Consider the following 72089-nt stretch of genomic DNA (forward strand, 5'->3'; position numbering starts at 1 on the left):
GATAGAGGTCTAAGGTCTGGGAAATGAAGGTCCAATCTGAGTACACAGTCATCCTCTCGTCAGTAGGTAATACGTAGTGGAGGCACCTCATAAAATATTAAACAGTTAAAAGCAACAGATAAGACACATGCAGAGTAATATTAGTAGGTACTAAAATTAGAGTATTTAGTGAAAATAGTAAGAAATCAAATTAAACATTAAATAATACCATTTCTACAAATTAAAAACACCTAAAACAAAATAACAATACAGAGAAATAAACAGGATAATTTTTTCAAACAAAGAGATCTTAGACATGAAACACATGAAAATAATAAATTAGGCTTCACAAAAATTGAAATCTCTACTTTTTAAAAAAACATTGATAAGAAACTGAAAAAGTAAACTAATTTATTGGAAATATACACATGTGATATGGGACTAGCATACAGAAAAAGAGCTATTACATCTCAATAAGAAAACAAGTAATTTATTAAAAACTGACAAAAGATGAATAGAGATGTCACAAAAGAAGATATGCTTATAAGTACATGAAAGATGGTCAACATCAAAGTCATCTGGTAAATATAAATTAAGAAAAATAAGATACTACTACCTACCCATCAGAATGGCTAAATTAAAAAAAAAAACAAAAAACTGAAATACAAATGTATGGAATTCTCACACATTGCTGGTGATTCAGTCACTTTGGAAACTGTTGATATTTTCTTAGAAAGTTAAAAAACACTATATGACACAAGAATTACACTCCTAAACATTTACCTGAAATAAATGAAAATATTTTTACATGTTAAAACTTCTACATGAATGTTTATAGAAGGTTTATTCACGATACTGACACCCTGGAAAGAACCTAAAAGTCCAACAGGTGAGTGGATAAAGAAATTTTGGCCTATTCATATAATGAAATACTGCTCAGCAGTAAGAAGTGAAAAGAAAAACAAAAACTAAAATAAAAGCCTACTAATACAGACAACAAGATGAATGAATCTTAAAAGCATTATGTTAATCAAAGGAAGCCCAAAATAAACACATTATAATTCCACTTATTTGATATTCTGGAATAGGCAAAACCAGTCTATAGTGACAGAAAAATGGTTGCCCAGGGTAAGAGGCATATTTCTCAAAAGGGCAAAAAAGAACTTCCTGGAGTGAATGAAATGTTCTACAACTGAATTTTTTTATATATTTATTTTATTTATTTTTATTTTATTTATTTTATTTTTGGCTGTGTTGGGCTTTTGTTGCTGCGCATGGGCTTTTCCCTGGTTGCGGCGAGCAGGGCTTACGCTTCCTTGCAGTGCATAGGCTTCTCATTGTGGTGGATTCTCTTGTTGAGGAGCACGGACCTTAGGCATGTGGGCTTCAGTAGTTGTGGCCCACGGGCTCTAGAGCACAGGCTCAGTAGCTGTGGCGCACGGGCTTTGTTGCTCCGCGGCATGTGGGATCTTCCCGGACCAGGGCTCAAACCCATGTCCCCTGCATTGGCAGGCGGATTCTTAACAACTGTGCCACCAGGGAAACCCCTACAACTGGATTTTTGTGGTGATTATGTGTTTTATAAAAATTTATTCACTGTGCATTAAAAATGGATTCCTCTTATTATAAGTCAATTATATCTTGAGAGAATTGATTTTAAAAAACCTAACCCTTCAGAATAGCAAAGCAAACATATGAAATATATAGATATATAAATGGGAAAAAATATTTGCAACCTATATTAAAAGGACTAATCTTTTTAAAAAAATTATTTATTTTATTTATTTTTATTTTTTGCTGTGTTGGGTCTTTGTTGCTGAGCGTGGGCTTTGTCTAGTTGCAGCAAGTGGGGACTACTCTTTGTTGTGGTGCGTGGGCTTCTCATTGTGGTGGCTTCTCTTGTTGCAGAGCATAGGCTCTAGGCGTGCAGGCTTCAGTAGTTGTGGCTCGCGGGCTCTAGAGCACAGGCTCAGTAGTTGTGGGGCACAGGCTTAGTTGCTCTGCAGTATGTGGGATCTTCCTGGACCAGGGCTCAAACCCATGTCCCCTGCATTGGCAGGTAGATTCTTAACCACTGCGCCACCAGAGAAGCCCCAAAGGACTAATCTTTTTAATGTATGAGTCCCACTAGGAATTGTAAAGAAAAAAAATCCAACAAGGAAAGCAAAAAATGGGCAAAGAAAATGAATGGATAATTCACACACACACACACACACACACACACACACACAAATGTGTGGTTGGGAATGGAGTAAGAATAGAATTAGCTTTTAAAAATTTAAAAAGTGTTCTTTATCATTCATAAATAGAAAAATGTATGTTTAAGGTATCCAGATGTAACACTATTTATCAAATTGTCAGAAATCCAAGTTAGAAAACACTTTGTCAATAGATAGCTAGTGGAACGCAGCCTCGCAGCACAGGGAGATCAGCCCGGTGCTTTGTAAACACCTAGAGGGGTGAGATAGGGAGGGTGGGAGGGAGACGCAAGAGGGAGGAGATATGGGGATATATGTATATGTATAGCTGATTCACTTTGTTATAAAGCAGAAACTAACACACAGTTGTAAAGCAATTTTACTCTAATAAAGATGTTAAAAAAAAAAAAGAAAACACTTTAGGGAAACTGTGGAGAAAGTAGATAATCTCATACATTGCCAATGGGAGTGTAAATGGTATGCTAGTTTTGTAACAATTTGAAAATATCTACCAGAAATAAAAATATAAATATCTTTTGAACCAGAATTCCCAATCTAGGGACTTTTTCTTGGAGATATATTCATACACAAGCGAAATAATATGTACAAGATTATTATTAACATTAATCATAATAGCATAGAACATTAATATAAGACATTAAGATTAATCAGTAGAGCATTGCTTATGTAAGTTTTGGTACATCTATAAAATATTCAAAGAAAATCAGGAAACCCTCATGCTCCATTGAAACTGGAAATATACACTGGCAGGAATAAAAGAAAGCTATGTTAACAATATGTTTAGTATCCTTGTCCTATAGTCAGATGGAAAGAAAACACTGGGAAGATGACAGATAGAGGGAGACAGAGGAATACTATTCACAATATAACTTTCTCATGCTTTTCATTTTTTGATCCATAGATATGTTGAACCACTGTAAAAAGTAAGCATATTCATTTTAAATTAATTGTCAAAATGACTATTTTTTCTCTCTGAATTATTTTTACAGATAGACAAAATCAATTGTACTTTATCTCATATCTTACTTCAGTGAAATATTTATATAATGTGCTTGACAGTCATTAAAGATTTGCTCATTTCCCCATTTAACTGAGATATGACATTTATGTGTGCTTTGGTCTTTCATAGATTGCAAGAGTATTTTTAGCACAGATTTCAGATAATGTATGTAGCCAATTTCACAAAAATATTGTAAGGATTAGTACAAGGAAAAACTTGTGAAAAAGGTATAATTTTATTTCATTATCGAACAATTGAAAAAAATAAAATAGTAAAATAAAGTTATAGACACGGTACCATCTAAGGCCAATAAAAACATATTAAACAAATATTATTTCATCAAAGTATGAAGATATTTCTGCCTACGTTGTTACTGTTCATTTCCCCTGCTGATAGCTGGTCTTAGTATTCTGAAATACTGTATTGTGAAAACCACAAGCTAAGACATCAGCAATCAGCTAATGATATAAACAGGGTTCTTTTTTTTAATTTTAATTTTATTTTGGAGTATAATTGACTTACAACGTTGTGTTAGTTTCAGGTGTACAGAAAAGTGATTTAGTTATACCTATATCTATTCTTTTTCAGATTTTTTCTCATATATGTTATTACAAAGTATTGAGTATATTTCCCTGTGTTGTATAGCAGGTCTTTGTTGATTATCTATTTTATATCTAGTAGTGTGTATGTTAATCTCAACCTCCTAATTTATCCCTCCCCCTACCTTTCCCCTTTGGTAACCAGAAGTTTGTTTCCTAAGTCTGTGAGTCTGTTTCTGATAAACTGTTTTCTTCTGATTGGTATCAATCTGCACTTGAAAGCCAGAGTGGTTTGTTCCCTTCAGTCCATCTTAATATTTGCGATTTAAAATTCATCTCTTGTGGTGCATTTGTAACAGGACATTTGTAACAGTAAAAGACTGGGGAGGAATTATCAATGAGCAGGACTATATTTATTTATGAATTAAAAAAATTTTTTTTCAGTATCTCTTTCAAAAGTACTAACCGAGTTAATGTTCATCAAGCTGCTGCAGCAGAAACTAGCTGAGACACCCCCATTATGTTAGCCTTATTCAGCCCTATTCTTTCCACCCATTCAATGGGTCTCCTATTGATGTTTTTCCCCCTCTTTCTTGCTTACTTGCCCTCTGAAAATGATTGCCCTCTAGCTAAAGTTGTTCTATGCACCTGATGTTTACTTTTCCAAAACAACACTCCTTAACACTCCTTTCCTTTGTAAGCATTCTTCATCCCAGAAGGGTCATGGAACAATAACCTCGAGGACCACCAGAACCTATTCCGGAACCACCTGACTCCAGCCCTAATGATATCAATGTCTCCAGGAGGAAAGAAGAATGCAAGACTACACAGCCCCGATCTTTATCTATAGCCCTGTTTTCCCGCTCTGAAACTATAAGACCCTTCCATTTCCCAGGAAGGGGGGCACAGTCTTGAGAGTGTTAGTCTGCTGTGGCTCCCTTTGCCTAGCAAAGCTACTCCTTCCTACTCCTCCAAAGTTCTGTCTCCGCATTTCTGTTCAGCACTGGTGGACAGAGGCTGGGTGTTTCGGCAACAAGTCATCCTTGCTAGAGACTAATGATTGTTTCGCACAAGAAAAGTAGTTAAAACTTACAAATTAATTGCCTATAACCTAAATTCATATTTTGTCCCAGCAGGCATGATAAACAAAGCATTTTCAAACAATTTTTTTAACCTCTGTAATAGTTAGACTTACTGTTATTGATTTAAAATAGGTCAGTGTTGCCAAGTACTGTATACTATCTATCACAGTGGAAAAGAATGACCTACAATATAAGTCACCCAAACAATGCAGAAGCTTGTATATTTATATCATTGGCTCCTAAAACACAATTAATTTGTGCATGTTTTCCTAGCAGCAATTAGTAGCAGGCAGGAGTTTTAATGAAATAAAGTTGAGATTCCCACAGGGACTATTTATAATGAACATTACAAAACAAGAGCTTCAAACTATTTATGTTAAGAATTGATTAATAACAAAGCCATTAAGCTACATATTTGGTTACATATTGTGCCAATTTAAGGAATACTGCTAATTAAGTAATCATAACCATTTGCATGTGCCATATCTAATTAACTTTTTATATCTCTTTAAGTTTTTTCTTTAGGACCAACAACATTTAAGTGGCATTAGCAAAAGGAACATTTAAGCCATTTCTTGTAATATTGTTTTCCAATAAAGTAGATTTCTATGAAAACACTAAGAGAGTTTAATCAGAGTAAGTGGCTTCTCATAACAATTACTTTGGGCTGCACCAAGTTTACTCTTGAGGGAATGAATTAACATTAGGTTAAGTGAGATTTTAAAATGTTACTATGTAAATTAAGTTTGGAAAGTAGTTTTTAAAATTCTGAAAAAGTTTATCGCTAGAGCGTTAATGCCTAAAAGGATTATACTGATCTGTTTTCTATGTGTATTATTTAAAGAATGCTATATATGCATCCAGGAAGAGTCCTAAAGATTTTTGATCTTGGTATTAAGGGAAGGTTTAGACTTTTCTTCAGTATCTGCGTCATAGAAAATTATACCTTCAAAATAGTTCCACCTTTACAAATACATTTTAGGATCTGTCTCTATTCAAACTAATTTCAAACTAATTTTAAAGTATTATTCATCATCAAACAATAGCTTCTAGAATTAGTTTAATTTTCAACATCCTCAAAATTTTATAAGATATTACTGGTTCTTAAATTTATTAATCATATAAAATTTTACACTGAATGACACAATCCAGAATATTGTTCACAATTAAGTAGAATGGTAGATTTGATTGTTGACATTATCAAATCAATTAAAAGTTAAAACTAAATTTGTTGTTCTTGATGGTGCGTTCTTCTCATAACTATGTTAGGGGAAACACTGATTGAAACTTCATACCCTGGCCAGGCACCACAGTAACCATTTGCATGAGTTATTTTATGACAGGAGGTTCTGGTAAGGAACACAGAACGAAGGAACACAGAACTAACAAGCCACCACCAGAAGGATTCCGGAAAGGTCAAAAGGAGACGCCAGTCCGTATGTCCTACCAACCTCCCAGAATCCTCCTTGCTGGAATCCATCTTGGCTGAGTGATGAGCAAGCCACCAGGAAGGACCCTGAGTCAGAGTGATTGGCCTGAGACAACCCACCATAAAGCCCTAGACTGTGAGCCACATGGCAGAGCAGTCCTCCTGGGTTCCCTTACCCTCCTGCTCTCCACCCTTCCCAATAAAACCTCTTGCTTTGTCAGCACGTGTGTCTCCTTGGACAATTAATTTCTGAGTATTAGACAACAGCCCACTTTCAGGCCCTGGAAGGGGTCCCCCTTCCTGAAACAGCTACACTTCTGCATTGAATTGCCCAGAATTTTACTACCAACCTACCAGAAGTTCAACTATAATAACTGTGCAAGACATTGAATGCTTACTATGTTCAAAGTACTATGCTATGTCTTAATACAGATTAATATAGCTAATACTTAATCTTGTAAGTAGGTTTTACCATCATCATTTTGCAGATGAGAAACTGTGTGAAATGTTAAGTAACTTTTCTAACTCAAAGAACTAGCAAATGGCAGATCCATTGTAGGGGGGAATATTTGCCCCACCAAAATGTCTCCTTGGCATGTGGATTATTTTGAACAATCAAGGCCCAAAAGACTCAGGAAGAACCTTTGACCTTCTCCCTAGGTGCCTAAAGAATGTAGATGAAGAACCCATTCAAGGAAGGCAGCCATCAACATAGATAACTATTGTATGAATTAGGTGCTATTGATAGGGAGGAACCTCGCAAGGATCTTTTATTAAAATTCCTCTCTGTCCCATCGTCTCTGCAGGGCTCAGCCAACATTTGTTTACCAAACATTTGTTTTTCCATCTCCATGTCAATTGCCTTCCTCCTCTTTGAGTTTCCAAACCACTACCCCCCAATATCCTTTTTTGTCTTTAGTGGAAGATGATATTTAAAGTGAGGGGTTTCAGCCATTTTGGTGAGTTACTCTGTTTTCCTAGGTCTCTCCCGTGTATACATGTTACTAAGTTTTGTTGGATTTTCTCCTGTTAGTCTGTTTTATGTCAATTTAATTCTTAGACTGGTCAGGAAAACCTTGCAGGGTAGAAGAAAATTTCTTCTTCCCAACACCAGGATATCAACCCAGACCTGTCTAGCTCCTAAGCCTCATCAAACATTACCTTCTCCAGGTAATCTATCTTTTCAGTTCTCAAATCTTCAACAAACTGCAGCCACAGTTTTCCTATTTACAATAGTGAAGATTCTTCTGAATATGTTATTGAAACCCTATCTTTTCTATATGAATGTTGTGGCTGATTAAAAATGTTCATAAAATTATTTGACACTTATTTTGAACTTGAGTGTGCCCTCTTTTGACCAATAGAATATGACAGAAACAACGCTGTACCAGTTTCTGGGACCACTTTCTATCCTTTGGAACCTCTCTTTGGGAGTTATGGACTGACTTATAACAATTCCAAATACCCTGAGATCACCATGCTGAATAGGTCATGACAAGGCATACCATCAACAGTTCCAACTGAGCCCAGACTTCCTGATATTACTATCACGGCTTCAGACCTTCACTGAACCTGTTTTGGACCCTCCATATCAGTTCATCTAAATGTAGAATTCCACCAAGTGACCTCAGTTCAAGCTCAGTGGAGTAGAAAAACCACCTAACTGGGACTTCTCTGGTGGCACAGTGGTTAAGAATCTACCTGCCAATGCAGGGGACATGGGTTTGAGCCCTGGTCCAGGAAGATCCCACATGCTGCAGAGCAACTAAGCCCGTGTGCCACAACTATTGAGCCTGCACTCTAGAGCCCATGAGCCACAACTACTGAAACCTGTGTGCCTACAGCCCATGCTCTGTAACAAGAGAAGCCACCGCAATGAGAAGCCTGTGAATGGCAATGAAGACCCAGTGCAGCCAATAAATAAATGAAGTTAATTAATTTTAAAAAAGAGAGAAAAACCACCTAAGCTCTGTCCAAATTCCTGACTTACACAACTGTGAAATAGCATAAACTCAACTTGATTTGGTTGAGAAGATCTGAGCTCTATGCCATAGCAGTATAATATTGTACTTTTGAAAGCATCCTTGGGGATAGTTTATTCTGCATAGGGAAGGAGAGCAATTTACTGAAAGGATCCATTAATAAAGGTTCTTAATAAGAATTTTTTATATTTCTTTATCATTCAAAAAGTAGTGATTAGTGATGTCACAATATTCCCATAGGGTTAATGAAGACCGCTAGGAAACTGAGGTTTTTTATTTTGTTTTGTTTTTTGATTTTTATTTTGTTTTGGTTTGTTTTTAATACATTTAGACTCTTGGAAAAGGCTCATATATGTAGACATCAATTGCATAATAACTCTGAAATTTCTTGGAGGAGATAGTCAAGGCAAAAGCACAGAGAGGAAGAAAAATGAAGCAAAACATTCTACAGTGGGATATTTCCCACATTTTGTGATAACTTTCTGCATTTCTTTACAATAAGGTAATTTACATTAAATCATGTCATTGGTGACCAAAATATAGTCACAGATACAAGTAGTGAGAAATAAATATCTAAAACCATAGCTTGTTCAAAATTTTGTGTATTGCATGCGATCTTCAACAACAAAAAAATATTTATTATTTGAGTTTAACTTCTTTATGAAAAACATTCAGTAACAATCATATTAATTTTAGCATAAAATTCATATTGAAATTTTGTTTTTAAATAATATTGTCAAGATTGGAAGTATTTGTTTCTTCATGTTGAAAATATAGTAGGAAAAACTTTTATTAACATACTGCCATTGTTTTTGTAGACTTAAATTTTATTTCATGCATGTAAAGTGTAAAAGAAGTCAAAAAAAATTGAGAAAAAGTCATAAGCATCAGAATTTCCATGCATGCTAAAATATTTAGAATGTCAGCTGTAATGAGTCAAAGTAATTAAGTACAAATGGAGTAAATCATAGAACTACTCATTATCAGTATGTTACTTCCCACCCAAACCTTCTCATATCTTTAGATTTGCTTTAAATTTTCTATTTATATGTAGTTGATGAAATTGTGATTTCTGATTGCTCACTTTTCATTAGATACATATTCAGGTGCACAATTATTACATTTAAAAAGAATTTCTGCAAAATATATTAAAATGCAAGAGGACGTTTAAACAGGTCTGGCATCAATTCCAATATTCCTGGGCGTGTGGGGGCTATGGGGGGTTTCCCCACACCAAAAAGCAATTCTTGGGATAGCAGCTGGGAGTCCTACAGTTCACCTCAATTCTGACACTATTGTAAGCCTCAATTAAATAGAATTGGGAGACCAGAAAGGGGAAGTTCTTAGGCCCTGGAGCAGTAGCAGAACGGAAGAGGAAGAAGAAAGACTCTGCTTCTTTCCTGGCAAGGACTTGGCCAATGAAAGCCATGGATTCTTTGCTTACTGTAGCCCTCTCAACCTCCTTTTCTCCTCCATAAAGGTGTTCTTCTTCCCTTGCCATGCAGGAACTTGAAAATTTCAATTCTATGCTGATTCCAAATAAACCCATCTTTGCTGGAGAAATATCTGGCAGTCTATTGGTTTCAGAACAACATTTTGGTGGCATGTAAAGGGACCAGAGAAGACTCCTGAGGACTCCAGCTCTGCTGAGGTACCCATAATCCAGCCCTGTGTTGTCCACCGCTTTTCTCATGGAAGCTGGGGTTTGAAGGTATGTCTTTCTCCTGGATCCAAACTTGCAGCCTCTTTCCATTTGAAGCTCTCCAGGCTTTATTTTGGATCTTTTTAAAGGTTTTGTCTTTCTGATTAAGGCCTTGCTCTATATGCAAGTACTCGTTTGGCACTAGTGTTGGATTTGGGATCAGACTGTTTCACCAAAACTGGCTAGCTTTTGGCCTGTTCCCTTTGGGACAGGGACTACTTCTGAAGCTCGCTAGCTTTTGACCCATTCTTTCAGGAATGGGGTTGTTTCTCTGAAACAGTGCCACCTGTCTCCTGGAGGCTGGCTAAAAGAAAAAAAAAAACGTCGGCCTATTTCCTCTGGGACCAAGCTGCCTCTTTAAGACTGGTTGGGATTGGCTTGCAAACTATTTGAATTTAGCCATCAGAGCAATAAACTATTTAAGCTGCTTAAAAATTGTTTTTCTCTAGAGGAAAAATCTCTAGAGAATGGAATCCCAGTTATCTAAGTACTTTGAGGGTGTCCCACCATTACAGGGACTCCAGCCAACTTTAAAAACCACTGCATTTCCTCTTGTGTATTTCTAACTAAATGGACTGACCTGACCAAAGGCAGTTTAGAACATTAATGGCCATTATGGGGAATTTTTGAAGTCTCCAAATTTAATTTCTTTAAAACTGAATTGCATTATAATAGCTCAAAATTTTCTAGGACTGAGTAGAATGCTTATTTTAATTGGTATTTTAAGGCTAACAAATGTTATCAGGAGTCTAAAATTGCCCCTCTGCAAAATAAGATTTTAAGATTAGCTGGGGCAAACAGATGATTAACGGTAGATAAAATGGCATCAAAGCCTTAAGTTCTTCCTTGGCTTCTTTGCCTCAGGCTCCACCTCTGGTGCCATCTTGTCTCCGTCCCTGGGCTCCTTGAGGCCAGACTCTACCTCCAATACCATCTGCTCCCTTCCCTTCTATGCTGCCTACACCTCCACCCTCCCCTCAAATCCCCCATACTAAGTCTCTCACCAAACTTTCCCTTTTCTCTCAAACTCTTCCCATGTACTTTTCCTCTGAGCTTGTCAGAACTTTTCTCTTTAAAATTAAGATTTCTGAGGATTCAGAAGCTAAACCCTTAATTTCTTATACTCCCTGGACTAAAGCTGAGCTATGAGCCATAGTCAAAAATTTTCCCAAAATAACAAAAGACCCTCACAGACTTGCTGAGGTATTTAATATAATCATTCAAACTTAACCTGGTTTCTCTGACTTATAGTTCATATGCTTATCGGTGAAGGTCAGTCTGAGCACTGGATGAAAATTGTCAATTGGGAAAGTCCTGAAAACTTTCTAGAATTACAGCTCAGAGAGCAACCCACTAACTTATTATATGATTGGGCTTGGGCAATTGTTAGGCAAATTCATTGAGCAATTTCTAGGGTTTCTCCAAAGCCTGCTGATTGGAACAAAATTCAGGCTTGCACACAAAAATCTGATGAACCTGTTCATGAATACTACTTCAATATTTTAAAAAAAAATTCTGCTTTTCCTTCAGTTGTGGATTCCACCCAAGTAGCTTTTAACTCTATGTTTATTAATGGGCTAGACCGGGACATTTCCTTTCTAGTAAAAAGGATCAGAATGAAACGGAAAACTATGTCCACACCAGATTTAGTTAATCTGGCAAACCAGCTCTCTCGTACTGTAGATGAGCCACCCCCAAGGAAGACCGCCAAAATTCTTAATCTTCAACTCCAGCAATTGAAGCCTCCTTATCAATGCACTCCATTGATTTATGCGGTGCATTCTTTGGTATTGCACTTGATGAAGCTAGCCAATGGCTTTTTACCTTCACTTAAGATGAAAAACAATTCACCTGGACTGTAATGTCTCAAGATTATATTGAGAGTCCTTCTTATTTCCCATAAACCCTGAAGGCTGATCTGGATGACATAAAGTTCCCTAGAGATTCTCCTCTTACGTTGGCTTGTATTTTAGACAAGAACAAAACTACAAGTATTTATATTGATAGTAGATAAGATTTTGGAGTAGCTTCTGGTTTTGGAATGCTGTGGAAGCAACTTGGCTTCCTTATTTTCAGTGGAGATAAAGTTAAAAATGGTCCCTATGCTGAGGAATTATTGAATGCAATACTTTTACATGCCACTTTAGCTATTATTAAGATTCTGGGCATTCTGAACTTGACTCTCTGAAAGGGGAAATCACCTTGCTGATAATTCTGCAAGGAATGCTGCCCTTAAAGGGACCAACAGCAGCCAATTTGCTAGAGCTGCTCACAGAACTCAGAGAATCATTTTATTACTAGATTACTAGTTTATTATAAAAGGATATAACTCAGGAACAGCCAGATGGAGGACATGCATAGTGTAAGGTATGGGGGAAGGACACAGAGCTTCCAGGCCCTCTCCAGGAGCACCACTCTTCCAGCACCTCTGTGTGTTCATCAGCCTGGGAGCTCTCAGCACCTTGTCCCTTTGGGTTTTTATGGAGACTTCATTACTTGTCTTTATTAATTATATCATTGGCCATTGTTGATTTATTCAACCTCCATCCCCTCTGGGTGGGTAGGGTACTGAAAGCATCAACCCTATAATCAAGAAGTTGGTTCCCCTGGCAACAAGTCCCCATCCTTAAGTTACCTAAAGGCTTTCTAAAAGTCACCATATTAACATAAAAAAAAAACACCTTTATAGCTTTTATAACAGGAAATTCCAAGGGTTTTAGGTACTCTTAAGTCAAGAAAGGGATAGAAGACCAAATATATATTTCTCTTTATAAATCACAATATTACAAATTTTCATTATAATTAGATAATGGGTTGTAAATCATATCTCCATTAAGTCAGAAAAGTGCAGCAATAGACCTTTGGTAAAATGCCTATAGTTACAATAGGTTGTGAAGTGGGTAGATAAGGTAATTAATTTCAAACTTTCTCCTGATCTTATGATAAACTGTGTTCCTACACAAACTCCAGAGAAAAAAAAGAGTTGACTTTAGGGAAAACAGAAACATAAAAAAATGACTTTGTAGAAACTAGTTACTGATGGGATTATGTATATTTTTAGATTTATGGTATGTATTTTTTGTTGTACAATTACATTTTCAGGAAATTCCCAATTATAATTTACTAGTGGAAAAGCAGGATGGGAGAGATCTAAGTTGTCTGTCATTGTAGAAAAAATATTTGGAAGGCCACATACTATTGTTTTGTTTTATATAGTATACTGTTAAAGAGAAAAACCACAGGCCCAAAATGCCATCACTTCTGCTGTAGCCCATGATGCTCCTGGTGAATTTGAGGTTCTTGCTTCGTCATGAAAGAATTCAGAGAGGAAGTGATAGGTAAGAAGTGGCTTTATTTAGAGAGAAACACTCTCCACAGACAGAGTGTGGGCCATCTCAGAAGGCAAAAGGCAAGAGGCCTCAAAATATGGTATGGTTAATTTCTATGGGCTGGTAATTTTATAGGCTAATGGGTGGGAGGATTATTCCAACTATTTCAGGGAAGGGGTGTGGATTTCCAGGAATTGGGCAACCGCTCACTTTTTGACCTCTTGTGGTTGGCCTCAGAACTGTCATGGCGCTGGTGGGTGTGTCATTTAGCACATGCTAATACATCTAGCATGCTAATGTATTACAATGAGTGTATAATAAGGCTTAAGGTCTACTGGAAGTGGAATCTTCCGCCATTTGGACCCAGATGGTTCTAACAAGTCTTTGTAATGTCCTATGGCTAAAACATTCTTTTAAAGGTTACGCCCCGCCCCCTTCCCTTCTGTTTCAATGATATCAAACCTAGATTTAATGCTTAACCTAACTGCAGTTTGACTTTGCCCAGAAATAATATTAATCAATTATTTTGGGAATTTTAAAGGGAGGCAATCTGCATGATAAAACTCATGCCATCTCATTATTTTTAGGTCAGGACCCCCAAAAATGTCCTGACCTAAAAATAATCCTTTTTTTCTTTTGCTAATAGAAAGCTTCCCCTACCCTTCTTCCTATAAAAACCATCCATTTTGTATAACCCCTCAGAGGGTTCTTTCAGTTGCTAGAAGAGATGCTGCCTTATTTATGAATCATTGAATAAAGCCAATTAGATCTTCAAATTTACTTGGTTGAATTTTGTTTTTTAGCAATATAATAATTTGAAGATTATATACTTTACAAGAGCATGTTGTTTCTTTTTTATTTTATAACTATATTTTTATTGGAGTATAATTGCTTTACAATATTGTGTTAGTTTCTGCTGTACAATGAAGTGAATCAACTATATATCCCCTCCCTCTTGGACCTCCCTCTCACCCCCCCCCATCCCACCCATCTAGGTCATCACCGAGCTGAGCTTCCTGTGCTTTACAGAAGGTTCCCACTAGCTATTTTGTTTCTTAAACAGATTAAAGCTGTGCATTATTTATGTAACAAGGATATTTCTCAAAATTTGCATATAAACAATTGAGAATTTTGTCACTTAAAACTTATTTTGGATAGTCCAGAAGATATTACTACTTAAATAAACCCTATTTTATAAATTGGTAAGAGTTATACACTTATTTTATATTGAATGAAGTGCCAATGATTTTTCCCCTTCTATACCTTAAATTTCTAGGTTCAGGATTATTTTTAGAGTATGATCTCCATTTCATATTTTTATCACTCATCTTTAAATGTGCCTTCAGCCCTTGAAGTTAAAAAAATTTTAGTGATTTTTTAAAAATAACCTAGTTATAAACTTGTAAATAATAATCTAGGCATCTTGTGTTGCTCTCCATTATGTCTCTGAGCCCTTTCAGTCAGTCCTACGTACTGATGACTTTCAAATCAGTTCTCCATGTTTCAGTACCCCTTCCTCCACCCAATATGCAGACCTCTATTTCCAGCAGCCTCCTAGACATCTCCACTGGAATATCCTGGAGCAATCTCACAATCAACATGTTCAATACTACACTCACTTCATCATCCACATACCTCTACTTGCTCTTCTATTACATATCTTTCTTTCCATTCCCACCAACACTGACTTAGTTTACTATATAATAATTTCTTCCCATCTGAGTTATAACAATAGCTTTTTCTCTTACTGTCCTTATTACCATCATAGTTGTGTTCTTATACAGCACATCCTTTAACCATAATGGAATAATTCTCAATCCTAAAAAAGCTTCTGTGTCTTTAAACATAAATCTTTGGAATGCCCAATCTCCTCCCTTCCAGGAAATACCTAGTTATCATTTAAGGTTCAACTCATTTTTAATATCAGTGAAGCATTTCCTAAAAGGGGGTGAGGGGAAATTAATTACTTACTTCATTGCATTCTTAGAGGATTTAACATCCGTACAATGCCTTTTGCAATTAAACAGTTTCAAAAGTAGAGGTTTTCACTATAGCTATTTAAAAACATGAACTTCAAGATCAAACAAATCTAAGTTTAAATAATGCCTCTGTCATGTCCATTGGAAAAGTATTTAACATTTTGGAAAACTTCAGCTTCCTCCAATACAATGAAAAATAGTATCTATCTAAAAGGTTATTTTTAGTATTAAATAAGGTAATGTATATAATCACCAAGGAGAGTGTCTATCAGGTTGTAAAGACTCAAAAATGGTAGTTGTTTTTATGAATTACATTAAAATTATCTTTGCATGTATTTTTTTTAACCTCCTAAGGGCATAAACTGTATTCTGCTATTTATTGTATCATAATTCCAAGCACATCACTTGACATTCAGTAGTAGACACTAAGAATATGCATTCAATAAGTATTACATTGGCTCGAACTACAATTTAGAGTTAAAATGCTAATCACATTTCTTATTAATAAGATCAATAAGAACACTTTCTCATAGTAATCTGAAAATATTGAGTGTAGTGGGGTTTTTTTGTTTTGGTTTTTTTTTTGCGGTATGCGGGCCTCTCACTGTTGTGGCCTCTCCCGCTGAGGAGCACAGGCTCCGGGTGCGCAGGCTCAGTGGCCATGGCTCACAGGCCCAGCCGCTCCGCAGCATGTGGGATCTTCCCGGACCGGGGCACGAACCTGTGTCCCTGAATTGGCAGGCGGACTCTCAACCACTGCGCCACCAGGGAAGCCCCGAGTGTAGTGTTTTAATAGTATAATTATTATTACAAATAGAAGAAACAAAATTCTGAAAGCTTTCTGTCATGAGTGAACATATGAATTTTATATCTTTATAAAGTGATATTAATGAAAATATTTTAGAGTGAAAGAATTCAGATAATGAAAAATGATTTTCCATCTCTGAATTGAATAAGATGAATTATCTCTCAAGAATTAGTCATTTTTCTCCTAGGTATGCCTACAAAAAGTATGTTACTTTGGAGATCTCACCAAATCTGCTTTTGACAAAATATGCTTATAGCTTCTTCATACTAGAACAAAACGTTTTTAAATGATTATTACTGCACTGCCCTTGGTTACATCTTTTATCTAGGATATATTTTTTTATTCTGTTGGCTTACGGTTACAAACTGTAAATTACTTTGTTCTCCTATGAGAGAATTTCACCATTTTGTCAATGATTCATTTCTCCATGCAAACTAAGGGGGAAACAGGATATAATGAAATACCCTTAGGGAAAAATTATACTCGGTATATAGTTGTTCAATATCCTACAGATACAGCACCATGAAAGACATCATCCCAGTCCTTTAGGTGTGAATAACACTCCATAGGAGAGGGAAAACATGAAAATGAGAGACGTTCTTTTTAATGGTATCACTATTACATTTTAAAGTGGTTACAATATACACCAGTATTTGACTTGATGTTGAAATGTGTTGGCCCTTTGTACTCTGAAATATAGAGAAGCAGAATGTAATGGTGCCAGGAAATAGTTTTAATTCCATAATTTCAGTTCATCCATTCTGTAATTTGTCTAGGTCAACAAGAGATAACTTATATATCACTGGAGAGTTGGGGAGGAGTGTTAGTATAGCCTCTCTGCATTCTATAAGGATTCCATACCTCTTACTTGATGACACGTTAATTCACTGTTTACAAAATTATAGTCACCACAGTTAACACTGAAGCACATATACCCCTTGTTAATGTTCTGGGCATTGTATGAAGTCGGTTGAAAGTCAACTTATATGTTATTTGCAAATGTACATTTTATATCATCGGTTAGTCGATAGATAGCCAATGGCTATCTATTTAACCATATATTCATCTATCTATATTTTGATTTTTTTATTAAGCAATCTATTCCCAGGTATTTCAAGATAACAAGAGTTATATCAGTCTAAAGGGACTCACACATGAAAGAATTTTAATCAAATGCTCTGAAGAAAAGAAGATGAAATTATTATTGTCTAAGTAATAAGATTTGCAGACATTTTTTTTTTTGCTTCTCACTATATACAATTTTATTTTATTTTAATTTTTTAACATCTTTATTGGAGTATAATTGCTTTACAATGGTGTATTAGTTTCTGCTTTTTAACAAAGTGAATCAGCTATACATATACATATATCCCCATATCTCCTCCCTCTTGTGTCTCCCTCCCACCCTCCCTATCTCACCCCTCTAGGTGGACACAAAGCACTGGGCTGATCTCCCTGTGCTATGCGGGTGCTTCCCACTAGCTATCTATTTTACATTTGGTAGTGTATATAAGTCCATGCCAATCTCTCACTTCATCCCAGCTTACCCTTCCCCCTCCCCATGTCCTCAAGTCCATTCTCTACGTCTGCATCTTCATTCCTGTCCTGCTCCTAGGTTCTTCAGAAACACTTTGTTTTCTTTTTTTAGATTCCATATATATGTTAGCATACAGTATTTGTTTTCTCTTTATGACTTACTTCACTCTGTATGACAGACTCTAGGTCCATCCACCTCACTACATGCAGACTCATTTTTATGATGTTCTGTGTTCCATTTACATTATGGACTACTAAAAACATTAGAACAGCATGAACAATATGGAAGCTACTAGCTACATGTGGCTGTTAAGCATTTGAAACTGGCCACTATGATTTATGATGTGCTTTAAGTGTAAATGTACACTGGATTTTGGAGACAGTATGAAAAATAGAGTGTAAAATATGTCATTAATAATTTTATATTGATTACATATTGAAATGATAATATTTTGGCTAAATAGTTAAATATATTATTAAAAGTAATTTATTTCTTCTTATTTTGAGTACTAGAAAATTAAAAAGTCTGCATGTAGCTCACATTACATTTATATTGAAAAGCGCTGGGTTAGAAACTTTGAAATTCACGTAGCTAAGGTCAGGTAAATTTCAAAGAAAAATGGAGGAGGATTAGTAGAAAACATATTAAACTAACTCTTTATCTTCTAAACAGCATCCACTGTGCGAAATCTTCCTTAAGATTAGACCTAAGCGAGCTGTTCTGATACTGTTACTTGCGATAAAAGTGATGGGCACATTTCCCTGGTGACTTTAGAGTTCAAGTAAAGCCTCATTCCCAGGCTATGGAATTCTTCCTTGCGCTGAAATACTGCTAATATTTACGTGAGTCCAAAATTTATTTGGAAAGCTGAGGTTATGAGATAAATAAGCACTCTTTATGGCCAAATTATCTTGATAAATTGATTCTAAAATTCATTAATATTCTATCTTTAAAGGATGCCAGGAAATAAGGTACAGTTGAGGAACAGATGAACAGTGAGCTCTGTTATCTTTAGTTTTCACACATTCCTTATTTCCATCCTATTTTCCAATATCAGATTATATATGTGGTTGTAATGAGAATTTATGACAGATTGAGCTTTCTGTTTCTAATTTTCAAGCCATATATATACACCCCATATATTTTCGTATCCACACTTAAGATATATATTGCACATTGCATTGTCTGTGTTACTTGTGGCAGAATGGAGTTAGTCATATTAATTCATTGTGATAATGCTAGATTGCTTTTTTTGTATGCTGCCTCTGATGTACTTTGTTTTTTTATTTAAACATTTTAAAAAATATAAAATTCTACATAATACAGAATTCTAAAAATACTTCTTAAAGCATTTATTATTTTTTATCTGAATGAACACAATACTGTAACTGATCTAACATAATGTGTATAAATACTCATTAAAGATCATAAACTGTGCATTCATTATTATTCAGTTATTAAGAATGTGATTGTTATTAGTAGAATGACTATTTATATACAAGTTATAAATTATGACTTTTAAAAAATAATTATTTGACCTGTATAGAATTTACCAAATTAACCAGTTTTAACTACTGGAGCATATCATATGTTGGTCTTAAATCACACAATCACTGTTTGTCCTAGCCAAGTGAATAAATAAATAAATAAAAAAGAAAGAAATAGCATAAGATGTTTTGAGGGAAAGAAACTGTAGTGACATTCCCCACCTAAGGCAGATCCGATATGAAAACTGTAAAGTAAGCAAAGGTGTTTTATTTAAACTTCTTTTGATCCCTTATAGCAAATCTCCAGCCAAGGGAGGGATTCCCAGGTCTGGCTGCATATTACAACCTAATGGTAAAGACTTTTAACACCTAAGGCTGCTTGGCTCACCAGAGATGGATTCAATCAACACCTGGTCCAGGAGAGGGGCACACCTCTGTATTGTTTAAAAGTTCCCAAGGTGGCTCTAATGCGGACCAGTTAGAGAACTCTGAATCAAAGGCAAACAGAAATGTCATATTCCCCCTCAATTTTCCACCATCTGTTACTGAAGCCTAAATCCTCTGCTTCATCTGAAGCCTAAATCCTTTGGAAAGATCTAATACTCTGTACCTCGCCCTGCTGATTTCACATTTCTAAAGTTACCTCTAATATGTTTATATCTTCAAAGTCTCATTAGGTTACTGGCCTGCTAATTACGTATCCCAATTCATAATAAAGCACTAATAATTGAAAATGATTTAATATGTGCTATGTTTCTAATTAATGAATTTGCTTTTAAATAACATACCTAAGGCATGAATGGGTAAATAAAATATGAATTTTAGTCATTCCCACACACCCATATAAAAATACTTTAACTCTGATGGGACATTCAACATTCCTTGAGTATTTCCACACAAGGATGATTTTAATGGAAGCTCACTGTTCTGCTGCAGTTATTAACGCGAAACAACAGAGAAAGGAGATGGTAGGATGAATATGAGGTGAGAATATTTAAAGGGAATATCATGAGCAGTAAGTAAGTTGAAAACTCAGCTAATGTAATAAAGGAATCTGTGCTTGTCACTACAAGCGTTTTCAAACCCTGATACTACTATATTTAAAACCATTTTGATTGCCTATTCATGAATTACACAGTGGTGGATAAAATGCGCAGTCTTTTTCCTTAAAGAGTATGGACTCTTTGTAGAAAAGTAAGAAATTTTTAAATAACGATATAAATTTATAAGACAGTGCTAGAAAAGTCAAAATATACTATATGATCCAACGTCAAATAAATAATATTCAGTTCATTGATGGGATTATTTAATCACAAAAGGGATGGACTCTGAATCTGGACAAAAGTATAGAAAGTATCATTCTCATTAAAAAAAAATCATACAAATAAATGAAATTAATGCCTTTTTAAAAATGTTCTCATAGTCATGCTATCATAAAAGTAGAATTTTATGATGCCATGCTAACAGTTATTAGGAAGACTACATTTTAAAAATTAATTAGTGTATGTTAGTGAGCATGATTAGATATTTTAAGGGGAATTGATGATGGATGATGCGATGAAGGAGGTTTTTACTCATTTCTAAGAATGACTGGAAAAGAAAGTAAGGACATTATTAAGTCAATAGGCTGTTTCCACTACAGTTAAGAAAAAAAGTTGGCCATTAATTGTATTAATTACAATTGTATGAGAATAAATTTGATATCAACCAAGATTAGGGATATCCCAAACCAAAATTTTCTTAGGAAGTGAAGTGGTGATGTGATTTTTTTTTTTTTTTGGTGATGTGATTTTGAATGTGGACCCAAAGTTATAGTTCCTGCTTCCATATACTGGGTCCATCATTTATACGTATTGAATAGTTGACCTGGAGCAGGTGACTGTTCTATGCCTCAATATATTTGGCCACAAAATGGGAATTGTGTTTGTATTTACCTCACTGGTTTGTATTTAGAAGGAAGGAGTATAAATGAGTTAATGTAAGTAAAATCCTTAAAAAGTGCCTGAGACACAGTAAACAATACATAGATATTAAATATTATTATTACTAAATAAATATGTGAAACTGTATAGGTTTTTAAAATCTATAGTTGTGTCTATACACATGAAACTGTGGTCTTCAACTGCCAATCTCTCTCTAACAAAAAATAACTGGATTACTGTTCAGTTTCCCAAGCCTTTTTTCCTTGACCTGTGCTAAGGCATTGCAGTATTTTGTTAATTCAGTTTGAATCAATTTGCCTTGTCCCATTGTATTGATCTGATATTGTCTGTTGATTGGAGTTATAATATCTCTGTCTCTCTGGATAACCCACCTGTCAGCCTTTGAAAGTCTTGTTACTACAGCTTATTTGATGTCTAATCCATGAAGTTAAGTGTTTATTGGTGGGTATTTTTATATTTATTCTATGTTAATCCTTAAAAATACATGATTGAATAAGTATACGCTCCTTTTGTAGAAGGGTAAACTGGGCTTAAAGGTTAAATAATTAACCATAAATTACACTATTCGTTAGATATGTGAGTCAGAATTCAAACTCAGACAGACCTTTCCCATCCCAAAGTTTATACTCTGTTGCCTTGACCCTCTCAAGTTTTCTCTCAGTGTTCTAATTTCCCACCACAGTATTCTTAGTTTGCTTTCCCATTCAGATGTTTTCTCCCCAGCTTTCACATTTAGTTGCAAGTATGAAGTGATATAAAATTTTAGCTATGGGATTTCCCTGGTGGCACAGTTGTTGAGAGTCTGCCTGCCGATGCAGGGGACACGGGTTCGTGCCCTAGTCCGGGAGGATCCCACATGCCGCGCAGAGCAGCTGGGCCCGTGAGCCATGGCCGCTGAGTCTGCGCGTCCGGAGCCTGTGCTCCGCAATGGGAGAGGCCGCAACAGTGAGAGGCCCGTGTACAACAACAAAAAATATTTAGCTAGACAAATATATAGATTGGCTTACATCAATATTTTATTCCATTTCGAAATACTATTGTCTTATTACTTGTCTGTAACATGATGTAGATCATGGAGCTGTAGTTTCTGCCTAGTAATTTAGTCAACAAGAATTGTGGAGAACTGGCAACCACTTCTGAGAAAATCGATTAAGAGATGTTTGGAGCAAAGAACGTTCTATTGAAATACATGAGTGTATGAGGACTTATTTTTAAATGAGTTATTATTTTTTTTATGGTATGATCTACCGGTCACATCTGCTTTAAAGGCAACATAATGGTGTAAGTATTAGCAATTTTTTTCTAGCTGTGGCAGTTTTAAAACATGACTGTATATTGTCTGACACGCCTCATTGAGTGGTGTTGTCTAGGTCTGCTCCCCTTGTATCTAGGTGGGCTTATGCCTACTTCAATCAATAGATTATGGCTGAAATGACACTATGTGATGTCCTAAATGAGGCCATGCAGCCTCTGCTTTCTTTATGAGAACACTCACTCTTGGAGCCCTGTGAAAACTCTGTCTAGGCTGAGGATGCCATGCTGGAGAAGTCCCATGGAAAGACCATGTAAAGATGCCTTGATGCTAACTACAAAGAGAGAGTTATGCTCAACAAGCCCTCTGCTGTTCAGTTCCTCCCAGTTGAGGCCCCAGATACCATGAACCAAAGATTATTCACTTTCCCCTGGCCCTGTCTAAATTCTTGACTCACAGAATTCACAAGCACAATTAAATTATTTTATACCACTAGATTTTAGATGGGTTGTTACACCACAATAGATAAATAGAATATTAGCTTATTTGTATAGTGTATATTTGGATTATCAACACAGTTTTTGCCTTGTAATTGGGACTATTCTATTACCTTTACTCTCTCATTACCTTTATTACCATTGTCCTTCCAATGGTTCCCTGCTAACTCAAGCCAGTTGAATGGAACTCAGTTCAAACCAATAACCTGAGTTCTTGGTTTTTGCACACTGATTACTGAACATTTTAGTTTTTAAAAATTACATAACGCTTACAATTTGACAGTTGCCAATTTTTCCACAAGCCCTTCAGTACTACTTATATACCTTCCTACATGGGACAGGTCAGTGTTTTCTCCTTATGTCTTCTTTCCCTCTTGCTATTCTCTTTGACCAAGCTCATCTGCCAACTTCCTATACTCTACACCTTGGCTTTAGATGACCTAGGCTCATTAGATGACCTTGGCCTCTATTTCACAGAAAAAAGTCATGGTCATCAGGTAAGGATTCCATCTTTCTCTCTGCCATAACCTTCAGAGGGATTGTCATCTATAGCTAACCAATCTTCCTTCTGTTTTCTCTCCTTCACTTCTCTTTCTTTTCTTTTCCTTTTTTTAATCCTAATTTAGTTGTAAAATAAGCTTCTTCCCACCTAAGGCTAATCTCTATTCAACTTCATATTAAATGTGCTAGTAAGACAGATTTGCAATACGGAAAAAGAAGAAATAAAGGGCATTTAAGTTAGAAAAAGAGAAGTAAAACTGTATCTATTTGCAGAAGACATGATTTTCTATACAGATAATCACAAAGAATCTAAAAAGGGCTCCAAGAAATTCAAATATGAGTGATTCATTTTATGTCAATGATACTTTAATAAAGCTTTTAAAAAATACAAACTAACAGCATATTAACTTGCTATATGGAGTTGCTTAATAATGACTTCTTTTTAAAAATTTTAATTTAATTTATTTATTTTTGGCTGCATTGGGTCTTCGTTGCTGTGCGTGGGCTTTCTCTAGTTGTGGCGAGCAGGGGTTTCTCTTTGTTGCGGTGCGCGGACTTCTCATTGCAGTGCCTTCTCTTGTGGTGGAGCACAGGCTCTGGGTGCACGGACTTCAGTAGTTGTGGCACATGAGCTCAGTAGTTGTGGCTGGCGGGCTTAGTTGCTCTGCGGCATGTGGGATCTTCCTGGACTGGGGCTCGAACCCGTGTCCCCTGCATTGGCAGGCGGGTTCTTAACCACTGCACCACCAGGGAAGTCCCAATAATGACTTCTTAAATTTTACAATATACCACCTAAAAACAGCTACTTTTATTTTTTTCCTTAAGAATATTGATTTATTTTTTTCTTCACAAGGGATAGATTTCAGAATTCTTTGTAACTAATCAGTAAAATTTTGTGATTAGTTTCTAGGAGTATACTTACCTTCTTACTTTCTCTAGAGTGGGCCTGGTATCTAACTAAAGGCAGTGTCCCTCCATGAAGACAAGCATTTAAAATGAAGAGTTCTGGACTTTCCTGGTGGCGTAGTAGTTGAGAGTCCTCCTGCCGATGCAGGGGACACGGGTTCGTGCCCTGGGCCAGGAAGATCCCACAGACCGCAGAGCGGCTAGGCCCGTGAGCCATGGCCGCTGAGCCTGCATGTCCGGAGCCTGTGCTCCGCAACAGGAGAGGCCACAACAGTGAGAGGCCCGCATACCGCAAAAAAAAAAAAAAAAAAAATGAAATGAAGAGTTCTCAACTATATTTCAATTCTTTTTGCATGATTCTATTTCAATGTAATCATTTTTTAAAGAATGACCTTAATTTTGCTTATAAATTTTCTCAAGATATCACTGACTTTAGTAATTTCATATTCATTTTTTCATTTGTATACAGATTTTGGGGGGGGGGCTTTGCCTTATGATTGCATTCCTCCTGTTATAATTGTTTCAATATGATTTAGTCCATTTTCCATTAAGTACGGGGAGTAATTTTGTGCATAATGCTCTAACCTTTAGTAATACCTTCCACCAGGATTTGCTTAAGGATACAAAGAGGTTAGGAAATCAGCTTTGCATTTGAATACCCAAGTTAATAACACTGACATCAATAAGATTGCTTTAGAGCATGTGTCCCATAAAGACATTGTCCATTCTCCTCACTAATAATGTGAGTTTGTAAAGGTCTGTTTCTTTTCGTAAAATTTAATTTAATTTTTTAAGGGTCTATGTTTCTTAAGAAAAAGTGTTAGTAAATAATGTTTACATCTTCTTAAAATGATTTCAACACTACTACTCCAGATGTTTTCACTCAGTAGTTATTCCAGGGCTCTCTGAACTTCCTAACAGAGCATAGAAGCATGTAATTTTTAAGAAAGTAACAAAATATGGACAAATATCAGTACACTATAAGTAAAAGTGAATTGAAGGATATATCCCTTGCTAATTGTATTGAAATGTACAGGAATTCAAGTGTTTTCCACAAGTTGTCTAAACCTAATTTTGTAGAGTGACTGGCCGTCTATTGTCTGTTACATGAAGGAACACTTTAGGGTCACTGCAATTATTAGAATACTGTTTCCTGGAGTGGCTGAGCTCACTTTCTTTCTTTGAACATAATCTACTTGGTCAGGGGAGTAAATACAATTCTCATTGCGTATATAATAATTTTATAGACTTAAAGCAACCTAATTTGAAATAAATTGTTGGATTTAGGGGAATGGATATTTCATCATGTCTACTGAATTTTTACTTTATTGTGAACTGTAGGTACAGCCTGTAGAATCATATTCCCCTCAGTACCTAAAACATTGTCTTTCACAATAAATGAACACTGAATAAAAATAGAGTTGGTCCTTGCTCCCACATAAGAGAACTCTTCTACTTTGTTTTCAAAGTACATTTTTTCTGTTGTTATCAGCTAAGACCAGCGACTCAAAATAGATGCTTCTCTCAGGGAAAATATCAGCAATTGTGAAACCATATCTTTAGCTCACAGTAATGGGGTAGTAAACCTGAAAGAAGTGCAACACGTTTATTCTTCCAGATCTTCTAAATTTTAAGTTTAGTTAGTTTTAAACTAAATATTTAAAATCTAGGTGTTTTATTCCTTTGATAAAATTGGTTTTACAGAACTGTGACAGCATCTGTTTAGCTTACACAGAGAACTATAACAAAGATGTTATATTTACTCTCAATATTTTAGCAAATCAATTATGTAAATCAATACATATTCACTGAATAACTTCTGTGGGACAGGCAATGATGCTATTCATCACATACACATACTATATTCTGGGGAACTCCTGGGGAGTAGATTTTTCTCAGCAGGTTTCAGGGCCTGAAAATAATTCCTATATAGAATACATGGTGAGCTTCATGGCTGAATATCATCTGATTAATATAGCTGATTTTGTTTCATTCTTTTCAATGCTGTGATTTGTAACTTACCTCTGGCTAGTGTGAAGACTGTGACAGTATATATTTGTATAATGATCTTACCCACTGGCTTTATTATTATTTATTTATTTATGCACTCTTGTTTTTCTTACATCCTAAGTACCTTTATTCACTCAGAACCTAAGGCACCTCTAAGTTGCCTGGTAATAGTGCTATTCCTTCACTTCAAAATACTGACAGTAAAATTTTGAGATGGTGTCAATGTGGCATGTATCAGGCTTAGAATAAACAGCAGGGATTGCTACCAGGAGTCTCAAGTAAACAGCGGAGAGGATTGGCAAACACTGTGATGGAGACTCTCATGATCATGCACAACCACCCAAGCTGCCTTCAACTAAAGAGTAGAGGGGTTGCTGCTCCTTCATTCTGCTGGTGTAGCTGATCCTAGATTTACCATGTTTTCATTATTTTTCTGTTCATGTTTTAGTACACACTGGTGTGGTCTGGGAAAGAAGCCCCCTCAGGGAGTAAGTGCTTAAAACCTAAAACCTTTAATGACGTCATTTCCTACACTATCAAATATAAACTCCCCAGAAAAATTCTTAATACTCTTGACAATGCAGCTAGTTGTTTTCACCAAAACTGGTTCACCTTTATTTTTAGCAACCTTTTAATTATTGCATGCTCATTTACTCCACCAATCAGTCTCTTATTTATTCATCCATTTGTTCAATTAACATCTTTTAATATTTATTAGTTGTATAAGGTAAATGGTTATAAAGAACCTGCCACTGTGTATATAAATATAATGTTGGTAGCAGCATCCCTCTCCTACAGTATTAATTAGTCTAAAACAAGTTCACTTCCTGAGAAAACCAGTGCCTAATTCCCAGAGGACAAGCTGATTGTAATCCCAAAGTCCAAATTAAATTAATTTTATTTTTATGCTGGTGAGATAGGATAAAAAAGAGCCCAGGAAATGCCAATGTATTTAATTTATAAAGATTTTTTATAATGTTGCCACTTAGAATGCATTTTAGTTCAAACAGCTTTGAAGAATTGGAGTGAAAGTTCATTAAAACATTACTCTGGGGATACACTAATAACTCAATATTATCTTTGCTATATTGAACTGCATTGATAACCAGAACCCACACTTCCAGTAACTTAGGCCATACTATTCTATTATGTGAAGATGTCTGAATCCTCATGTCAAGATGAGGGAACTCAGAAAAGTTAAAAAAATAAAAACACACTAATTAGCCTCAATAAGTCCAAGGTAAGATAGGAGCAGCTGAGTGAAATGATTATTCATGGAAGCAGCTAGGAAATTTTAAAAAGTAATAGAGAGCTCTGCAACTCAAGCTGTGATGCATTCTAATGACATCATCTGGAAGCATGAGGAACATGAACACTTCTCTGCCCTACTGAATCAGAATGCATTTTTATCAGGACCCCCAAGTAATTTGCATGCACATTAAAGTTTGAGAAACACTGCTATAGATGCTATGGAGACTAAGACAGAGATTGTTAGCCTTCCAGCAAGGACAGATGGAACAGTCACAGGAGTAATTGAAGAAATGTTATTGAAGTGACTTGTTATGGGCTGTTATTGTGTCCCTCCTTTCACTCTGAAATTTATATGCTGAAGCCCTGAACCCCTAGTACCTCAGGATGTGTCTATATTTGGCAACAGAGTTTTTAAAGAGGTAATAAGTTAAAATGAGTTCATTAGGGTTAGTCCTAATTCAATATGGTTTCAATATTCCTTATAAGAAGAAAATTTAGACACAAATGGGTAGAGAGAGAAGATGTGAAGATACAATGAGAAGATGAACATCTACAAACCAAGGAGAGAGACATCAGAATAAAGCAACCCTGCCAACAACTTGATGTCAGACTTCTAAGCTTCAGAATCATGAGAAAATAGATTTCTGTTGTTTGAGCCACTCAGTCTATGGTTCTTGTTCTGGCCCGAGCACTCTCATGCAACTTGATTCATGAATGTGTGAACAGAGATAAGGATGGTAGCATACTTCAAGACTAACAAAGCAGAGAACTATTCCTGCATTTAGGTCCAAAGGCAGCTGTAACTCTTGGAAAGGTGTCCTTGTAGAAGCTATGGTCTTAAGAAGTTGAATGCAGCTGCCAAAGAATTGCAGGCTGGCAGGAAAAAAGAGCATGGGGAACAAATACCACGTACTTCAGACCACTTATGACTTCTGTCCTTCAATTTTCTTATTCCCCCCATTGACTACATCCAATTTACAGCTGGAAGGTAAGAGTGTTTCTGATGATGCAGTTTGTGTAAGTCAGCATGCCAGTAAAAACAAAGTAGACAATGATGGGAAGTAGATTGGAAGAGCAAATAGAAATTATTCAGCAGAGTTGCTTATCTTTCTTTCTTTTTTAGTAACTGATCTCCATTTTTGTTCAGAGTAGTGATACATCCAGCTAAAAGATTTATTTTCCTGATGTTCCTTGCACCTATTTGTGCAAAACCGCATGATTAACTTCCTTTTTAGATATAAATGGACATTGTAGGGTGAAACTTCAAGGCATGCTCGCTCAAGGCACACAGCTAGCTGGAATGTGTCTTTTGCCTTCTCTTCCTTCTTGCTGAATTTTCAATGTATCTGACTGTTGCTCTGACAGCCATGTTAGACCATGGAGTGAATTTGCATTTGGAAGTCAGTGCTAAGAGCAGATATATGGAAGGGACATGTGTCTCTGATAATTGTGAAGCACCTCAAAATTCCTGAAGTAACAAAATTCCTGAAGTATATAATAAATTTTTATGTATTTAAGCCACAGTTATTTTATTTTATATTGTTTGACATTATATTGACAGCGTTCAGTATATGCCACCCCATAATATGCCACTCTGGAATAAGTATTATTTTGATCTGAATGCAACTGAAAATCAACAGATGCAGGAAGAGTTCTCTGCCTTCCCTTATTTGCCCCAAAACTGGACATGAATTTCCTTTTAAGGAAATCCTGTACCAGAGAGAAGAGTGACTCATCATCTCAGCTGAGGAGTTTATACCAACATGAGTTTGCATAAACAGCTTTTACTAAAATAATTCTTATCTTCAAATGTTTTCTAGTTACTTTCCCACAATTTATCATTACTTAAAGCCCAAACCCTCTTTCCTTTGTTAAAAAGGTATACAAGCCCCCAAGTCTAACTGCTTCTTTGAGTATCACTTCTGTTCCGTGAACTCCCATACATATAAATATTAATAAAAATTGTGTGTCTTTTCTTCTCTCGATCTGTCTTTTATTAGTTTAATTCCCAGGCCCCCAGTCACTAAATATAAGATGGCAGAGGAAAAGTATTTTCTCCTGACAATATAAAGCTGGACCTAATTCAAACTGATACAAAGGTAAAGGTAAGGTACAACTATTCAAGAAGCTCCACAAAGTAATGAATACATTAATTTCTTAAGAATTAAAGAATGTCTTGGAAGATTTTCTGAGGTAGAACCATCTCATCAACCTTCTGTGTGGCCCCAATAAAGTCACAGAACTGTTCTGTCTCATATTTCTTACCTGTAAAATTAGTTTAATAATAATATCGCTGGTACACTTAATTAGTTGGAAAATATGAAAGTACTTGATAAGTAAAATCTGAAGAAGAAAATAAGATTGAGAATCAGAATTTGATGATCCAGTCCTAGTTCTTCAACTGTCTGAACCTGAATAGTTATTCTTTTTAGTCGATAGTTTTCTCTATCATAGGCTAAGTTGGTTTAAATAATTTAAAACTCTCTTGGAATTTAAGAATTTTTGACAATTATATGTATTAGTTTTATTTATTAAGGATTGTGATATAGGTTTACATCCAATCTATGAACTTTAATATCCACATAGAATCTAGATACATACAAGAATACTAAGTACAATGTGATGTTAAATCCATATTAAATAAGCTATTTAAACATGGGCTTCTACTATATCCCCACCTGGTTTGCAATATCCAAAGAAAACATGTTGCAGTTATTTATAATTTCTATTCCTTTTATATGCCACTAATTTTTAGGAGATGTACCATGATTCTGAGGAAGTATGAATTAGACTAGAGTTCTAAACTTGTAAGAATAAAAGAGCTACCTCCTGTGACTCTCTTTGAGGATAATATTTTTCCAGGAACTATTATTCAAGATAAAAATATCATTGTTAAATTGATATTTTCGGGCTTCCCTGGTGGCGCAGTGGTTGAGAGTCTGCCTGCCAATGCAGGGGACACGGGTTCAAGCCCTGGTCTGGGAAGATCCCACGTGCCACGGAGCAGCTGGGCCCGTGAGCTACAAATACTGAGCTCTGCGCGTCTGGAGCCTGTGCTCCGCAGCAAGAGAGGCCGCGACAGTGAGAGGCCCGCGCACCGCGATGAAGAGTGGCCCCCCGCTTGCCACAACTAGAGAAAGCCCTCGCACAGAAACGAAGACCCAACACAGCCAAAAATAAATAAATGAATAAATAAATTTATAAAAAAAAAAAAAAAAAAAAATTGATATTTTCTTCTATACTATGTGCCATTCTAGACATATTACATACATTTCTGATTGTCCATAAAGAGCTCAATTGTGTTCTTTCCTTAAAATGCGTGTGTGTGTGTGTGTGTGTGTGTGTGTGTGTGTGTGTGTGTGTAATATTGAAAATTGAGAAGGAAGTACCCAGAGAATATAATTCAGGAAACTGTAATGAAAGGATAGGGGAAAAATCAGATTTTCAGAAGGAAAAATTCCCAGTTATGCCAATAATTACGTGAAAAAAGGTAAGAAGGATTATTGTCAGGAATTGTATCGTGCTTCTAATATTGGAAGGCCATTAAGGATGGAGATTATAACAATCTCCATTTACATTAAAAAGTGTTGGTAAGACACACAAAAAGGATCACAAGTTTAGATAATAAGCAATAATTCATCATTGTGTTTAGAAACCATAAGAGTAAAGCTTCTGATAATGCTCTGCTGAATTTTATCATGTTTGCAATAGATTGGTAAATATTTTAAATTCACAATTGATAAATCAAATTCACTTACTGAATATTTATTACACAGACAATGGATTAGTTTGTTGAGCGTAAAAATGTCAAATCTATTTTGGTTACTATAATCATTTCAATGATGTAATTACCATGTATCCATAGCTTCTTTATCCATTATAACATAAAAACAAAACAGTAAAAGCAGAACAAAAACACTTGGAAAACAAACAAACCAGAGCCAAAAATCTTTAGGGTAAAGAAAGGTGTTATTCCAGCACCTTCCTCCTAGGAGATAAGATACTAAGATTCTTGACTCATATTTCCCTTTTCTTTCCTCCAAGTTTGCATAGAATTTTCAATCCAATAGAACTGGAGTGGTCTTTTGAAGCGCTCCAAGACTTTTATTCTTTGTTCTCTGCCTGTGCTCTATGATTGCCTCTCTGATTTCCACTGGAGAGGGATTAATAAACAAGCAGTATCTTTTTCTTTACTTTGACAGAAAGGTTTTAAAATCATAGAATTACAGAAACTTGTATGTGGAAGAGACTAAGATTATACAGTACAAGTCTCAATTGCATTTGCAAATCCTCTCCTACAGTATTTATCATAAACTGTCATCAAACCACTAGTTCTACCCTTTTGTGATATTACGAGTATTTCTTTGATTGAGCCAAAATCAGTCTTTGTTTTCTGTCTAGCTACTCTACATATTTCTGCTGTCCCAAATCTCCCCTCAAAAGCAAAGCAGTCCTCAGTGTGTGTCTGTGTCTGTGTGTGTCTGTGTGTGTGTGTGTGTGTGTGTGTGTGTGTGTGTGCGTGCATGCAGAGAGAGAGATTTGGGGGCACTAAATTATTCTTTTAAATTTTTTATTAATACAGCAGTTTCTTATTAGTCATCAATTTTACACACATCAGTGTATACATGTCAATCCCAATCTCCCAATTCATTACACCACCACCCCCACCCCCCGAACGCTTTCCCCACTTGGTGTCCATACGTTTCTTGTCTACATATTTCTGCCCTGCAAACCGGTTCGTCTGTACCATATTTCCAGGTTCCACATATATGCATTAATATACAATATTTGTTTTTCGCTTTCTGACTTACTTCACTTTATATGACAGTCTCTAAATCCATCCACGTCTCTAAAAATGACCCAATTTCGTCCCTTTTTATGGCTGAGTAATATTCCATTGTATATAAGTACCACATCATCTTTATCCATTCATCTGTTGATGGACATTTAGGTTGCTTCCATGACCTGGCTATTATAAATAGTGCTGCAATGAACATTGGGGTGCATGTGTCTTTTCGCATTATGGTTTTCTCTGGGTATATGCCCAGTAGAGGGACTGCTGGGTCTCATGGTAATTCTATTTTTAGTTTTTTAAGGAACCTCCATACTGTTCTCCACAGTGGCTGTATCAATTTACATTCCCACCAACAGTGCAAGGGGTTCCCTTTCCTCCACACCCTCTCCAGCATTTGTTGTTTGTAGATTTTCTGAGGATGCTCATTCTAACTGGTGTGAGGTGACACCTCATTGTACTTTTGATTTGCATTTCTCTAACAATTAGTGATGTTGAGCAGTTTTTCATGTGCTTCTTGGCCATCTATTTGTCTTCTTTGGAGGAATGTCTATTTAGGTCTTCTGCCCATTTATTGATTGGGTTGTTTGCTTTTTTAATATTGAGCTGCATGAGCTGTTTATATATTTTGGAGATTAATCCTTTGTCTGTTGATTCATTTGCAAATATTTTCTCCCATTCTTAGGGTTGTCTTTTTGTGTTGTTCGTAGATTCCTTTGCTATGCAAAAGTTTTTAAGTTTCATTAGGTCCCATTTGTTTATTTTTGTTTTTATTTCCATTACTCTAGGAGGTGGATCAAAAAAGATCTTGCTGTGATTTATGTAAAAGAGTGTTCTTCCTATGGTTTCCTCTAAGAGTTTTATAGTGTCTGGTCTTACATTTAGGTCTGTAATACATTTTGAGTTAATTTTTGTGTATGGTGTTAGGGAGTGTTCTAATTTCATTCTTTTACATGTAGCTGTCCAGTTTTCCCAGCACCACTTATTGAAGAGACTGTCTTTTCTCCATTGTATATCCTTGCCTCCTTTGTCATAGATTAGTTGCTCATAGGTGCGTGAGTTTATCTCTGGGCTTTCTATCTTGTTCCATTGACCTATGTTTCTGTTTTTATGCCAGTACCATACTGTATTGATTACTGTAGCTTTGTAGGATAACCAGAAGTCAGGCAGTCTGATTCCTCCAGCTCCATTTTTTCCCCTCAAGACTGCTTTGGCTATTCGGGGTCTTTTGTGTCTCCATACAAATTTTAAGATTTTGTACTAGTTCCATAAAAAAGTGCCATTGGTAATTTGATAGGGATTGCATTGAATCTGTAGATTGCTTTGGGTAGTGTAGTCATTTTCACAATATTGATTCTTCCAGTCCAAGAACATGGTATATCTCTCCATTTGTTGGTATTATCTTTAATTTCTTTCATCAGTGTCTTATAGTTTTCCGCATACAGGTCTTTTGTCTCGCTAGGTAGGTTCAGTCCTAGGTATTTTATTCTTTTTGTTGCAATGGTAAATGAGAGTGTTTCCTTAATTTCTCTTTCTGATTTTTCATCATTAGTGTATAGGAATGCAAGAGATTTCTGTGCATTAATTTTGTATCCTGCAACTTTATCAAATTCATTGACTAGCTCTAATAGTTTTCTGGTGGAATCTGTAGGATTCTCTATGCATAGTATCATGTCATCTGCAAACAGTGACAGTTTTACTTCTTTTTTTCCAATTTGTATTCCTTTTATTTCTTTTTCTTCTCTGATTACTGTGGCTAGGACTTCTAAAACTATGTTGAATAATAGTGGCAAGGGTGGACATCCTTGTCTTGTTCCTGATCTTAGAGGAAATGCTTTCAGTTTTTCATCATTGAGAATGATGTTTACTGTGAGTTTGTCATATATGGCCTTTTTTATATTGAGGTAGGTTCCCTCTATGCTTAGTTTCTGGAGAGTTTTTATCATAATGGGTGTTGAATTTTGTCAAAAGCTTTTTCTCCATCCATTGAGATGATCATATGGTTTTTATTCTTCAGTTTGTTAATATGGTGTATCACATTGATTGATTTGTGTATATTGAAGAATCATTGCACCCCTGGGATAAATCCCACTTGGTCATGTTGTATGATCCTTTTAATGCATCGTTGGATTCTGTTTGCTAGCATTTTGTTGAGGACTTTTGCATCTATATTCATCAGTGATATTGGTCTGTAATTTTCTTTTTTTGTAGGATCTTTGTCTGGTTTTGGTATCTGGGTGATGGTGGCCTCATAGAATGAGTTTGGGAGTGTTCCTTCCTCTGCAATTTTTTGGAAGAGTTTGAGAAGGGTAGGTGTTAGCTCTTCTCTAAATGTTAGATAGAATTCACCTGTGAAGCCATCTGGTCCCAGACTTATGTTTGTTGGAAGATTTTTAATCACAGTTTCAATTTCATTACTTGTGATTAGTCTGTTCATATTTTCTATTCTTCCTGGTTCATTCTTGGAAGGTTGTACCTTTCTAAGAATTTGCCCATTTCTTCCATGTTGTCCATTTTATTGGCATAGAGCTGCTTGTAGTAGTCTCTTAGGATGCTTTGTATTTCTGTGGTGTCTGTTGTAACCTCTCCTTTTTCATTTCTAATTCTATTGATTTGAGTCCTCTCCCTCTTTTTCTTGATGAGTCTGGCTAATGATTTATCAATTTTGTTTATCTTCTCAAAGAACCAGCTTTTAGTTTTATTGATCTTTGCTATTGTTTATTTGTTTCTATTTCATTTTTTTCTGCTCTGATCTTTATGATTTCTTTCCTTCTGCTAACTTTGGGTTTTGTTTGTTCTTCTTTCTCTAGTTCCTTTAGGTGTAAGGTTAGATTGTTTATTTGAGATTTTTCTTGTTTTCTGAGGTAGGCTTGTATAGATATAAACTTCCCTCTTAGAACTGCTTTTGCTGCATCCCATAGGTTTTGGATCATTGTGTTTTCATTGTCACTTGTCTCCAAGTCTTTTTTGATTTCATCAGTGATCTCTTGGTTATTTAGTAACGTATTGTTTAACCTCCACGTATTTGCGTTTTTTATGTTTTTTTCCCTGTAATTGATTTCTAATCTCATAGTGTTGCAGTCAGAAAAGATGCTTGATATAACTTCAATTTTCTTAAATTTACTGAGGCTTGATTTGTGACTCAAGACGTGATCTATCCTGGAGAACGTTCCACTTGAGAAGAAAGTGTAATCTGCTGTTTTTGGATGGCATATCCTGTAAATATTAATTAAATCTCTCTGGTGTATTGTATCATTTAAAGCTTGTGTTTCCTTATTAATTTTCTCTTTGGATGTTCTCTCCATTGGTGTAAGTGAGGTGTTAAAGTCCCCCACTATTATTGTGTTACTGTCATTTTCCTCTTTTATAAGTTGTTAGCAGTTGCCTTATGTATTGAGGTGTTCCTATGTTGGGAGCATTATATATTTATAATTGTTATATCTTCTTGGATTGATCCCTTGATCATTATGTAGTGTCCTTCCTTGTGTCTTATAACATTCTTCATTTTAAAGTCTATTTTATCTGACATGAGTATTGCTACTCTAGCTTTCTTTTGATTCCCGTTTGCATGGAATATCTTTTTCCATCCCCTCACTTTCAGTCTGTATGTGTCCCTAGGTCTGAAGTGGGTCTCTTGTAGACAGCATATAGATGGGTCTTGTTTTTGTATCCATTCAGCAAGCCTGTGTCTTTTGGTTAGAGCATTTAATCCATTCACACTTAAGGTAATTATCGATATGTATGTTCCTATGACCATTTTCTTAATTGTTTTGGGTTTGTTTTTGCAGGTCCTTTTCTTCTCTTGTGTTTCCCACTTAGAGAAGTTCCTTTAGCATTTGTTGTAGAGCTGGTTTGGTGGTTCTGAATTATCTTAGCTTTTGCTTGTCTGTAAAGCTTTTGATTTCTCCATCGAATCTGAATGAGATCCTTGCCGGGTAGAGTAATCTTGGATGTAGGTTCTTCCCTTTCATCACTTTAAGTATATCATGCCACTCCCTTCTGGCTTGTAGAGTTTCTGCTGAGAAATCAGCTGTTGAGCTTGTGGGTGTTCCCTTGTATGTTATTTGTCATTTTTCCCTTGCTGCTTTCAATAATTTTTCTTTGTCTTTAATTTTTGCCAGTTTGATTACTATGTGTCGGCATGTTTCTCCTTAGGTTTATCCTGTATGGGACTCTCTGTGCTTCCTGGGCTTGGGTGGCTATTTCCTTTCCCATATTAGGGAAGTTTTTGACTATAATCTCTTCAAATATTTATTGGGTCCTTTCTCTCTCTCTTCTCCTTCTGGGACCCCAAAATGCAAATGTTGTTGCATTTAATGTTGTACCAGATGTCTGTTAGGCTGTCTTCATTTCTTTTCATTCTTTTTTCTTTATTCTGTTCTGCATCAGTGAATTCCACCATTCTGTCTTCCAGTTCACTTATCCATTCTTCTGCCTCAGTTACTCTGCTACTGATTCCTTCGAGTGTAGTTTTCATTTCAGTTATTGTATTGTTCATCTCTGTTTGTTTGTTCTTTAATTCTTCTAGCTCTTTATTAAACATTTCTTGCATCTTCTCGATCTTTGCCTCCCTTCTTTTTCCAAGGTCCTGGATCATCTTCACTATCATTATTCTGAATTCTTTTTCTGGAAGGTTGCCTATCTCCACTTCATTTAGTTGTTTTTCTCGGGTTTTATCTTGTTCCTTCATCTGGTACATAGCCCTCTGCCTTTTTATCTTGTCTATCTTTCTGTGAATGTGGTTTCTGTTCCACAGGGTGCAGGATTGTAGTTCTTCTTGCCTCTGCTGTCTGCACTCTGATGGATGAGGCTATCTAAGATACTTGAGCAAGTTTCCTGATGGGAGAGACTGGTGGTGGGTAGAGCTGGGTGTTACTCTGCTGGGGCACTAAATTATTTATCCTACATTTTATGTATTAAAATTTTTTTGGTTTTGTATTTTTTATTGAGGTCTATAAGTCATATGAAGTAAAATACACCTATTTAATTAATTAATTAAATACGCCCATTTTAATGTATCATTTTATGAGTGTTAACAAATACTTATAACTGTGTAAGCACTACCAAAATGAGGATACAGAAGAGTCCTATTACCCCTGATGTTTCCTAAAGTTCCTTTGTAGTCAGCCATTCCCACTGCTTCCTAGCACTTGATAATGGAGAAGACTCTGTCTTTGATCACACTTTACCCAAGCTCCTTCGAGTCCTTTTCTTTACTAGACCTCATCCTTGGGTTTCCATGTCCATCCTTGCACAGTCCAGTTTTAGCAAAAATCCTCCTAAGTCAGTTTAGAGAAGAGCCTCCCACCTTTGGTAGGTGATCACCCTGGACTGGCTTCAACAAGAATCCTGTTAGGTCAGTTTAGCAAGACCTTTCCTTCCCCTTGACGTCTCCTCTTAGTAATTTTCCATCCACTGACCCACCTTCCCAACCTACTCCTTGGCTGTAAATCCCCCCTGTTTTTGTTGTATTTAGAGTTGAGCTTCATCTCTTTCCCCTATTGTAAATGCCTGACACTTATACCTATCACAATGGTCCTGAATAAAATCTTCCTTACCGTTTAAACCAGTGTCAAAATAGTTCTTTCTTTAATATCATGCAGCGATGACTGTTCTGAGCAGATAACTGTTCTGTCCAGATAACTGGACTCTCACAGGTTTTCTTTTTTAAATACTCAGATATATGCTAATTCTTTATACATTTTATGTCCTGTATTCCATGCCATCCTTAACCTGCCTTTTCACTCTACTATATATGGTAAATATATTTCAATAACAATGTTCTTACCACCTTCTTTATTAATTATTTACATAATCTCTAGCAAAATTAATTCATGCATTCTTTCATGATTCCATATACTTATATTTCTTACTTAATTTCATTTTAACCAGTAATATAATTATTGTCACATGATTGATTCTAATATTAAATTGTAAATTCTTTGAAGACAATGACTGAACATTTTCAACTTTATATCTCACAAAGCAAAGCTAAAAACATCATAATTATGACTCAGACTGAAAGGGTGGAGTTGAAAACAATCTTCTTTTAACCCTGTACTGAAGCCTCATTAGAATGCTATTTTTAAAGAGTGAAGATCACAGGGAAGTCTGTTATTACAGCACTAAAAGAAAGTGGATTTTTTCCAGGATTCCAAATTAGCCTTTATTATTAATCTAGTACAACTTTCATAGAAAAAGAACTAAGCCTCAGAGAATTGAAGTGTTGTATCCAGGTCAATTCAATGGTTATTGACCCAATCCAAATTGAAATTAACAAAGAATATTGCAAAATGTGTGCAAAATTTTGTTTTATGTATATATACATTTTTTTTTAGTGGAGAGTGTTCATACACCCACACATACTAGATCTAAAACCTCAGAACACTTAGAGAACCACTGATCCATATTATTCCAAACATTTTCTAACCTATAGACAAACCATACATTTTTGTTGTTTGCTTGTTTTATTTTGTTTCTCAAATGACCTCATGTTGACCAGCAAGGTCTCTGGATAGAGGCAAAGTAATGTCAAATTTTGCAGTCTTAAATTAATTTTGTGATGTTTTCCTGTCTGTGAATTACACATTTTTTCATATTTTTAACTGCTTATTCCAAAGAATTATTTCTTTAATATATGAACTATATGTACCTATATTTATTTTTAATCTGTGAAGGCATAGCAGTTTAATAATTTTAAATAGCTGAAAAGCACACTTAAGCCTTAAATGTTACATGTAAGTATCTGATTTTGTCTCTGTGTTCCTCTGGAAGGAAATATGCCTTACTTTGCTTGCACAAGTTCTCAAATTATTCCTGACTCCTACTAATGCAGAAGCATTTGTCTGGCATCTTCTGTGACTGGGATTGCAGCCGGTTATCTATGGCCTGAAGGGCTCAAACTTGCAAACTATCATTCATGTCTTATAATTGTAAAGCACTTTGGTCTGGGTAGAAGTATTTATTATGCAACAATGCTCATCAAAGGTCGGTTATAATTATAAATTAAAGAATTGAGACAAGTTTTCCAGATATTTTGACACTTTGAACTGAGTTATCGGAACACTTAAAGTTTGAATTACCTAAATAGTTATCCAAATTTCTCACTCACTAGCATGAGTACATAGAGAAAAATGGTACTTAAGATAAATCATTTGGGAAGTGTGAAAGGCCTTAGAAATCATCTAGATCAATACTTCTTAACCATCTGGGAGGTGATGAGTCCCCTTGAGCAAATGAAGAAATGATAACACTATTATTTAAATTAAGTAAGCATCAAAATTGTTTAATACATGCCACCCAACTAGTTACTTAGGTAAAAACTTAATTTCTCTGAACCTCAAATTCCGTCTCAATAAAATGAGAGCATTGGATTAAATAAAACTTTAGTGTCTCATGCTTTCTGATAATCTATGTTTATAAGTAATATAACATTAACTGACCAAATATCAGAAAATACCTAAAGATATGCTAATGAAGAAAATTTATGAAAAGTATTTAAGACTAGACAATAAATATAATCCCAATTTATTATTTTCAAATCACTCTATTAGACTTTGAGAAAGAGTTCAAAAGTTAACCCTTATATTCAAGGAATTTCCTATATAATAGGCAATGCATTGCATAAATATATAAAAAGAGATATAAAGGTATGAGACTTAAACATATTTAAGAAAAACAATACAAGTAACAAGTAGTCTGTTATTATCTAAATAGTAAGCTAAAATGTTACTGGTGCTAGGATTTTGGATAAAGTTAATCCCGGGCTGAAGAGAAAGTTTAATATAGTAAGAGGTGAAGGACAGGAATAGAACGAATGTTGTATCAAAATATAAACATTTGAATGTAAACATTGTTAGGGGTGGTCTTAATGGCTCGTCCTAGCATCATGATTCAGTTTTGCTATCCCCCCTCAGCCTCAGTGACTGCTGCTTAGGTAGAGGAAAATTTGACAGTTAAGTGTGGACCTCAGTGCCTCGTTGAAACTGGATCAATGCAATTCCACTTCCAAATCTTGTGAGTTGCAACTAGGACTCAGACATTTTTATGTGTCTAGTACGGGTGCTGGGCATTGAAGGAGTCTTACCTCCCATTGTTCCAACTTCTCCAAAGTTGCAATATCAGAAATTAGATTTACATTTCTTCACTTGTTCTTCATTTGTTTACTTTTAAACAAATAGGATTAATTTATTATTGGTTCAATTTCTTTAATTATTAATTCAAATTTATGGATTAAAATAGCAAACGATAAAAATGTATTATATTCTTATGGCTAGGCTTTAATAAGAGAATTTTGAAAATTATCTGAGTCTGTGCTCCTGGGAGACAGTGATGGTTGAGAAATCCTGCCATCATTTTGCATCCAAGAAATGGCATATTTCAAAGAAACATTCTTTCCTGCTTGATTAGGTAAGACCTGCAGATGGTCCCCTGATTTACCTATGACAAGGCCAGATAAAAATCCTTCAAATTCCCATATTTTTATCTCGTAGCCTAATTGTTTGTCCCTACTTGCCCTCCCTTTGAAATATAAAAATCAAATAAGAGAGGTCCTCTATTACCTAGTCTCTGTGGGAGGGTAGGAATCTAACTTCCATAGGTGCTAAATAACAAACAGAGATGCTTTAATCACTGAGAAAAATATATACAAAATCAGAAATAACCCAATGGGCTTCACACATCCCATGGATTATCCTCCCTCAACAATGTATCTCAATACTTTTTCACAACCACATCCTATCATTTAACCCCCCCCACCACCTTTTATTTCAATGGCATTGGGTTCAGACTGTATTCTATTCTATCTCCTCTATTGCAATAGCTTTGAATAAAGTCTTCCTTGCCTGTTTGAAGCAGATACCATACGGACTCAGCCCTTCTTCTTTTGGCTGTAATAGATAAATCAAGCCACCCAAATTATAAAGCTAGATTTCCTTATTTCCAATTACATTCAAAGTTAAATATTACTCTGTTAATTATACTCAGCCTTTGGCATAGTTTTTTGGTATATTTTGATATATTTAGTAATATTTATAATATTTACAAGGACAACAAGGGTTATGGAAAACTGGAATTTTTTTAAAACTGATTATTTTACTCTTTAAAACACAAAGCATTAAAGAGAAAATATTATTTTCTCTTTAAAATGTGTTTTGATTCCTTACTTACTTGACTACTTGTTAATTGTGTTTCTAGGCTCATCACAGTGAAACCTACCCAATATGGGATAGACGTTTCTTGATGAGCATACCCTCCATATATATACTTTGATCATAACACTTTATTCCCTGTATTATGATCATTTTCATTCTTGATTCTTCTTTCCCTCACTTGTTATCAATTGTCAAATCCTCCTCTATAGCTTCCACTCTGGGTTAAATGCTCTCATCATGTCCTGTATACTGTCATCACATAGGTTGGAGCAGGTTATCCCCACACAGGGACAGGCACATGGTAGAGAGGGACTGAAATGCAGCCTACAATTCACTTATCAAGCTATACTCCATGGTGTTCCACCATGTTCAAGGAAGAAGAGCTGTCTTTTTCTAATTTGCATGAAAATGCCACAGGATACTGATTTTCCTGCTCTATATGCATCATGATAATATTTGTAAAACAGAATTTTAATTTTCTGCTTCCCATTATCCAAATCCTAATAAATTTTAGAGGAGAGTCTATGTGTCTTATTCATATCAGAATCCCAACATTTAGGACAGTGTCTGCAATACGATCTTAAATATATATTGGTTGGATAAATGAATGAATGTAGATCTTTTAAAAAATATATATATATATATATGTATGTATGTATGTATATTCCTACCTTTTCTCAAACAAACACTGAAATATTTTAACTTTCCTAAGTTTCATCAGTAGAAACAATAATGATTATATTTCATAATACAATAATGCTCTCAGACATATAAAATCTGCTAATGCCTTCCTCTTTTAAAATAATTAATTAATTAGGCTGTGTTGGGTCTTTGTTGCTGTGCATGGGCTTTCTCTAGTTGTGACGAGCAGGGGCTATTCTTTGTTGCACTGTGTGGGCTTCTCATTGTGGTGGCTTCTCTTGTTGTGGAGCATGGGCTCTAGGAGCATGGGCTTCAGTAGTTGTGGCACGTGGGCTCAGTAGTTGTGGTTTGTGGGATCTAGAGTACAGGCTCAGTAGTTGTGGCACATGGGCTTCGTTGCTCCATGGCATGTGGGATCTTCCCGGAGCAGGGCTCGAACCCATGTTCGCTGCATTGGCAGGTGGATTCTTAACCACTGCGCCACCGTGGAAGTCCCTGCCTTCCTTTAATGGTACCAAATATCTCCAATTTGGGGCATGCAGTGTTGTTTTCATAGTATTTTTCCCTTTTCTCTTGCCGTCACATTGGCATGTCTCATGGACATCAGTGCACCTACTTATTGCAGCTTCAGTCATTTCTCTAATTTACTTCTAATGTGCTGTAGATTTGGATAACAGAAAATAAAACTGTGAGTGATCTAGGACTTAAGGAATTCTGTCTAATAAGGATGAAGTACAAGAGATTTGATGATAGAATAGTGTGATTTTGAGGGTCATAAGTGAGCTGTCTTAAAGATTTCTTTTTAAAAATATACAGGTATACCTCATCTTATTGTGCTTCCCATTATTGTGCTTCTTAGATATTGTATTTTTTATAAAGTGAAGGTTTGTGGCAACCCTGTTTCGAGCAGATCTATCAGCATCATTTTTTTTTCCAACAGCATTTGCTCATTTCCTATCTCTGTCACATTTTGGTAATTCTTGTAATATTTCAAACTTTTTCATTATTTATAATTGTTATGGTGATCTGTGATCAGTGATCTTTGATATTACTACTATAACTCACTGAAGACTCAGATGATGGTTAGCAATTTTTAGCAATAAGTAATTTTTTTCTAGCAATAATTTTTAATTAAAGTATGTACATTGCTTTTTCTTACATAATGCTATTGCACACTTAATAGACTACAGTATAGTGTAAACATAACTTTTATATGCACTTGGAAACCAAAGAAAATTGTGTGACTTGCTTTATTGCAACATTCACTTTATTGAAGTGGTATGGAACCAAACCGGCAAAATCTCCAAGGTATGCCTGTTATGTCTTAGTTCTGGCCTTTCCTTGTTTTCTTTGTCCTCCTCATCCCATCCTCATCCTCTTTTTCCCTCTTATGGTTCGTACCCTTATGGTTGTTGAAAAGCTGAGTTGAAGATATGTGAATATTTGAGGCTTTATGTCTATTTTGGTTGTGGAATAAAATGTGTTTCATTAATTATCCTCAATACCAAATAAGGCCACTTTCCAATTATCCTTAACCAATATAAAACCATAAAAGTGTTCCAACAGAAAGCAAGTCTGGTTTATCTATTTCAGTGATACAACAGCTATCTGGCCCTGAATTTATATTCCTATCATCTATTTTATGTGTTCTCAGATGCAGTGCATTCAAATAAATTTAAATTTTCCCTGACAATGCAGGTGACTCCGTATGACTCTATCTATATTTCTGAGAGGGGCTTTTCAATCTTCACTGTGTTTATATTACCTTCAGGGTGTCTTTTTATTGATATATACATGTAAAGTATTACAAATGGGATTGCTCTTTCCTAATCCTTTGAAAGTTGTAGCCAATGAATATACATAATAACAAAATTGGGGGCATGGCTACATCTTACTGAAACACACATCTTTCAAATAAATGACACTGCTATATATGGTTGTTGTGAGTTATAGTCTACCCAAAGAGTCATCATTGAAATGTTTGCTCAGAGCTTATATCTGTTGAAGAATGAATTTCTGAAATTAGTTTTACTTGTCTCTTTAAGAAGTAGTAGAATTGTCCAGAGAAACAGAAATATTCAGAGTTATAGCTTTTGGAATATAGTGTGGTATAGTTGAAAGAATATGCATGGATTATATAATTCTGGGTACAAACTCCCAAATTCAACAGTAGCTCTGTGACCTTCAGCAAATCACTTAATCTCTCTGATCTTCAGTTTCTTTATCTTTCAAATGACTCATTTTATTTTATTCACATAGGGACATTTCAGAGTTTCTATGAGAAATAAATGAGATAACCTTTTAAGAACTAACTACATGGTGTGCTCCCAACAATGTTACTTTCCTTCTCTCTCCATTTTTCTTTAAAGGAATCTGTGCACTCTGATGCTATAGAAACATGATTTGCCAACAAAGTTAGACTGGAGTTTTCTTGGTGGCTGACTCTAAGGATGTGTTTAAAAGTAGACTTTAAGGAACAAGCTATCTATAGCCTGTGTTTCGGAATTCCCTGTTGCATGATTTAACTTAAGGTAACACTAGATAGCTGCTGACTCAGGCTAAAGGAAGCTCTGCCATATTCAATTTGTGGCTCCTAAGTTCCCCCCTGGGATCAATATCCGCTCACAGATGGAAAAGATAAAGTAAATAAATGACAGATTTGAAAGTTTATTAAGCCTGGAAGTGGTAGTCATAACTTCTGCCCATTTACCACTGGCCCCACCAAGAAACAAAGGTGGATGGGAAATGTAGTTACAGCCTGGGAAGCCATTGCTAAGCACCAACTATACTCCACGGAAGGAGAGAATAAATCATTGATCGAAAGCTAGCCCCCTTTGTCTTCTCAGAGAAGCATTGAGAATTGCTCGGGAAAGCCTGTTGTGCCCTATTAAGTGGGAGTAACTGAGTAATGTCATCGAAGGAGCTGCATTGTAGTTTAAAAGGATGAGGATGAACATAACCTTGATCAAGGGGAAGTAATTATTGTTGAAAAGAAAGGATGAGTTTGAGTTTAGATTGATACAAACGGATTAAATTTTTACCTACATCATTCAAGCCTGAAAAAAATTAAAAACCATGTCCAGGTTCTTTAAAAAGAGATTTATAATTACAGTACTAAATGAATGAAGCAAATACATGGATCTATAAATAAATACAACAGCATGAAATATCTATACAGCTCTAGAAGCACCAAACAAACCTACTTTGCAAAACAAAATTGTCAATTAAATGTATAACTTGGCTAATCAAATTTATTTATAAGTAGGTGCTTTTGTTGTTTTTGTACTTTGGGTTTACAGTTATGAGACTATGTAATTAAAGTAATTGAATTGCCTAAAACAAATGATAATTCGTAAGTATGTTTACAATATATTTAGAATTTTTATTGCTCAAATTTGTTCTGTCAGCAAATAGCAATTCCTTGACCTCAATAAGAGCTAGAATCCATATGGTAATGATTGGCCTTTTAATAATTTTAGCCCTGATCTCTGAGCTTAAACCAGCTCCTTATCCATTTCCTTAGGATATTTTCATTAGGAATTTTACTGGCATTCCCAACTCAACATACAATAACCAGCACAACCAAACCTCAAAGTGTGTGCTAGGCTAGAGTGTACATCTTCTTCAACATTCATTTCTAATATTCCATACATCTTTTATAATATCTCAGGAAACTATCTTTCCCTCTGCACTCACACTGTCCATTGTCTTAGATCAAATTGTCCTTATCAATAAAACCAATTAATGTGTATGTTTTATTTTCTGCTTTCCACTCTTGCCCTCTCCAAATCAGGGCTGTTATCCAAATCATGGTACAGAAATCGGATCCAATTGGATTAATCATTAACCTGGTCATGCCACATTCTGCTCTTTTTATTAAAGCTATTCAATGATCTCCAGTGTTTATAGGATAAACTTCAATCTTCTAAGCAAGCTAGACAAAGATTTACATTCTAGCCTCTGTTTATCTCTCAAACCTCATCTTTACATAATCACAACAATTATAATAGCTATTTTCTACCAAACGAAACTTCAAGAAGTCTGTAAGTATTTGAAATTGTGAACTTGTTGTGAAAATGTTACACAATCTTTTATGGAAGAAATATTTTGGAGTATAATTATATATATATAAGGAAAAATGTGAAGGTGATATTTGTTTAGGAATGTATATCACACAGGCAATAAAATAGTGAAATGAAAGAATAGAACCTTGTTAAGATTATGTATGTAACCTGATTTTATTTCCATTTTGAACAGAGAGTATAAAAAAAGAGTTAAAAACATAATTAAGCAAATTTGATGTACAAAATTGTGGGAAAGAGTTCAGAACATGCCACTCCAAAATATGCCACTTTGACATATTTGTTATTTTCAGCTAAAGGCACTTGAAAAATAGCAGATACAGAAAGGTGTTTTCTGGCCTCCCTTTTCTTCCTAAAAATATGTCATAAAATTTCCCATGAAAAAGGTGGCTTACCTTTAGCAGAAAGAGAAGAAACGTTCTTATCACAAGACTGGGAGTGGATGCTGAAATGGATTTGTACTAAAATAATCCTTATCTTCCATTAGATTCCACCATATATTTCCTAGTCCCTGTCTCAAAATTTACTGCCCCTAGTGCAAGCCCCTAGGTATTGTCACATCCCCACAATTTATCACTTTGAGCTCTTGAGCCTAATAGCTTCTTCAAGTCTTCATTTTCCTTTAGAAGGCTCCTTTGTGCATATAAAAATGTTAAACAAAATTTGTATGCTTTTCTTCTGTTAATCTGTCTTATGTCAGTTTAATTCTTGGGCCCAGCACAGAACCTAGGAGGGTAGAAGGCAGATTTTTCTGCCTTACTGGGCATATTAATGAACAGCGTTAAGAAATGCAAACTCTGAAACTCAGGAATAAACGACTGCATGGCTGCATTAATTTACATGATGCCTTTATTTCCAAGACATACGTAGATAATGGGCCTCCTGCATAGGTAGGGAAAAGGGACCTTATTCTCTATGGATCTTCTCCCTGAGATGACCCCATTGCTGCATATAGATGCAAGGAAATGAGGCCAGGTATCGTCACGTTTACCTTTAAAAGCTGGACAATGAGCTGAGTTTCTTCACCTGTCACTAGTCATATACATCTAAGTTTGTGGCCCTGAATCTCTGTGTACACAACTTTAATTTTAAAAAATGGATTAAAAATTATTGGCAAGATTGATGTGCAAATCCAGTAAAATAATATAATGGCAATATAACATAATATATATAAAATTTTTGATGCTTTAAAGCATGATACTAGTTAGCATTATCCATATGACCAAGCTATTATTCTTATCACAAAATTATTTAACCATCTCCTTAAATAAAGAACTATAAGGCATTATATGTTTTTGATATTATGGAGAAATTAAAAATAATATTCCTGTGATTCTTTCCTCACCATGGAATGGTAGCCATTTAACTGCTATAGTAGAGGCAGTAGTGTAAAAGTAGGATTAAGTGCTTTCTTTGAATGTACTAGTGTTGCTAACATTTCCAAAATATATCCAGGTATCATTTTGCCACATATAGATTATATATTTTAAGAGAGAGAGAAGAGTGAAACCAATATTTGGCTAATAGATTACAAGTATAATTTCAATAGAGGATTAAAAAGTGGAAAACTTCAAGTATCTATAACAATGGATAGATTGTTATAGTTTGACTTGAAAATTATTGAATCAATTTACAATCCAGACAATATTTCCAAGGACAGAAGACATCTGTAGGGAATATAGGGAAAATCTGCAATAAATTATGCTTGTACTAGAGATTTAATTAGAAAATTTTATCTAAAATCTATTGGAGTTTTGCCAGTTAGTCATTAGGCTTTATCCTTCTTGGAAGCCATCCTAAAACATAATGCTCTGATCCCCTGCAAGATACAGAGTGACATTCTGAATGTAGAATATTAGAGTGAACATCAGGATTTCAAGCACATTTTTCAGGTTTTAAGAACTTTGTAAATTTCTCTGAATAGTTAGCAAATTGATGTCAAAACCAGTCTTCTTTAGTCCCTTTTTTAGTACAACCCACTCCCAATTTATCATCCTATTCCTAGCAAAAGTATCATTCTACATTGCTAAAACAGATCTCATCTATGCTTTACATGGAACTCTTCATATGATCCCTGGTACAGGATGAACTCAAGACAGTGAATGTTGTGTCCAAGGCATGCCACTATCTATTGCCTATTTAATAAAAGAGGAATCTTTTTCTAGGTGTTTTGCAAGAATTTTATGTCCCCACTCTAGAACTGTTATGTTAGAATACCTCAGGTTGCCCAAGACGCTTCAGTTTCAAAAAATTCTCCCTGCCTTTTCAACATTCCCATGGAGATTTAACATTTCTTTCCTATGAGTTTCCAATGCTTTTCATGTATGCAATATCAATTGTATTTTCATTATTTGTTTACATGGCTTTATCTATTTATGCAGTGTCAATTGTATTGCAATTATTTGTTTATACAGCACTTACTGGTTTATGGCTTACCTAGTAGACTGTGAGATATGTCACAGTAATATAATACTTATATTAGTATAAGTAATTATACTAATTTATGAATATTTGAAATAGAGCAAACCTAGGTGTGAAACAAAGTGTGCTTGTTGAAAGACAGAATGGACCTAATACAAACATGGATGTGTAAAGAATGACTGGAAAAAAAAGAGATGCGTTTGAGGACCACAACATATAAAATATTGTACAAGTGGTTAAAAGAATAATATATAAATAATATTATAAGCAAAACCCATTACATTGTATTAGAAAATCTATGTTGAGAGAATAATGGGAAATATGCTTGGAATGATGGGCAGCATTAAGTGAGATCAGAAAAAGTTTTGAATGCAAGCTTGAAGAATTTTAACTTTAACCTACAGAGTAAGAAACTACTGAGGGGAAAACAATAGATTGAAAACAGTATTTTAGGGAAAAATAGCTCATGTAGCAAAATATATATAGTGTGATAGTGTGGGATAAGTTGGACACTGAAGAAAACTTAGAAACCACCATAATAAAAATTACTCTTATCATCTTGTATCATCTTATCAAGTGATAGACCATACAGAAAACAGCTACAAAATTATATTATGATCTCATATATATGTCATAAGAGCACTTTAAACAAAATACTATCAACTTTTAAAGGGTTAAAAGAAGAGAAATTGCTATCAATTTGTAAGCTTAAAGAAACTTCTTGCAAGGGATCTTGAAGGGTTGAAAATATTTTTAATTAATATTAGAATAATGTTTCATCATTTGACTTATGCATAGTAATTATGAAAACATTGGAAAATTCAAAAAAAGTGTTTTCCATAGGAAGCAAGAAAAATAATCACCCATACTCTTGTGAAATTGACTAGGGAGATAAGGTCTTTATTTACTTAGGTCCTGTTGATAAATTTGAACATTATGTAACTGTATTTTCAGCAAGAATGTGAGTACTATCAGAAGGGGGAAGGGACTATCTCTTTTGTTTATATCCCAAGAGTTGTAAAACAGATGGCTAAATGTATGAAAGAAGTTACAGTTCATGAAGAGACTAAAGATGTAAATTAAAAAGAATGTGAACAAATGAAATAACAAGGTCCTAGAGGAGATGGGAACAGAGATTAGCAGAGTAAAAGAATGAGCTTTAATAAGTAGAAGGAATTTTTCCTTCTTTTATATGAAAGGAAGAGAGGCATTTTTAATAGTATTGAGTGTGCTTTATTGAAATGAGTGGATAAGTAATCAAATGACAACAAAATAAATGATAGACCAGTAGAAAAAGAGTTAAGAAACAGGAATCCTTCTTTGAAAGTATTTTGGAAATGGAGATAATATACTGATTTTAAATGTTGGACATGGAACAGATTCAGATGAGTGCTGGCTCTCATGTGTTGTTCCCCTGTAACTGACTAAATTGGGACGAATCTAAAGTTGAGGTTAAAGAGGTAAGAGGCCAAGAGATTAACGGTATAGCGTCGTTTATCAAGTTATATAAGTTAGAAATGTCTGTAGGTAACTATCCTATTTTGGTGAACAGAATATTTTATCAGACCTGAAAATTACCTTAAATATCACTTAGTCTGCCATACATACAAATTGAATTAGCTTCCTGCTCATAAGATTTTCCCAGAGGCCAACCTGTGCAAACTTCCTGTCCAAGTGGGCATAACTGATTGATCTAGGGCCAGAGATCCTTGACTCAAGAAAGGCAGGACAACCTCTTGAGAACTTGTCTTTAATGATGGAACATAAGTATTCAGTAACTTATAGACCTGAAAAAGTTAATGATAGTACTTGAGGAGGATGTGTATGAACACTGACTGATAAAGCCAGTGGATGTTTGTTATTTGCAGCCAAAAGAGCTGTAACTAGTAATCATTTATGTCTGAAGCTATCTAAGAATAAAATATGAAGAGATTTGCCCAATTCCATAAATTGCCTGGGTGACAAAGCTACAAATTTATAATGTTAAAATAGCCATTAGAAATTATTATAAATCATTTTACATAAGCGAATTTTGGAAAAGACTAACAATAAGTAGCAACTGGATTAGATCTGCTTTTTAGATTATTGCCATTTTGTGAAACCTTAAATAATTCATCCAGATTTGGTCTCTCCTTTGGGATCCATAATCCAGCTGGAATACTTAATATTCATTGAACCAGAACACCCATAAAAATATGTAATCAATATTGCTAATAAAATTTATATATTATCATTTATTTTACCAATGGAATTGATATGTCAATAATCAGATGGAAACAAAATGTATGTAAAAGTTTATATAGAGGAGAACTAGCATTTATTAAGGGTTTATGAATACCAGGTTGCCTACTACGTTTTAACAGTAACTGACTAAGCCTCTGTGTTTTCTTTTGCGCATTACTCAGAAGGATTCTGGAAATTTATTTATCATCATTTAAAAGAAGTCATTTAGTAGTGTTAGTGTGACAAATATCACTCATTGACAACAATGTTTATTTTTAAGTTGAGCTATATGTTGGTTACTTTTTAAATAATGCATCTCTTGAAAAATATCTATATTTGAGGCAGTTATGTGTATATATGTATATTTATCAGCCTTTCTATTTATCTAAGTATAATACATAACATGAGCTTGTGTTATGATGAGAAAAGTAGAAATAAAATCTAGTTTTGAAGCTTTAAGCATGGAAACTGTATCATACTGTCCAGTGGACTGTTGACACGCAGCTTGCTGGTTGGCACAAGGATAGTTATGGATCTGTTGGAGCAGAAGCTCCTTCAGATGAACCCATTGAGCTGAATTTTCAACTGTAAAGGTGTTTAGGCTGTTTCATATAGAGTACAGGGTATCAGTGAAAGATTTGCATCTGTAAGGATTATCTAGGAGTCAGAATTCTGAGTACATAGGATGGGTACTAAATGAAACTTTGAGACATAGCGAGCTGTTAACTAACAGGATGAAGACAAAAAATAAAAATCCAAAACCTGAAGGACAATTAGATGAAGAAATGTCAGTTAGTTCAGAGGTAATATGTAAGATTTGCTCTTTGAGGAAGTGGACAACTGCTTCTGTACCCGAAGTACAGCCTAGCAACTGAAAATCACTCAAGTAAGACAACCAGAGTTTGAATTATGTTTCCTGGGTAACCTAATTAATTTTCAAGTCATGCCTCAGGGGATTGTTGTGAGGATTAAAGGAAATAATAAGTGAAAATTTGTTGGCATATTAAATATTTTAAAATACTAACTATTGTTATTATAATTGTTGTCATTGTTATTATTATTAGCTGCCTCATCTTGTTTTCAATAAGACAACTCTTAGTGGAGCATGTATAAAGGATGTGACTTTCCATTATAATCCTCAGTAAAATAATTAACAATGGTATTTCTACTTATTTTTTTCACACACTTAGTATTCCTCATGAGGAAATGGAAAGAGCGGTGGACTAGAAAACTGAATAAAAGCTCTTCAAATAAACAAAATAGTGAATTGTTTTTCAAAGATCTCAACTAGATTCTTCCTGTCCATAACACTTAAACCACAGCCTTTAATTGAATGATGACATACGGCTGGTGGTAGCTCAATAACAAAAGCATTGAAATACATGCCTTATTAAGACAGTCTTTAGCCTAAGAACCTCATTTATTATAATTCATCTAAAAACCTCTGCAAAAATAAATTATTAAATTTTCTATAAATAAAGAGTATTTTTGTCACACTATACTCTGAAATTCTTGAGACAATATTTCATAGACTATTTTTTTTTCTGTATGATGATGGAGATCAACACCAGAAAACAAAGGAGCATGGGGGACAAACGCATTTTTAAAAGTAATGTGGATGAAATGACGAGATGGGTATAACTATACGGCATTGCATTCTTCCTACATAAAATGACCTTCGATTGAAACGAATGGTACAGTCTTTGAATTCGTTAGCACTAATAAAACCAGCACTAAATAATACTAAATTTGACACTGGCTGTATTTTTTTGGGATAGCCCCTTTAAGTTTTCTTTTTCTTTTTCTTGTCTTGTTGTTTTGATGATTCTCAACCACAACTCTCATTTCCAGTTTCTAGTCTACTAATACTAATGCACAATTACATTAATTGTTCCAGTTTACATGTATTGATGTCCTTTATAAATAATGTGTTGAACCAAAAGAGAAACTCTAATAGTGGGAATATCGATTTCTATGAAGAACCTTTAGGATGTGAGGTTGTTCTTATTAGCACCCCTCAACTTACTGCATTTTGGTAGCTGTTGATAGTTTCATCTCCTTAGCATTGTTCTTATCTACCATTTTGGAGTAGATTATAGACCCTTCTCAGATGGCCAGAGATGCCATAGCCATTGCTTTAAGATGTTGTTTATTTGTATCATACACTCTAAGAATTTAGTATGTCCTAATGTTTATCAACCAATTTGTCATCTATAATTTGTATTAAAGTGTTCAGTGTTCATGGCTCCTCATTTTTCCTTATGTAATGAAAATAGTCAATTATGAAATTTGTGAATTTTTTATACAGTACAAAGTTTGGGAAAAGCTATTTCAAATTGTTTGGTGGGAAAAAAGAATTAAGAGGAGCTTTTATTCATTGGTAAAAGATATGAGTAAGAAATAGCAAATAATGCATAAAAAACATATTTGATAAGCTAACCACAGATACTGAGCTCCTAGTTTGCTTTGTTTTTTAGAATGCTGGTTAGTTGGAAAATAAAATGAGACCTGAACCAATAAGATGAAGTAATATGGTACTGGTATAGGAATATAATTTTGCCTATTTAAATAGAAATGAGTTATTATTAGAGCAAGGAAAATGCAAGGGCACTGCTACTACTGAAGTTACCATTAGCCTTATCTGTATCTTTAGAAATATAATTAACATAAGGGTGCAGAAGAAAATAGATGTGATTTAATAAACCATTATCAACATTCTAAACAAGCTTAACCTCCTTATCTCAGTATTTCTAATCCCCAGTGCTGTTCCAGAAGAGATGATACAATTTGATATATTGCGGTTGCAGTTGTAAAATAATTTTAAGCAAAAATGTCATAGATTAAGTCTGTAAATCTAAGATCAATGATCTCTATATCATGCATGCCATTGGGAAGTCAAGTCTCCTGGGATTTACATTTACCCGGTTCTTCTCTTTTAGACAGTTTCATTTGTCCCCTTTTGAGTCCAAGACCATCCTTGGGAACCCACATGTCTCTATTTTTCAGTAAACTTTACTTAACCTGCAGTGAATTGAGATGGGTTGGCATTCCCATACAATAACATTGTTGCCCCTCTCTGTATCCATATCACAGCAGAAAATAATTAATACACACAAAATGGGTAAGTTGAGGAGAGTATACTGAAAGGATTATCCGTATATGGGCTAGTTATAGTAAAACCAAGAAAGAGAGTGCAATATGAGTTCTAGTAAGCAGAGAAAAAGGGCCACAGTTATACTCATGCCAAAAGTGGAAATGGAAGGTTGAGGTTATCAGAACCTGAAAATAGGAATTCTTGTGGAGAGGGGGGTCCTAAATGGAAAAAAGACCTTGGGATGAATAATGCAGTCAGCCCAGGGGACCCCAGAAGAAAAGATGGTAGACCTAAAGGAAAAGCTCAGTAAAAGGAAAGAGGAAGCAATCGCCATACTGGTTTAAACAAAAATTTCTCAGACCAGCGCTAAACATCAGATTTTTCTTAAATGATGAATTATGTATCAATTATTAAAAACTTCTGATATTCAAAGACACTAATAAAAAGGAATAAGCAATCCATAGATTCGGAGAAAACATTTTTCAGTGTTTATATTTGACAGTTTGCATCCCAAATACGTAGACTTCTTAAATCTCAATAAAAAGGTAAATCATTCATTAAAAAATGGGCAAAATATTTAAACAGACACTTGACAAAAGAAGATGGCTGATAAGTGCATGAAAAGATGATCAACAGCATAAGTTTTTAGGGAAATGAAATTAAAACTGCAATGAGATACTGTTACACATTTGCAATACCAAGTACTGGTGAGGATGTGAGACATTTGAAACTGATAGGAATGCAAAATGGTATAACTATTTAGGAAAATAATTTGGCAGTTCCTTATAAGATTAAAATTTATTATATGATCCAAGAGACATTTACTATATACATTACTATATTTACCTAAGAGAAATAAAACATGTCACACAATGCCTTTGCATAAGTATTTACAGCAGTGCTATTCATGAACACCTCAAACTGGAAACAGTTAAGATGTTCATCAAGTGAATGGATAAACAGATTGTGACATATCTACACAATAGAATACTACCCAGCAATAAAAAGAGCAAAGTACTCATACACAGAAAAGCACTGATGAATCTCTGAAATGTACTGAGCAAAAGAAACCCAAATCAAAAGAGTCCTGTGACTGTGAAAATATGTATACAAAATCTTTTTTACCCTTCTCCTACTAAAAGATGTGGTCTAATTCCAGCTAACAGCCAGCATTAACCACCAGACCTGTGAATGAGAGAATGTTCTGCCATATCTACTTTTGTAGAAGAAAAATTTATGTCGCTGCCACCACTGTGCTAGATGTTCTCTGGTTTTGGCCAAGTCATACCTTCTCCTTTATGCTACTGTATATTTTTTCCGCATTGGCTTTTAGTCACTAATGTTAGAGTGACCAGCCTTCCTGGTTTTCCTTGATGTGTGGTTTTCAGTGCTAAAACCATCAAAGTTCTAGGCAGACTGGGATATCTGGTCACCCTAATACACTTAAACTGGAAATTTACCATTCATAGTCCTGGTTCTGGATGACCTGTCTGAGGTCATTCCACAAATTGTACATGATTATACTTAATTTCTTATTCCTGATTAGTGATGGTAGGACTCCTTTTCCAATTTATATTTTTTACACATGGTTTATAGTTGATGTTGATTTCCTTTTCTAAGCCACTGTCTTGCCACCCATCCTTACTCCTTACCAATTCTGACTCAGGGAAATATCACTTCCTGATCAAAGTGAATATGAGGCCCTTCAACCTGGTACCACTGTAGTAGGTATTACTCCTCCCTTGAGTGAGAACTGAGTCACTTCAGACTCTGGTTCCATTCAACTACTTTTGTGTCAGCTCCTGCTTTCACAAATACCAATATTCCACCAAAGCTCTACAATTTGGTCCTGCTCTACATTTCCAACTATCTCCACCACCTCAGTAACTCTTAGATCTGCTTGACAATTCCATGACTGTTTTCACCTGGGTCTCATTTTCCCACCACTTTGCTTGTAGAGTGCTTTAAAAGTATTCAAACAAAATTACCCTTGTTCTTTCTATTCCAGTATGCCTCACAAAAGCATGATTCTCTGGACTCTCCTGGGCATTTCAGAGCCTCTTTGGGGACTCTTAAATGCAGCTACTTTCCTTTAAATAGCTCTATTTGTTGTTGCTGATGCTGTTAAATGCCACATGGTTTGCTGGCTAAAAGGTGTCTGTCTTGTCCTTTGCAAAACACCCATTGCAGAAACGTCTTCCATTTTAGGTTATTATACCACTTCAAATCAATAGTAAACTGAATGTCAACATAAAAATGACACCTTTCAGAATATTTTCTGGATTTAAAAAGCTATTTTAATAGCAAAGTCAATGTATAAATCAGGCTATCATAAAAATTATAAACACAATTCAGTATCAACATTTATTGAATATTTATCATGTGGCAGACATAGTTTTATATATATATACACACACATAAATGTATATGTATACATGCATATATATACATGCATTATCTGTTACAGATTTCAGATTTTAGCATCACCTTATGAGAAAGTACTAGTAATGTCTCCATTTTTTAGCTGAGGTAAATAAAGCATGAAGATAGATTGAGAAGAAAGAACATGGAGTTTGAGTTTACATTCTGATTCCATTACCAACCTATTAAATATACCTATTATAAATTTGATCTCTTTGAATAAGATTTCGCTTTTCCATCCTTTCAGAACTTAATTTAGTCAAAATCTATGCCAGTTTCTTTAATCAAAGTCCACATTTGTGTAAATTTGCCAGGAGGCAGAGGAGTACAATATTAAAAATATTCTACAGCAGATATTTTAGAGTGAGTTGATTTTAAATTCTGGTTCTTTCACTAACCAGCTGTGAAACATCAGGGAAATTATTTAACATTTGAAGGGATCAGAGTGGCCTCATCAGTAAAACAGAATTGACTTGAGGAATTTTTGTGAGGATTAAGTAAATAATTATATTTAATACATATATTTTATATGCACACATGTATATATATATATTTATATGTGCATGTGTCTCACAATATTATTCTAAACTTCAGTCCAACCTGTAAGAATAGAAGGATTTTAATAATAAGCTGCATGCAGTTTGGTCAATTGATCGTACACCATTGATTTCTTTTGAATTAACAAAATTTAATTGTATTCCTCCAAAGGAAGACTCATAGAATTACACTGAATTATTTTAAATTTTAGAAAACATTTATTGAAGATATCATTTTAAGTTTTAATTTGAAATTTTATTAACTTTATTATGTGAAAGAAACAGTATGAGACATTATAATTATATAAATGATTCAGACATAATCTCTAAAATTCTATAAACTTATATAGTAGAACTTTTCTTATGGCTTTATTTTTATAAGATATAACCTTAAAATCACTACCTAAAAAATTGAAACACAGAAATTCAGTAATTTTCACAAATTCATACAATGATTAAAAGGTAAAAACCTGACTTCAAATTCATACAACACTTCTTCCCAGCCCATGCACAAGTAACTCAGTCTAATTTTGATTTGTATGTTATAAATATAGCATTTTATAATATCCATATTTAAAATGAAGATACTGAATCTCAATTGTATTGACACCACCCAAGGTCATAGGATTTCTCCTCTGTTTTCTTACTTGAACAAATAAATGATAGCCTGAAATAAAAGGACTTTTTTTGTTAAAGAAATTTAGGAAACATTTTAGAGTCTATTTGTTGACTCCAATTTAATCCTGTAAGGGTGGTTCAATGTGTTAAATCTAAGGGACATCTCTTTACTTCTGAAGGCTGAGTCAAGAGCTGGACTGGGAGACATGTTTAGAATCTTGAACTTGGAATCTGCTGGCAAGGAGGAGGTTAGTTTCCTCTGACCTAAATGTCTTGCACTTTGCCAGTCCAAACAGAAGCTTATCTTTGGGAAACACCAAAATATAACATTAAACTAACTTTATAGCTCTACCTCAGGAATCATGAATGCACTGTTTACTGGTATATTTAAATTACTGTATTAAAAATAAATTTAGTTAGAAATACATTTATTTTATAATTTCCCTTAATGTCTAAGACCACTGATAGTGAAGTTTTAACCATGAGGCTAGAGAGCATCATATGTTACCAGAGAATTTATTGGAACTTCAAAAAGTAAAAATTGCTAATATTATTATAAAGATTTTTAAAATTCTTACTTCTTTTTCCTCATTGTCTATTTCTCTCATTCTAAAAGTTAGTCACCTTTTAATCTGTGGGATCATTTAAGCTTGCAGAACTAATTCAATCATCGTCTACAATCTATAGGACATATGTAGACCTAACTGTAATCCTGAAATCAAAATGTTATGTGATTCCAATCATAGGAATGTGAAGACACTTTGCTATGTTGCAAATTGGAAAAGAAGGAATAACATTCACAACTAGGTGTATAAAGAAACCGGTTTCCAAATGATGCTGTCTTGAAAAATTAAATCTCAAAATGTTTCACTTGTAAAAGAAGAATGCATTTCAATGTGCTGCCTTTTTCTATTAATAATAATGAGAAAGAAAATTAAGGTTTATTTAGGATATAATTTCAACTTTAAAAGATTGAGACAGAGAAGACTTTTATTTGTATAATAAAGTTGGTATGAACTCATTTAGATACACCATAGAGGATAAAGGTTAAGTTATTTCAGCAAAGGTCATTGTAATATCTGAAATCCTTAAAAAAAGTGTGTTGGAATTTATTAAGCTCTTGAGAATGGTGTTTTATATTCTGACTTAAAGCAACTAAAAAGATGTGGTTGTGACAGTACAGAAGTATGTTTTCAAACCGGACAGTAGTCTAGGGAATGAGAACATTTGATTGGCTAAGAGACCCAACCTAAGGGAAATTAAGTTGGTTTTTGGCAGGTACTTCAATTAATTAATTAATAGCTCATATAATAAAGGACTCTAAACTTTATGTATAATAAAGGACTCTAGACTTTATGTATTTATAAGACCAGTCACAAAACTATATTAACACTATCTTTACAATATATTTGATTTTCTTGTTTTGATCCTATTCACTTCAACTAAATTCTTCTGAAATATTCTGTTGTGCCAGAAAGGAATATGAGGAATATTAAATATTTAAGATAGGTGAGTAAATTTATTAAAGAATATATACTTTGTCACATCAATACACAATGCTTCAACTATTTTGTTATATTAAGAGCTGACTTTCTTACAGTCAGGAATAACCCAATTTCAACTGTGTTTTTTCCATTCCAGTGCTCACACAGTTCTTTTCTTGAAAAAGTGGTAAAGTAACATTGTCTGCTAGTTCTCTCCCACAGTAAAATCACAGAAAGATTGGTGTCATTTGGGGGAGAATTGTATACTCATTTTCATATTTCTTTTTTGCCCTACCTCTGGTGGATCATTGTCTTGCCAATCACCACTAAAAGGCAAAAAAAAAAAAAAGGGAATTACAGCTAAGAGCCAGCAGGGGGCACTAATAATCAACTGGAACAGGGATCAAATAACCAACAGGTGCAGCAAGAGGTCTCTCCTCAGTTCTCCATTCACAGTCTATGTGTTGGTGATTACAAACAAGCATTATAGTTCTTAGGAAAAAGCAGAATCCAAGAAAGACAAATATGAAGGTTCCCTAAATGTCATCCTTCCTAAACTCAAGTTGGGAGACACAACTGTAGCCTAGGAGCATATAAAAGGTTATAAAAGGAAGGCTAAAAATAAGAACTCTATAACAGATGAAGCTATGAATGGACCATGTAGTAGTAAAAATACTAATTATACCATGTCTTACAAAGTTTGTTCCAATTAATATATAGAGTTGCTCAATTTTGTTTTTTGTAATCATTTTTTTAAATAATTATTTTTTCCTAAATCAGATGTTATCAAGGAATAATTTACATAACTTAAAATACATCATATTTAGATGCACAACTAAGTTTTGACAAATGTATACAGTTAAGAACCCATAATACAATCAAGATAAAACAGTTCCATCACATTAAAAAGATTCTTTCTGCTACTTTGTAGTGAATTTCTTTTCCCCACTCTTAGCCCTTGTTAACCACTGATCTGGTTTCCCTTCCATTAGTTTTGCATTAAGCAGTATGTCCTTTTCTCTGGGGCTTCAATCACATAGCATAATGCTATTGATATTCATCTATATTGTTGCGTGAATCAGTAATTCAATACTTTCATTGCTGAATAGTATTCCACTGTATGCATATGCCACAGTTTATCTGTTCACTGCTTGACAGACATCTGAGTTGTTTCCAGTTTTGAGTTATTATAAACAAAACTTCTATAAATATTCAGGAACAGGTATTCATGTGGGTACATGTTTTCATTTCGCTTCAGTAAATACCTGGAGTGGGACAGGTGAATTTGCAAGTGTACAAGTGAACATTTAACCTTATAAGAAACTGCAAGATTGTCTTCCAAAGTAGCTCTGCCACTTTTACATTCCAACCAGCAGTAAATACCAGTTCCAGTTGCTTGTTTGGGTTTACTGTTTTAATTTAAGCCATCCTAGTAAGTCTGTGATGGTATCCCATTGTGGTTTTGATGTGCATTATCTTAATAACAATGCTAAATATTTCTAATGTGCATATTTGCCTTTTGTATTTATTCTTGGATGAAGTGTCTGTGCAAATATTTTTCCACTTTATTATGGCTTCTTGTCTTTTTATTATTGAGTTTCAAGATTCTTTATATATTCTGGCTGCAAGAACTTTATTAGATATATGCTTTGCAAATATCTTTTCCCAATCTGTGGCTTGTTTGTTAACTTTCTTTGGAGCATCTTTTGCATAACATATATTTTATTATGATGATGAAATCCAAATTATCATTTTTTTCTTTCTGGACACATTCTGTTTCTTATACTGAAAATGTTTGCCTAACCCAGAATCACAAAGATTTTTCTCCTGTTTTCTCCAAGGAGATTTATATTTGTAGATTTTTACATTTAGGGTGACTTTCAAGTTACTTTGTATGTTTGCATATGGTGCCAGGTATGTGTTGAGGTGTTTTTCATTGTTTTGTATAAAACACCTAATTGTTCCAGCACCATTTGTTGAAAGCACTATTATTTTTCCATTGAACTACCTTCACAACTTAGTTGGGAATTAATCAATCAAATATAAATGGAAACACACAGTATGGATCCTTTCTGCCTGACTTTTTATCAATTTAGCATAATCTCATTAATAGTCATGCTATTACATAAATCAATATTTCAGTACCTTTATATGGCTGAATAATATTTCATTGTATGAATATGTAATTGCATGCATTGCACCACAATGTACACAAGGGATGGTTCTACTTATCAACTCTCCATTTCAGTTCCATTGATCTATATGTTAATTCTTGTACCGATGCCCCACTAGATTAATTTAACTTTATATTACACCTTGAGATCAGTAGTGTTAATTCTCCCAATGTGTTCTTCTTTTCCAAAATTGTTTTGGCTGTCTAGATCTTTTGCTTCTCTTTATAAATTTTTGAATCAGCTTGAATCTATAAAAAAGTTGCTGAGATTGTTATTATATGTACAGATCCATTTGAAGAGATTTGATATCTTAACAATACTCTCTTCCAATTCTTGAACACAATCTCTCTCCATTTATTTAGAATGTTTTTAATTTCTCTTATAAATATCATAATTTTAGCACATATTTCATTAGATTTATCTTTAAGATTTTATGTTTTTGATACTACTGTAAATGGTATTCTATTTTAATTGTTTCTAATTACCCATTGCTAGCATGAAACAATACATTTGATTTTAGTATAATGACCTTTTATTCTGCAACATAGCTAAACTCACATATTCATTCTAGTGACATTTGTTTAGTTCTTTTGGTTTTCCTATAGAAAATTCATGTATTTTCCTCCTTTTCATTCTCTATGCTATATATTGTATTTTTGTCATATTACAATGTCTAGGGTAATAGTGTCATATAAATTATGTCTTTGCCCTATTACGCTGCCATATTACACCTGTTCAGTAAAAGTTGAACAGAAGTGTTGAGCATGTACACTCTTGAAAAGTTCCTGATTTTAGGAAGACGATATTTCTTTAATCACAAACAATAATATCAGATGCCAAGACTCACTTTGTCAGTTCAAAGAAGTTCCCTTCTATTCCTAGTTTACCAATTTTTAAAAAAAAATCTGGAAGAGTTAACTTTTGTTGAATGTATTTTTCTGCTTCTATTGAGATAATCATATTGATATCCCCTTAGTCTGTAAACATGGTGAATTACATTAATTGGTTTTTGAACATTGAACCAACTTCAGATTCCTCAGATACATTGCACATGGTTATGAAGTAGTGCCCTTTTTATATATGTCTGCAATTAACTTGCTAGTATTTTGTTAAAGAGTTTTGGTCTATATATTCATGAGAGCTACTGGTCTGCAGCTTTCCATTACCTTTTGTTTTGAGGTATAAAAAGTGTTTTTTTTTTTTACCATTTTAAAAATTGAAGTATGGTTAATTTACAAGGTTGTGTTAGTTTCAGGTGTACAGTAATGTGATTCAGTCATATATATATGTATATATATATATTCTTTCTCAAATTATTTTCCATTATAGGTTATTCAAGATACTGAGTATAATTCCCTGTGCTTTGCAGTAGGTCCTTGTTGTTTATCTTTTTTATATGTTTATCATTTAACATATGTGTATATATTAATCCCAAACTTCTAATTTATCACTCCCTCCACCCCCTGCTATACCCTTTGGTAACCATAAGTTTGTTTTCTATGTCTGTGAGTCTATTTCTGTGTTGAAATTATGTTCATTTGTATCATTTTTAATTCCATATGTAGGTGATATTATATGCTATTTGTTTTTCTCTGTCTGACTTACTTCACTTAGTATGATCATCTCTATGTCCATCCATGTTGCTGCAAATGGCATTATTTCATTCTTTTTATGGCTGAGTAATATTCCATTGTATCTATCTATCTATCTATAGCTAGATAGATAGATCTCACATCTTCTTTATCAATTCATCTGTTGATGGACATTCAGAATATTTCTATGTATTGACTATTGTAAATAGTGCTGCTGTGAACATTGGGGTGCACGTATCTTTGTGAATTAGAGTTTTCTCCAGATATATGCCCAGGAGTGGGATTGTAGGATCATATGGTAGCTTTATTTTTAGTTTTTTAAGGAACCTCCATGCTGTTCTCCATACAGACTGCACCAATTTACATTCCCACCAACAATGTAAGAGGTTTCTTTTACTTTTAATAATATTAGATTTTAATATTAAGGTAATGCTGGTCTCATAAGTGGGAAATGTTTCTTCCTTTGTTATTTACTTGTTTGCTTTTATTACAGTTTGATATTTGTAACTCATTTCTATAGATTGATAGATACTGAACTGCCTACCCAACAAACTTACTAAGAGTTTTCATCTGTTTTATCTATGAAAATCTGCCAAGTTGAATAATTTCCCAGTTGTGAATGAGCCCATTCTTCTCTAGGTTGATTGTGAAACTTCTATTTTATACTCCCTCCACAAAGTGCTCCCTGATCAACTGTACATCTTTTGTCAACATCTATCAAAAGTATTGGTTTCAGTTCTTTGATATGTTTCCAAGACATAGATTGATAAATATAATCATTAGGTTGAATGAATTTCTTAGATATTTGCAAATATCACCTGATACTTTTGTATGATTTTTTGGTATCCTTTAAGATATTGACAAGAAGAGATTGATAAATACTACACTTATTACAAAACTTTGTTTCACAGAATTTCTATATCATTCACTTCAGTGTTTTGCCACTATGGATTAGAATTGATATGATATATTCGAATAGCCAAACTTGATTCATTGCAACCAGATTCAAGGACTATCAATTGTATAGTGAAAAAATCCTCCATATTTTCATTCTCCTGATGAGTACTGATGTGTTTGGTGTGAAATTTTCCAATTTTTCATAAGGCAATTTTTATTCTAGATCACATGCTTTCTTAATGTATAAAACAACTTTTATGCTAAGAAAATAGGATTTCCACAGAAAAGAGCTAAACAAAAACAAATACAGAGAACATTTTAAACTATGTTGACACTGACATAAATCTTCACTCTTAGAAAAGTGGAAATCTAGTTCAATTCTCAAGTTAATATTTTAAGCAAATGCAATGATTATTGATATTTAGGATGGTAACCAAGAATATATCATTATGACTAAAAACAGGAATAAACTTGGCAAAGAACAAAACCTATTACTGTACCTTTAATAAATGAGATATTCTTTTCCATACACTTTACCTCTTTCCATGATTCTAATACCCCAAAGAATTGTGTATAGTGACTTATATTTCATCAGAATAGCAGGTATGCTTACAAAAATCCTAAGAAATAGCAAAGCCCATTCTTGTTCAACAAAGACAATTTGCTTTCATAAGATTTACTTGAGATTTATTGTTCAGGAATTCAACTACACTTACAATGTGCAAAAAGCTGTCCATTAGAACTGACAAATTAGCAGTATGTATTTCTCATAATCATAATATACCTAAAAGTAATAGTCATCTTCCTATGTTCCATCTTGTGGCCAAGATGCACTTAGATCTCTGGCACTCTCAAATCCTCATAAGCAGACTAGTACACTTGTAAAATAAATTATTTGAAGCTATGAACAATAATATGTATTCATATATATTTAATAACAGGCAAAGTCAAGCTTACAAAAATGAAATATACAATATATGCCTTTGTAGATCATGATACAACATGTAGAGTTCGGAATGAAAATACCACTAGAATTGCAGCAAGTCTAAATTTTGCATTAATTTTATGAATAATGGACAGAATTCTCCATTTGAAATGCCTAAAACTATCAACCAACAGAATATATGAGCTTTCCTCCCATTAATATTATATGGCTTGAGAAGGTGTTCCTCTCTATGCATATTTAAACAATATAACACATTTTAACAATATAACATGCTCAATGCACTATAGTTCTTGAAACAAGTATACTAATTTTCCAAAGGATATGGTGTATAAAATATATACATCATTGTATTACACATATTTTAGAGAGCTCACCACTGAAATTAGTTTGTCTATGATAATATAGATAGTGACAGAGTGACACAGTGCAAATTTGATTCCAGGTTTCTTAACTCCAAGTCTAGCATTTTTACCATTATAGCTCAATTTTGAGAGGAAAATATGTCATGAAAACACTTCCATGAAGCATTTGCAAAATAGAAACAAGCTGAGTATGAAGTTCACCGTGCAATATCAACTCACTTTAGGAATTCTTGTTTGTATATCTAAATGAGTTGCTTAATAGTTAACTGTGGTAGAAATAAAACTTGGATACATTTAAATTCTTCCTCTTAAATGACTTATATACACAAAAGCTCCTGACATGTCTTTAAAGCTCTATAGTATATGGGAAAAGAAATTTCAAAATTATGTGACAAGAAAAAAAATCACACCTCAAGCAAATGATTCCTGTAGGTCATTCACCCTATGAGTATGTTTTCAAATAATAGACTTTAAATGCTAGGTGTTTTTTTCCATGTATTATTTAGGACAGATAAAAAGATTCTTACCCAAGCTTCAGGAAGTCTTGTTTTAAAAATAATACATCCACTTTAAATTCTGAATTGAATTCAGAAATGAAACTATGAAGATGTGAATAAATAAGTCTACATGATTCTGCATTACTACAGGGTTATATAATTAATGGCCTGGGATGGACTGGAGTACATCTGATCAAGCTTTCTGTGTTTGTGCAATAATGTAGATTTTGTGATGGCATTACTTCTCTTTGTTCCTCTGCCACTATGTCCTGTGTTTCCTTTTCTAATTCTTCCTTCTCTGCCCTTGCCACACTATTGCAAGTCTCCTCCCCAAAGCCCCCACCACTCTCAATAATTTGTATCTTGACATCCTTATCCAGTCACATAATTTTCATTACTATTTATATGTTGATTATTCCAAAACTATACACAGGTTTCATGCCCTGGTTTCCCCCTCATCTGAAAGTAGAGTGTGCCTAAGAAACTTGCATAAGTCAAAAAAGCATAAAGTGAAGAAGCACTTACTTTAGGACACCTCTTGCTAAAGGATGCACAAAATAAATAGAAACAAAGCACAGATGCTCACAGAAACAGTTCAAAGCTATGGTGGCCTGATGCATTGCTTATAACTGCTTGCTGCAAAATGAATGCTGAATGCTATTTCTGCTTTTTGCCTTTTTTTCATAAATCCTTTTTAGATTTATTTTGGTTAACGAAAACAGGAACTAATGTAGGTCTTTCATAAAAGTCAAGTGGAATAAAGCTAACTTTCAAAAAGCAGGGGATACCTATACCCCATGGTAGAATGTATTCCTAAACTTCAGACTCATAGTGTTTCTGAAACATATTTACCCTGATGCCTTGCAAATATCTCCAACTTAGTGTCTGAAATTATTTTATTTCCTTTCTAACCAAAACTGCTGTTTCTTTTTTCTTCCAAGTCTGCAATCTGGCTTCTAAATCAAGTACCCCCTTATATCTTCACAAGCACCAGATGCTCTGTTAATTTTACCACCTTAATACCTCAAATCATTTTACTTTTCTCTCACTTGTTTCAAGTTTCAATTGTTTTATCTTGGTTTTTTTTTTTGGTTATTTATTCACATTTTTAACTAGCTTTGTAAATTTCTATTGGCTTCAGAAATTGTGGATCAATGAAGGCAGAAGGGATAAACCCTTCTGAAAGGTTTAATTTTAATGCTGGTACTCAAATGGGATGCTGGCAGAACACATTTTTCTGAGGAGGCTTGGTTTCAGGCTATGATAGGACTGGTCCATTTCAAGTTTGTGTAGTTTTTTTTTCCGAAGGTCCAGTCACCACTCTTTAGGTGAGTGCATAACCATTATGAGATGTCAACTTTAAGTCCAGTGTATTTACTAAAGTTCATCAAGCTTGGCTGGGTCTGAACTCTCACTTCTGTCTCGCCAATCCAAGAAGTTTCTGAAAATGGATACTTAGTTCTTTTAGCCTCCCGGCTCTGTGGTCTGTTGGATTTATTGGAATCTTGTCCTGACTCATAAGCTAGGAGCCAGCCAATGACATGAAGGGAAATTGTACACACATGTTTAGGCTCATTTCTCTGTAATTTCCTCCTCTCTGGAATAAATGAACACATTTGCTCTCAAGGGAAAAGGGGATGGAACAGAGGCCAGCTTCTCCCCCATTCTCTTCAAATTCAACTATTGAATAAGTCATTCAACTTATCCTAAAGCAGAGAGAGATAAAGTGAAGAGAAAGGCCAATCATGTTACATTAATTGAGTTCTCTCCATGGGGATGGAAGAACAGGAAGTGAAAAGAAGTGTTTCTTTCAGCAGAGCTTATAGTTATGATGTAGGGTGAGCAACGTTATAATGTATATACAGGCCACATATTTTAACACAGCTGTCAGGTGTTCAATAGCCCTCACACCACCAAAAGTTTTCTAAGTGGCAAAATTAAACATTTTTTAACAAAATTGTTAACTTGGGAAATATATTTTTTAATGTATGCCATGTTCCAAAGACAGCTTGTCAGTATAAACATAAAGTATTAAAAAACATGGATTTTATTCAACCAATGAGTCCAAAATACTAGTTTGGACTAGATGCACTTTGGATACATAGCTGAAATGAAAAAAAGGGAAATAATTTGCCAAATGCATTTACTCTGGGAAAACTAAACTGAAGTTATTTTTCTTGAGCAATTTGATATTACAATGGATGTCTTAGAAATTATACATGAGAAACAATACATGAGTGATGACTAGGAGTGGGTTACACTCAACAAGAGAGCAAAGTAAGACAATTTCCATGGTCAAAAATGTACTTGAAACAAAAAGTAGCATTGTAGAAATAAGGAAATTTCTCTGTATAACTGTTTGAAATTGACTTGTTCACATTTTCAATATTTATCGAACACCTCCTTTATGACAGGCACTAAACCAGGTGCTAGGAATTGAAGAATGCATAATCATTGGTCCTTATTCGTGAAAAATTCTGTTTATATTGTACAGTTATAAAATATTTTATGATAAAAAACCATTTATATAATTTTAAAATACAATTCCTTTAGAATTTGTAATTGTGACAATGGTAAGCATGAATTTTAAAAAATCAATAAACATTTACTTTCATGGTAGTAGAAACAGATTAGGGTTTAAAGGTAAAATGTTGAAATAACATGAAGAGTAAATGTTTGGAAATTTATCAGAGGACAAATCTACCTAGAGAAGTAACTATTGGACCTTCAACACCAGGTTTATGCCAGATTTCATCAGTTTGTATATCCTCTAGTATATCAATTTTAGACCAAAGGCATATTGAAGCCTAAATCTGTTTTAATTTAGGGATATTGTGTTGTATCCATATTTTACTCCATGGTGGAGAAAATCATTTTGAGATTAGACACCAATCCATAAAGATTTTCAAATTCATTCATTTCCACAGTATCCTGCATTGGTCAAAACATATTATGATTACAGAGATGCCAATAGTAGGTAAACTCATAGAAAGCATTTTACAGAATAAATAAGAGGTAACAAATCTCTGTAGAAATCAGTTGATAAAGGTCTGTTGCAATATATAGAGTGTGTTGCTTAAAGCAAATACAGAAATATCTCAAACTCAGAAACTAAGTGTCATGTGAATATAGTTATTGAAATGTCCTGTAATTCAAGAATGAAGCATCAGAGGGAGAATTCACTAAGAAGACACAGACAAGAGGATTACTAGAACCAGGGAGAAATATCAAAAGTTTCAAGATAAAGAAAACTATGGTATTAGGGGTTGAATAGTGTTATGTAGTCTTGCCTTTGAAATTTCAGTTTTATTTAAATATGCATTTAATGTATACTTATTAATGTCCATTATGTGCCAAGCTGCAATTTAGGACCAAACCAAGTGCTACCTTTAAGAAAATGTCAGTCTAGTAGAAACTAAATATATTACACACAAAAGTAGCAAGTATTGGTAGAGGAAATGACAGTGGATCTCATTTTTCATTAGGCCTTCAGAAAATGCCCTTGAGAGTGATGAGATAAAGATTAACACTATTGAGTGGGAGTATATGGGGGCATTCACTGAAGCTGGGAAATAGGTAGTGTCAGTCTGTGAAAATCTTGATAGCTATGTAAAATTTTAGATTCCATTCTTCTCCTAAATATAAAAGGAATCCATTTACAGATTTTAAACAGAAAAGTGTCATGTTCCAATTTATGTTTTAGATTCATTGTTGCTACTAGGTGAAGAACAAATTGGATGGAAGCAAAATTAAAAGCCAAGAGACCAATTCAAAAACACAGAGTTGAGCACATATAAGATGATGGCAACATGTAAGAACTTAGTGGCAGTAGTGTTGGAGAGAAATGGATGGAGTAAAGATTCTGGTGGAGTCACAGACATTTGTGATGGATTAGTTAGGAAAGAGAGGAAAATGTTGAAAAATGACTCTCAGTTCCCTAGCTTGAACAAGTGAGTGTGTGTTTTTGCCAATTACTTACTTGGGAACAAAAGCAGCTTAGAATAGGGAGTTTGTTGAAAATTAAACACATTTTGACACAATTTAAGATACATGGAAAATAATCAGTACAGAAATATTCAGTAGGTGATAGAATACACAGGCTTGACCCTTAAGGAGAGGTCAGTGTGCCAATATACGGAGAATTGCTGGAGTTGCTAAGTTGCTAACGTACATTTATGAGACTCTGAACTGAATGCAGAGAAAGTCTCATAAGTACATCTTGGATAAGAAAGAAACAATTACAAAGAAACAATAACAAAGGATTTTAAGGAACAATCTAAGAATCATGATGAAAACCAGGAAAGCATGATTTCACAGACAGAGCCACTTTTTATCACCTATTTTCCCAAAGTTCTCAGCACTTTTGATACATTTCTTTGTTCTTTCTTGGAAAGGTAAGAGAAGATGAAATTCAGCCTACCAGTGGAGGGATTAATCTTCAGGCGGCTTTAATGAGAAATTATCTGCTTCAGTCCTTTTGGGATGCTATAACAAAACACCAGACTAGGTAGCTTAACAGAAACAAATTTATTTCTCACAGTTCTGGAGTGTTGAAACCCAAGTTCAGGGAGCAAGCATGATCAGTGAGGTCTCTTCGGGGTCACAGAGTTCTCCCTGTATCCTCACATGGTGTAAGGGTCTAGGGATTTCTCTGGAGCTTCTTTTATAAAACACTAATCCTATTCATGAGGGTTCCATCTTCAAGATTTAAGCACTGCCCAAAGGCCTCATCTACTAATACTATCACCTTTGAGTGTTAGGATTTTAAGGTATGAATTTTGGAGGTACGCAAACATTCAGATCATAGCACTACTTCACTGATAACAGATAAAATGAATGGGTGCTTATGTATGCATAGTATAGACTTAGTAGAGGGAAAATAAATCACAGAGTGGCATCCTTCCTGACAAGCATCCTTCCTGATTACTTTTGCAACATCACTCCTTTGAGGAGTGACTTGTCCCCCATTAGGAGATTAAATGGGGTTGTATACCCTCCTTCTGACACCAGAGGCATGGGACTATGTTTTGCATGGTAGTCAAATTACCAAATTCCCTTAGTCATATTCACGGTCCATATCTATAAATTCAGTGATTGTTTTTACTGATTTTCAAGAAAAATATGCAAGTTATCTACAAAATTTGGCTGCAATCCATAGCCAGTCAAACTTTCTGCTCCAGTACTCAGTCACTATTTTTTCCCTCTTCCTTCCTGCCTTCTGTTTCAACTTCTGCTCCTTCCTGCGATAGAAACTAAAAGCCTGAACATCATGCCTTTCCTCTTGGGCCTCTCTGATCTTCCTCCCTGAAGAAGGAGGACTCTACTTAGCAAATCTCACATGACACCCTAGATCATGAAGCCCTGGGAGGCCAATACCCTCAAGTATTTAACAATAAATGAATCTAGAGTAAAATAAACGTAGACCCATCCATCAAAGTATTACCTATGTTAATTACAGTTTTCAAAAGCTAGTAATCAGAGTCTGGGATTCAAGTTCTGTGACTGATTGATAGTGGGCAAATACAGTGAAAACATTATCTGATGTAAGCAATCTAAAATTACATTCTTTTCTACTCACTAATTAGTGCAAGACATGGTGAATTGAGTCCAATGTTGCCAATATGTAGCCATGAATAAATATGTCCTTTTTCATCAATCCATCATTTAATTCTCACAACAATCTATGAGAAAGATTTCATTATTATCCCCTTATACAGATAAGCAAAGTTGAGAAGTCCAGTAACTTGCCCAAAGTTGCCCACCTATTAAGTCAATCATGCTATTTTGAAATCACTCATTAATGATTTATTAATCAGTGATGTGATTAATTACACAATGTTCAGAAAAAAATTGGATTAAAACTTAATGCATCCTAAGACTGTAGCATAATATATAAGCTAATACTCTGATATTAGAATATCAGTTATGATTACTTATATGCTGAGGATAAAATCATGAGGCAGCTGAATTTAGTAAAACATGGGTTTTTATTGCATAACAGTCTTTCGCTAGGTGCAGTTTGAAAAAAGAAAACCTTTCTTCTTCACCAGTTATTGATGGCTACCAGGAGAGTACTTACATTTGAATTATAGCATGTCAGATTTATCTTCTAAATTGTACAAAAACTGCACATTTTAATTAAGCTTAAAGAGCCCACCAGGAACAATAATATTATATGAGACATGGCCAACAGCAGGTTAAGAAACATGGCATTTAGCCACTGTGCCCATTTTTATAGCTACTCAAGAAAAAAAAAAAAGAGCAAAAGTATTATGTTGTAGTATATCTCTTCTTTGGTAATAGATTAATTTTGTCTATGCATATGCTTTTAAATTATAATGAGCAATAGGTTGCATGCATTCACAACAAACATATTGAGATTAAGTGAATAATAATATTATATTAGTAAAAATACTCAAGATGACAATGATTATAATGATTTTATTTGAACATAAGGACAGTTAGAAAAAAATTGCATAATTTTATTTATTATTTTAGCCAAGTTTTTCAGCTTAAATACATAATTCTGAGTTCTGTCCATATATGACCAAAGTACATATTGAAAGTTGGTATGTTCGGATATTATAATACCAGGGTTGAAAAATGTGGGTCCTCCTGATCCCAGATGGAGGAACAAAATATTTTTTTTCTCTCAGTATATTCTGTATAACATTTCAAACACTCAAGATTTAGAATAAATAAAGACCATTTAAAATAGTGAATC

This window comes from Phocoena sinus, chromosome 1, assembly GCF_008692025.1.
Source record: "Phocoena sinus isolate mPhoSin1 chromosome 1, mPhoSin1.pri, whole genome shotgun sequence".
Taxonomy (NCBI): Eukaryota; Metazoa; Chordata; class Mammalia; order Artiodactyla; family Phocoenidae; genus Phocoena; species Phocoena sinus.